The following is a 68,040-nucleotide window of genomic DNA, read 5'->3' as shown; positions in this document are numbered from 1 at the left end:
AAGGAGAACTGTAGCGTGGGTGGGAGCGAAGTCGATCCCCATGCGTGTGGTCTAGGTTCCCCTGGCCAGGTTGAAATCCGATTCAGAATCGTCCACCTCTCACGGCATGAGATTGCTTAATGTTTTCGATCACACAGAGTAACAAGTGAAACATGATGATGATAATACTGCTGGATGATTAAATGGTTGTTCTACCATGTTTGTGTAGAGTTAGTTGCAAATTTAGAATGGTTAATCCAACTAGAATATGGCTAAGTAAAACCTGAAAGTAGGATCAACACTTAGCGGCGTTTTTGGCAAAACAAAACCCACCAACCAAAAAGCCTTGCATGTCTAGTTATCGGACTATTTTATATCCGGAGACGGGTCAGTCTTGCTGAGTATTAGTATACTCAGCCTTGCTTGTGGCACTGTTTTTCAGGTACTAACTTCGAAGATCTGTTTGCGAGTCTTACTTGGCCTTCTACCTTGCCTCTGGGTTGGTCTGTTGAGTGGGATGGCCCTTCAGCTGGTGCTGACCACCCTCCCGCTGAGTGACGCTTTCGTACGGGCTTTATCGATGCGTCACGTTATTTCACTAGTTATCTTTTTATGCTTCCGCTGAACGATGAAACTTGAATAATTTGAGTATATGGAACTCTGTAGCACTTTACGATTCTGAACATGGTTTATAATAAATTTCCTTTCCGCTGCAATCACTCTGAGTTGTATGAAGTGTTCTGTGTTGTAATCTCTGGGCTCACCTTCGTGTCAGTGTTGTCTGCTGATCCTGGAATAGCGTGGCTTTAATCGAGGCTTCACTCGAGGAACTACCGGTGAGTGCCAATTTGGGTCAAAGTTGCTTAGCAACAAAGATCAGTGCACCCGGGCCCAGTAGTTTTGAGTGGTTCCGCCACAACAGAGACCAAGATTTGTATTAATACTGTCGAGGTTTGCATGACTGCATGCAAACATCACTTCTATTCTAGGAAAGCATGCATGGCCGCATGCAGCTAGTCTGTTTCCCACCGTGAAAACCTGCATGGCTTCAATTTTCACCTTCCGCGATTTAATTCACCATGTAACGAGGATGATGATTACTACAGCGGAGGAGTCCAAGGGTGCGCGCCCTATATTTGAAGAAAAGCACAAAATGCTCATACGCCTAAAAATCGAGGAAGGAGAGAGAGTGTTTTATAAATTAGATATTTGCATGGTTAGATAAGCATAAGAAAAATTCTAGAGTTAGATATTTTGTAAAAAAGTGTGTAAAAGATGGACACATGGCAACACCATATGAGCCATGGAGTACTATAAATAGGGTGCTCTCATCCCCTCTTGCCATACCATGGAATAAGATGTCTCAAATAGAAGATGGCAAATTGGCAAGGTTGCCATGTACTATAATAGTGTGTGTAGCCACATAAAGAGTGCAAGAGTTTTGTGTTGTACTAAGTTATGGTGAATAAAGAGTTGAGTTCTCATATAGAGTTGATCTCTCGTATTAGTGTTCAGGTGAAGGTTTTCTTGGTATAGTCTGGGTATAGACTCTATGGAAGAAGTGATATCACACTATTTTGGTACCGCTTCTCGGAAGTCAGTGTCAAAGGTTAGGGGTGCCGATTTCTCAACACATGATATTTACAGAACCGTTAAATGAGTTAGTTAGGCTATAGCCTTTTTTAGCCTCTATAAATACCAACTACTAAATATCTTAGCATGCTATTTTAAGCACTGACTATAACCACCACACATCATCGGAACCACACAACTCGGTATGAAACATGTCCGCTTTGCATGGTAAAATATAGGCTCTCCTTTCATTTGGAACTCAAGAGTTAGCAGTTAAACGTAATCCAAATCTTTGAGTACTCATGCCTAGCCAGGGAACGAGAGAGAAGCTACATGCACGCGGGTTAGGCTTAGGCATCGCCATCGGCCATTGCCACCCCCCAAAGGGCCAAGGCGTTGCCCGCGCCGTGCCCCCCTTCCTAATGCGCTCACCTGATTCACTTCATCTGCTATTCCTCCTCACCAATTCTCCAACCCAACCCAATCCCCGCAATCTTGCATCGTGTTTGGCTCCAAATCCACCTCCTTCGATCCGGAAATCCCCTGCCCCCTTTGATTTTGCACCGATCGTGCGGTTAGATTCAGTTCGTGTTCATTTTCAGTTGCACGCTAAATTTCTAGAATTCCCCTTCATTCTGGGTTGATTTCCTGACGCTGTTTCTCCCTTTTGTGAATTTGAACTGGACCTTTTGAAATTCATGAGCAGCCTCGACCTCAAGATCCGGCTTAGATTTTAACCTTCCATATTCACGTCGAATCCTAGTTGTCAATTTGAGAAGCTTCGAGCGCGAGCCGTAGAAAGTGAATCGAATGAATCAGGTTTCTAGTTGATGCTACCCGGCGATGGATCGCCGCATCCTCAGGAGCGCGTCGTGTAACAACAGCGGTAAGAACTCGACCATTTCCTCTCCGGCAGGGGTTTCACGGTCAGCATCGGTTGTGGGCACCGGCTCCAAGGACGAAGCCATTGCCGGCGAGCACAAGGTGCTTCTGCCACGGCAGCGGCCACCCGGCGGCATGGCGCGGAAGGGCCGTAAGGCATCAAACCGGCGTGTGCAGTGGAAGGATAGACATGGCAAGAAGCTCACCGAAGTCTTGGAGTTCCAACCTAGGTACATCGGAAAGAGTCATTACCACTTACATTTTATGTACATACTTTCTCAATTTATTGGCGCAATTATATTACATGATGATTGTTGGATAGCAAAACTCACTTTGATTTCATGGCATATAATTGACTTAGATGACTTTTGCGCAACTTTTGCTTGTTTAGGAGGTACATTAATTTGCACAAATGGAGATCCAAATAGTTATGAGTGTCCCACGGTAGCATTTGTTGTGAGTATTGTCTATAGCAGGAAAGGGGGAAATGATTGTCCGATTATTTGTTTGTAGATGCAACTTCAACTTGAAGTGGTTTCAATTATAGGACGATATGTTATCTGGCAGGATATGACATTAGAACATGGATTTGTATTAGGGATGCCATTGTCTACCATTCTCAACACGGCTAACTGAATGACTGGGTTTAGGAGCTTTCAATCATCTAATTCAAGTAAGTTGGTTCAATGCATGTGTTTAGCTTTTCCTAAAGTGACCTCGAGACCTAACTAAGCTGTGGTTTGTCGTTATCAAGGTACATAATATGTTTTAAACATGAATTTATTGCCTAATATAGTTTAGGCCAAGTTTGTTAATGATGTATAAAGGCATGATCTCTGCTGTTAATTATTGCAAGAAGATGTAAAGGGATTGTTTAAAGCATCCGTAAACTTACTACAAGTGATCGTAGGTACATCTAAGTGTTTTCATTTGAATGCTAATAAGAGCAAATTAAATAACTTTGGGAGAAGTGAGCTTTGAACTATACTGCATTTCTAATGCCTCAGTGATAGTAATGAGATAAAAAAAATGCCTTTGCTTTGGGTATACTCATTTGTTGCATTACAAGCACAAAAAGTTACTTGCTGGTATTATTGTGGAGTTCAGTTTATGTATTGGTGTTCATTGATAAACTTTTTTTTTTGCAAAATAGGCTTCATCGATTAAATGTATGCAAGTGTTACAATATGAATATTAGGCTATCTTAGGGTGTCTAGTCAGGTTATCAGCAATGGAATTTAATGATTTTAGTCACTTCATTCAATTAGATAATCTAGATGAATTGAACTTTGTGATTTTCTGAACACTTATCAATTATGCATGTGGAGCTACCCCATATTAACTAGGAGTTGATTGTTGAATTCATACTCTTTTTGTCAATTAATATATGAAGTTCCAATACTTAGGAGTTATGGCAATGAGTTCTTCGAAAAAAAAGATCTAAGACAGCTAATGTTCAGTTTCTGATTTGCATCATTTAATACTTATACAGTCAACTGATCACATGAGTATGTACATTACAAAACTTGTGCTGCACCCCAAGAAGACTTTGTTGTTGCTCATGCATTGGAGTGGAAATGTTCAATGATTTTTACGCCCATGTCTAGTGCTTTTCATGGGATTCAAAGTTTTAGTTTGCATTAATAAATGGTGGTTAAAACTATGTTACTATATATAGCAGCTAGCTGAAACTACATACGATCACATGGCCATCCAAATTCTGCTTCCCAATCTATTCTGGCGGTCCAGTGGAGAAAAGGAATATGATTATGGGTTTGACCATACCATAACCAAAAGTTCATATTCTACTAGCCCAGAAGGACTTTGCGGAGATTGGACCTTATCACTAGTTGTCCAATTAAATTTATTTATCCAATAATCTAATTGTTTAGATCCAGACCAGTAACTCCTCGAGAGTACAGTTCACAGGACAATCAATATGACCCTCCATTTTGATGCTACTATTTGCTCCACATAGGAACAAGTCAAATTTCAGCTACCTTACAATTGTAGGGCATAATCTTTTCTGCAAAGATCAGCGAGTAGATTTTGGTTAGATACAACAAGAACATGTCACTTTCGTGCTACTTGAGGAGGATTCTTTTGTTGGCTTGATCACAGAGATTTGATTACGAACATGCATGCTAAACATAACCAACTAAACATTTTTCTTCTATAGTGTTAAATTAGTAACTGAACCCCACATCATTGTGGGATTTAAGCAAATGCAATTTGTGTAGGCTTGTAGCTTTTTGGGGCAATGATGAGGCGAGTAGCATTTCCTCATATCGTATTGCAGTTTGAACTCGTATATTTTTTTATATGAATTTTGTCTCAAGATATTTGTTTCAAATGTTCACAATATCCCATCTGTCGCACTCTTTAGTTCCTGGGAACCAACTATGTTAACAGCTACAACTTTGGGTACATTAGTGGAGTCTTTTATCATCTTAGTAAATATTGAGATTCATTGAGTACTCTGTTATTACTAGTCATGCTGTAATGCAACAAACTATTGTCTCTAGTGGCCCTTCTGTTCACCACTATATTTTCTAACTGAGAATATTGTTACGCCTTCTAGTTAAATCATATATTTGTTTAATGCTCCTAGCATCTAAAAATGTTCATGCTATTCTTGAAGTGGCTGAGGTCTTATTCATGATTGTAATTCAAGAGAAAGACCTAGTGAAGCTTGCTACTTCTATATATTTTTGTTAATCTCTTTAACCGCATCTTTTACAATTGCAGTGACTCAAGCGACTCTGATGACGAATATATGGATACTTGCATATGCTCAATCATGTAAATACCACAGAACTAAATCTCTGGGCATCTTGAACATGTGGATTCTATTTTGTGTATAAAGAGTTGTCCCTCAATATTACTATCTTCGGCTCGGCCCTAACAGTGAACGGCCATGCATACATAAGTTCGTTCCAACAAACTCTGTCTGCCCTTCTCAACGCAAGGAAGTGCATTTTACAATGATGGCCAAACTAGTGATAACCAGCAGTTGGATCTGCTGGACATTTAGCTGGCCTTAACTTGGAGTTACATCGAAGTCCTAGAAATGATCACTGGTTACAATAGTCAAGCAGGAGGAAAGAAGCCAGGAAAGGATGCCTTTCTTTGGTTTATTTTTGAATCCCTCATCATCCCGAGTTTTTGGCCGAGTAATTATTTATATGATAATGCAAATGCTATTAGAATCAGACACTTACTAATTCTTATGCATGATTGAGATCGTTTTTTGTCAATAGTGTTTGATGTATTAACACATGGGATGTTCACTTTTTATACTTTCTGTCAACATATGTTATTCTATTTACGGGAATGTCCAGACTGCTGTTAAAAAAGTGTACTCTTCTTCTTAACAAAATGATCAATGGAATTCCTTCGCATCTAATTTATGCTGCTATGTATGTACTCCCTCCGTTCCAAGTTATAAGTCATTCCAAGAATCTTGGAGGGTCAAACCATCTCAAAGTTTGACTAAAATTATAGAGATAAACACAAAAATTTATGACATCAAATATGTATACTATGAAAATATAGCTAACAAAAAATCTAATGATACTTAATTGGTATCATAAATGTTATTATAAGATTATATAAATTTAGTCAAATTTAAAAAACTTTAACTCTCTAAAATTCTTGAAATGATTTATAATTTGGAACGGAGGGAGTACTCCTGTACTGGAAACAAAAAGTAGTGTATTCATTCTGAGAAGTTGGAGCAGTAAGCCTGTAAGGACCACCGAAGAAGTGAAAATTGCTAGACGAATCGCCAGCCCAGCTCTCAGAAATGGGTTGAGCTGTGTTTTGTGGTCCACGTATGTCCATGGGCCACATAGGTAGGCCCATGTGACGCAGCCCGTTTTCTTGGCGACCCTCGGATTCTTTCCCCCTCCTGGTTGAGGCCCCACGCCACGAGGCTCCACAACGGTCACTTGCCAGCTAGGTCAACTTGACCGTTACCACTCGCGGCGCTTCTTCTTTTTCTCCGAACGGCTTCATCCCCTTCCCGTTCCGCTCCTCCTCCCCCAAATGGACATGCCGCCTCCTCATCACTAGTCATCATCAGTGCCCCGCTCCCATCCCACTCCTCTCGCATCTCGCCGTCGCCGCGGAGCACGATGGGCTGCTTCCTTGGCTGCTTTGGGGGGGCCAAGGAGCGCCGCCGCCGCCGCAAGCGGTCGCCGGCACAATCCCCCAACGGCCGCTCCCGGGTAAATGACTCGATCTGCTTCGTGTTTCGTCCCCCCTGTTGTTCTTTCGAATTTTAGGGTTGGATCGGGTCATCTGATCGAATATGTTCTGTGTGCGATGGGATCAGGCCGCCCCGCGGGTTACGCCGAAGAAGGTCGATTTGGATGGGGAGGTCGTCTCCGCCGCCGCGCCGCTCCTGGCGACGCTGCCCGAGCTGAGGTTCGTGGTGGATGGTTGCAATTTCGATCATGAGATCTCCTCGCTGGGGGAGGGATGGGGGTTGGGGGATTCGTTTCATGTGATGTTCTCTGTTTGTTCAGGGACTCCACGGATGACATGTGCTTGACCGTCGTGAAGAAGAAGGTGACGTTCGATCCCAACGTCACCACCTTCGAGGCGGTTGCGATCCTGGAGGAGGACGGCGAGGGAGCCGATCCGGAGGAGGATGGCGCTAGCAGGGAGAAGGACTGGATGCTGACGCCGGAGTGCGCCAAGTCCGAGGCCTTCCCCTTGAACCACAGGTACAGCAACTGCGCCGACAGTGACAACGACAGCGAGTACGAGGACGCCGAGGAGGAAGAGTACGACGAATTCTACGACGAGGAGGAGGATGAGGAAGAAGAGGACGGGCTCGATGTGTGCGCGATGGACGACGAAGAAGAAGAGCACGGTCTCCTCAGCATTGGGCGTAGCGAGGAGGAGGCATGCGAGTCGCTGTTCCTGCTCCCGATCAGCAAGACGCCCAAGGATAGCGGCGGTAAGGTAGCAGCGACCGGCGTGGCCGCGTCAGAGGCCCCCGCGGTGCTCAACTCGGTAGAGAACCTCACCCAGTGGAAGGAAGCCAAGCCCAGCGTTGCCGCTGCGCCCAAGTCCTCGGACAAGGAGAACGTCGCGCTTGGGCAGGAGAACCGGATGGACCTCCTCGCCGAGCCAGCGGCGGCGGCAAAGAAGAAGGATGAGAGACCGGCGTTCTCGCACTACAGCTACACCCCCAGCACGCCGAGCAAGCAGGAGGCCTCCGTGGACGCCAGCCTCTCCACATGGCTCGGTTCCTCGGGGACGCCTGAGAGCAACTCGGTTCGGTCCTACTCGCCGATCAGCCGGGAGGATCGTCCGATCCTTGGGGCCCTGACCGTGGAGGACATCAAGATATCATCAGCCAACTCGTCGCCGAGGAGGTCGAGGTCCCCGAGCCCGAGCCCAGATGACATGCCGATCCTGGGGACTGTGGGGGCTTACTGGAACTGCAGTGCCAAGGGGGCTGATCCGGTGACAAGAGGGGGGTTTATGAGGACCAGAACCAGATTTGGCCAGGTGAGCTTAGAATCTCAGCTATCTTACTGTTGAATGTTGATGTACTTCATGCTTGCTAAAAGTATTATCCTCCTGATGGTAAACACCTCCAGAATTTTGCAGGATGAAACGGTGAATTGCTAATGAAACACCTCCCGCTAGGAGGAGAAAGAGTGCCAAAAGCAGTTATGGTGATGGGGAGTCATACAGAGTATGAGAGTGCGAGAGATTGTGAATCCAGTTACATTTCTGTGGTCTGTCTATTCTGTATTCTTTCATATATATGTTGTAAACATTACATTGCCATCCATATTCTAGCATGCTCTTTTTGTGGCACTGTCAATATGATGTATTACTTCAACATTATTCTGTGACTTCTGTCAATATGACGAGTTGCAATTGCCCCTGTTCTTCTCCCCCCTTCTGAACTATGCTTGCCCTGTTTCCCCCATCTGAAGTGCTTTTTTCCCCGGTTCTCCTCCCCCCTGTATCTTCTTGCACAGTCACAGACTCACAGTGACCTGTATGTCTGGTTTGATAATTTGGGGACCTATTTTTCTACTCGGATGCAATGCCGAAACCACTTCATTTTCCGAATTTCAGACAAATTCTCTTCCCTTGACCTTCACTCCTGCAATGAAAACTACAAACTGAAAATGATTTAAGTGGATTTGTTTTCAGATACTTGCAATACACATACACCCCATGTCAACATGCAAAATGAAGTCTGCAATTCACACACGCCCTGGCTGCAAGAATAGAAAGATCCAGCGAGCCTGGTCAGCAGTTACCGCCTCTTGGGAAGCTGGAACGTGCGCTTCAGGAAGTGGCTGGCGACCTCGTCGTCGCGGTGGCACAGCACGCGCAGGATGGTGTTTGGGTCCGTGCGGCTCCACCGCCTGGTCGTCGGCGGCATCGGTAGCTGCTGCCTGTCGGAGACCGCCCCGGTGGTCTCGTACGCCGCGATGCCGAACTCATCCACGAGCTGCTCCGCCGTCTGCCCCATGAGCGCGACGACGCCTTCTGCTGCCAGGGCCTCGCCCTCTACCACCTCTTCGGCCACCAGGCCCTCGCCACGCGTGCAGAAGGCTCGCTTCAGGCTCCGGAAGTCCTCCTCGATGATGGCGTGGTCCTCCGTCGTGAAGCTCCTCTCGCTGCCGCCGGCGAGCAGGACCATCAGGAATGCCTGGAACGAGGCCTTCATCACCTCCCGAACGGCCACCGGCTGCGCGCGGTCGACGAGGATGGTGACGAGAAACGACAGGTTCTGCTTGAGCGTGCGGAGCGCGGGGCGGATGCGGGCGTCCGCGACGGCGCCGACGTAGAGGCCGCCGTAGAAGGAGTGGTGCGAGTCCAGGAAGATGAGGCGGTACGCGGCGACCTCGGCGACACGGATGATCGCCGACTGAGCCGCGGCGCGAGAGTGCTCGAAATGGGTGGACTGCGCGTGCGCGAGGTGGCGGCTGGCGGCAGAGGACGTCGGCGAGCCGCACCTGCCGTGCGAGAAGAAGGAGAGCGACTTGTCGAGCGCGTGGATGTGGCTGAGCAGGTAGTGGAGGGTGTTGAGCCGGATGTATAGGCGCTGCGTGCCGCGGCTGGTGGACGGGCGCGGGTTGTTGCCGCCGGAGATGGACGCGTTCTGGCCGGGGTACACGCCGCCCCGCGGGCTCGTCCCGGTGGCTCGGCACGGCGACGCCGCCCTCCTCCACAGCCTGATGATCTTGGAGTCCTGGTTGCACCTCGTCAGCGGCGGCAGCGACGGGAGGTAGCTCTGCTTGGTGCCTGTTTGTTGAGCCAAACACAAAGGATTGGCATGTCAATAATATTATAGTGGCAAATGAAAACGATGGCAACATCTGCGGAGGTGGCAGCAGCACGTGTGTGTGTGATCGTCGCCGTACCGCAAGACGCGAGGAAGGAGATGTACTCCTGAAAGATCGCATCCAGCCCGTCGGCGAGGTCCTGAACCATGCCGTCCCTCGCAGTTACCGGGATACCAAAGAACTCATCGATGGTCGCCTTGGCCAGCTTCATCAGCTCCACCGCAGATCGCGCATACGGCTCGACTTTGGACTTGGGTATCCAGCTCTACAATGGCAGGTTTCGTATCAGACTTATAACATTGGACGATCAATGAGTACTAGCATGCATGTTTTGAGGGGCATGGAGAAATGTGTCTTTAGTAGGAAAGAAAAAAAAGGAACATGGAGAAATTTGGCACACCTCGGTGTCTTTGGCTCGTAGGAGGCACTCCTTGGCAATCCTGAGCTTCTCTTCGATCCAGGTCCTGAGAAAGCGCAGCAAGAGGGCCTCCACGTCGTAAGGGACCACCTCCCTCACCACCGACTTGCCGCCGTCGTCGCTGTCTGCCACATCCTCCACCATCATCTGCACCAGGGCCTTCTCGAGCCTGCCCGCCGCGTGCAGCACGTGCACGAGCTCGTTGGTCAGGCAGGTGGCCTTGGCAAGATACTGCTTCAGCACGGCGCCGTAGCAGCTGTGGAGAGTGACCACGGCAGCCGCTCCCGGGAACGGGTGCCACCGCTTCAGCACGGGGCTGAAGTTGTCTTGCTCGGACAGCGCGAGCTGCTCGGCGTCCTTGGCGAGCCGTGCCAGGATCTCGCTGGGCTCGTCGTCGCGGTTGATGACCATACTGTTTCCCTGCCCAAGCTCGTTCTCTAGCACCTGTGGTTGCATTGCATCAGATCAGAGCGATCTCAACATTTAGGCGCAGGATTGAAATTGGAGTTGTGGCCACGTAGGTCTCGCTCACCTTGGTGAAGGCACTTCTCATGGAGCACCTCACGTAGTAATCGACACGGTCGCCAGCAAAGCTTCCTATGCTGCCGCCATCATGCTCGGAGTCTGCTGGCGAAGTTGTGCCCATGCCCGGCACACTCTCCGCGATGATCCTGTTCGTGGTGAGGGCCAACGACAAGGCGTTCTCCATGGCAGCAATGCCGGTGCCAGCCATGCCCTTCCCGAACCTCTCATGGTAGTCGAGCAGCTGTTTCTGCGACCAGTCGCGTATCGCCCCGAGAACGCTGGAGAGCACCCGGGCATACACCGTGTCGTGGTTCTCCTGCTTGGCGTCGGTTGCCACGTCCGTGAGCATTGTGAGCGCGGCGCCGGCGAGGTCCAGCTCGATCTGCCCGGTGGCCACGTACTGCTGGAACAAGACCCAGGCGAAGCACACGTTGTGCAGCGTCTTGTCTATGGCAAGTGTCGCCCACGTCCTGGTCATGAGCTCGAGGAGCTCATCCACCTCGTCGAGTACAACGGTCGCCTCCTTGAGGTCAAAGATGGCCTGGAGCAGCGAGACGTAGAGGAGCACGTTCAGAGGGTAGCCATCGGCCCAGTGGCACGCCTCGCCCGGGGGCCCGGTGCCGGGGGCGGAGCGCCAGGCGAGGGCGAGCACGGCGTCGCAGAGGGCGCGCATGGTGTCCGAGGCCTTGCCGGTGTCGATGGCGCGGGCGTCGGCGGCCTGCATGATCTCCCGGAACCGGAGCACGGGGGCGTTGAGGCGGTCCAGGGGGAGGGACGGGTGGAGGATGAGGCCCTCCTCCAGGAGCTTGAGCTGCCGGCGCTGCCACTGGTGGTGCTCAGCGCTGTCGGTGAAGTCGGCGAGCTTCAGCTGCCGGAGAAGCTCAAGCGGCAGGATGATCGTCTCGGCCTTCTTCCCCACCTGCAACCTTAACCCGTCCGTCATCAACTCTAACTAAGCGTCCATCCAACCAAGAGCGATGCATCGAAATTCTAAGGCAGCGACGCGTCCATCCACCATGCGTCGTCAGTGTGGAGAGACGACGCACCTGGCCGACGAGGGTGCGCATGAGCGTCTTCCGCAGGCGGGCGTCGCTCTGATCCGTGACCCGCATCTGCTGCCGCATGATCTCGGCCGAGGTCATCGGCCGCCTCGGCTTCCCAGGCGACCCCGGCGCCTGGTCTCGCACCGTGCGCATCCGGCCGGGCGACCCCGGCGCGGACGACACGCTCATGCTGCTCCGCACGGTGGTGGGCTGCGACGCCCGCCGCGCCTTGAGCCCCAGCGCCCGCTTGACCCTGCTGCTGACGACATTCATGCCCGTCCCGCCCCTCGGCCCGGCCCCGATCGTCGGCGACCCGTCCCCTCCGCTGTCGCCACCCGCCGTCGCCGGGTAATAATTCAGCCCTCCTCCCCTGCCGCCGGCCGCGCGGCACGACATGAAGAACACCTCGTACGCCGCCTCCCGCAGCTCGGTGCGGGAGAGGCCATCGACGCCTCCGAAGGGGCACTCGACGGCTTCCGCGGCGGCGACGGAGGCGGCGGCGGTGGAGCCTAGGCTGCGCGCGTCGAGCTCGGTGGCGGTGGTTTCCGAGGAGCGCGCCAAGGACGACGCGGACCGGGAGCGGTGGTGGTGCTGGAGGCGCCCCATGTCCTCTTCCTCGCCGATCGAGCAGCGGCGGCTGCTGGCTCTCTCGGCCCCAGGGAGAGGCGGAGGGGCACGCCAGAAAGGGGGAGGCGCGGAGACCGCGCGCGGGGGAGGGCAGGGGGGTGCCCGTGCCCCCGATCTCGCGGGCGGTTGGCATATGGCCGTGGCTGCTCGCCGCGCCGCCGTTCGAGGTGAGCATGACAGCTGGCGAGGCCTGGGTGCCCGGATCTTCGGAATCCGATCCGCCGGTTATTTGGGACGGACTCCTATGGGCTTTATCGGCAGGACAGCCCAGCAGAAAAGGCCGTCCAAGAACGGTAAGCGCGGTCCAGCACCTGCAGGATGCAGCCCAGTCCATCTGTTTGGTCTATTTTGGTTTAATAATGGGCTCCAACAGTCAGGTTTCTACGAAGTCGCTGGATTCATCAGTTTCGAACGAGTTTTCTTCGTCTTTGAACGTAAAAACATTAAAAAAAACAGAGAGAGAGAGAGAACCAGCAGGTAAAAGACACAAGTGATTCACTGGCTCGTCTACTGAGAGAAAAAAAGAAGGAAAAAGATATAAAGGTAAGTGATTCTTATGAATCTTATCCCTTTTCACTGAGCTGAGGCCACATACGATGTACATGGCAAATCGCTTTTGTGCATGCTATTATCTTCTACCATTTCCACTTCCACTAATTACTTGCTGAGGTAATGATGCGTCAAAAGTTAATCAAAGAAGTAGAACTTACGGTGGTCAGCGGTCAGCAATGAAGTGCTGATACAGCATGGCAGCGTTTAGTTTTCAAACTTTTTTGCACAGTACATGTCACATCGAGTTTTCGAATATATGTATTGAGCATTAAATACGGTTGAAAAATAACTAATTACATAGTCAAACTGATTCATACGAGATGAATCTAATGATGTTAATTAATTTATAATTAGACATTAATTGTCAAGTAACAACGAAACATGCTACATTATTCAAACCCAAACTTTTTCACCAACTAAACACCCCGATACCATTCAACAATGTCGCTGGCTACCTATTGGAGACTGGCGAATGCATTGATGAACTATGGCATGTCAACTGACTCTGACTAGTGACTCCCTGCCAACCAACTCACTTCTCACCCCCTTTTTAGTTGCATAATTCAAAATTCCAAAAAAAAAATTCCGAAACCTGCATGGAGACTTAAATCTAGACGAAATAAAAAAACGCATTGCACAGTTTACCTGTAAATCGCGATACGAATCTAATGAACCTAATTAGGACGAAATTAGACGCTAAATTGCTACAGTAAACACCCTCTAATGATGGATTAATTAGGCTCATTAGATTCGCCTCACGATTTACAGACGAATTCTGTAATTAATTTTATGATTAATATACGTTTAGTACTTCAAATGTAGAAAGATTCTCTTTCAAAAATTTTACACCCTGAAACTAAACAAGGCCTCAGTCTAGAAGGACTAAACCACTGTCGACTGATGCCAGCATGAATCCATTAATGTTCAGGTCAAAGGACTAACACGAAACTGTCAGCATACTAATCAAGTTCGATTAGAATGTTTCCTTACTGTACTCAACTGAAAAGAGGTGCCCCGGTCCTTTCAAAAAAAAAAAAGAGGTGCCCCGGTGATCAAGACGCCGTTCTTGGTTTTGTCATGCATGTAATCTCTCCATGGATACTGACAACGAGGTCTTCTGTCTGCCACCTCAGCAATGCTAGCTCTATTCAGTTGTAGTTATCACACGCGGCTGGGTTTTCGTATGGACCGTTCCTTTGGTTCTTTTTTTTTTTCCGACACGAGCCTCATCCCCAATTCCATTCAAACCAAACGGAATTACACTCACAGGTATTTCAGAGTTTAGGCAAAAGAGCAAGCAGATGGGGGGAGGGGGACAGCGAGGAAGAGGGGGGGAGCCTAAACTATCTAACCTGAATTTCAAGCTAGATAGATCAGTGAAGTTACGAAGTTACCACACCCAGGATTCCCAGGTGGGGGGTAGCCAATATAGGCGAAAAGCAAATTAAAGACAAACTAAGGGGCCCGAGCAGAGCCAAGAAACATCAAGTCTGCGAAGCACCAACAGCTGCAAGGAAGCCTCCAGGAACATCAGGTGCCGCTTCAGAATCGTCATCTTCATCACTCTTCCTCCTCAGGCTGATCTTCGGCTAGAGGCAGGAGCATCCTGGCGTCCGCAGCACCGGCTTGCTGAGCGAGTACCTTGTGGGCGCACGCCAGCACCACCTTGATGCCGTCCAGCAGCTTCCCTTGAAAGTCCGAGCTGTAAAGACCTGCCCAATATTTCATAAAAGCACATGAATGTAGTAAGATTTCTGCAGGGTGTCGTATACGCTTAGCATCAAACACCGCTTTGTTGCGACACTTCCAAATGGCCCAGCATATCACTGCAAACCCGAAGTGGTGAATTTTTTGTCCATCTGGTAACCATTTATCGATCCAAAGTTTGTAATGTGTGTTATTTCTTGGAATGTCAGTGGCTCCAACGCACTAACCAACCAAATCCCAGACACATTTGGCTACTGGGCATTGAAAAAAGAGGTGGTTAATAGTTTCTACTTGGTCACAGAAAACACAGGAGGGATCACCAGTCCATTTTCTTTTAACCATGTTGTCCTTGGTGAGCACAACCCCTTTCTCAAGTAACCAAGTAAAGATCTTTATTTTATAGGGTATCCTGGTTTTCCAGATGTGACTGAATGTATTTGTATTCCCCTCCTCAGAAAGATGATCATATACAGATTTTGTGGTGAAGGTTTTTTTTGCTGCACCATTTCCATAAAACAATGTCTTCCTGATTCTCAAAGTTGTAAGAGAATACTTTTTCCAGAAGTGCCATCCATTCCTCAAACAATAGGGGGGCAGCCATCTGCTGAAGAAGATGTGACCATTATTCTGCAGCACCTTATGTACAGAAATCAACTTGTCATTGCACAAGTCGAAGAGGACAGTGTGCTCTTTGCATATGGGTTTCTCATTAATCCAACAGTCTTCCCAAAAGAGGGTATTTTTACCATTTTTGGTTTGAACTTGCCTCCCCCTTAGATACACCTGTCTGATTTTCAGCAGGCTTGCCCAAATAGGGGAGTCGTCCAGCCTGTGTTTCACAGTGCTAATGATGTTATTCCTCAAATATTTGTTTTTAATTAATTGTTGCCAAATACCTTCCTCATTTTCTAATCTCCACCACAGCTTACACAGCAGACTAACATTCATTTTGAAAATATCTTTAACCCCCAGCCCGCCCTTCTTTTTGCTTAAACATATCACACCCCATCTGACAAGGTGGTATTTTCTTTTTGTTCCTCCTCCTTGCCAGAAAAAAAATTCTTCTTTGTTTATCCAGTGATTCCACGATTGTTTTAGGTAGGAGATAGATTGACATATGATAGATGAAGAAGCTGGATAGGCTGGAGTTTATCAAGGTGGTCCTCCCAACAATGGACAAGGAGCTACCTTTCCACATAGCTATTTTTTTCTCATTTTTTTCAAGGAGTGGTGTCCAATCCCTCACATGCAACCTGCTAGGGCTGACTGGCACTCCAAGATATCTTATAGGGAAATTGTCCATTTGGCAGTTAAAAAGATCTGCATATAATAACCTTTTCTTGTCGTCTCCATTAATTAGGAGCACTTCACTCTTGGTGAAATTGATCTTGAGTCCAGACATCATTTCATATATGTAGAGGAGTAATTTCATGTTTCTAGCATTATCCATGTTGTCTTTAAGACATACAATGGTATCATCTGCGTATTGGAGTATTGCAACACCTTTGTCAATCAAGTTATCAGCCAATCCACATATGAGATCATTTCTTTGAGCTTTTCTAACCATCCTTGCAAGGCAGTCAGCCACAAAGTTGAAGAGAATTGGGGAGAGTGGGTCATCCTGTCTCACCCCCTTGTGGCCAATGAAGTATGGACCACAAGAATTATTAATTTTAACACACACCGTCCCTCCAGTGACAACTTGTTTGATCCAGTTGCACCAGACATCACAGAATCCCCTTATTTCTAGATTCTTGAAGAGAAAATTCCAGCACACTTTATCATATGCTTTTCCAAAATCTAGTTTCAGAACTACACCACATTGGTTTCTTCTTTTAGGCTCATGAAGCACCTCGTGCAAAGCTAAAATGCTAGACACAATGTTTCTTCCTTTCATAAAGGTTGTCTGGACATGCAAGATGAGTTTGTCAGAGACTGAATCCAATCTCAATGTAAGTGTTTTGGTTATCCATTTGTATATGCAATTCAGTAAGCAGATGGGTCGATATTGTTGGATTTTTTCTGCCTCTGCAATTTTGGAATCAGGGTGATAATGCCATAATTTAGTCTACTCACATCCAGGATTCCTCTATGGAACTCATCAAAAAGTTGAGTGATATCAGTTTTCACAATCTCCCAACAATGTTGAAAGAATTCAATGGGCATGCTGTCAGGGCCAGCAGCCTTGTTCTTCTCCATCTGGAATAAGGCATTTTTAATTTCTTCTTCGGAGAAAGGGCGAATAAGGCATGTATTATCAGAATCAGCTAGCAGTTCATCACTATCCCATAAATCCAGGTCCAAAGAGAAGGCATGGTTCTGTTCAGGACCAAAAAGATTCTTATAGAACTCAGTAGCATGTTCCAGGAGGTTACTGTCACCTTCCACAATCTCCTCACCATCTTTAAGGGATAGGATATTATTTTTCCTTTTCTTGCCATTAGCTACTCTCTGAAAAAACTCAGTATTGTTATCTCCCTCGTGCAACCATTTTTCATGTGAACGACGGAACCAGTACAGCTCCTCCTCTTCAAGCATACTGAGTAGTTGACTCTGTATGTCCACCTTCTTCTGGCATTGTGGTAGAGATAGGAGGCAAGTTTCCTCTTGCTGTTCCAGGGAGAGTAGATTTTCTTGGATTTGTTTTTTGATTTTCCTATTTTCTCCTTGTAAATTGAAGCCCCAGCCTTTGAAATATTGCTTAAATCTTTTCATTTTTGCCTGAATTCTATCACAAGCAGAGGTAGCATAGCATGGTTTATCCCGCACCTCTTTGACCTTATCCAAGAAGTCTGGGTGCTTGGCCCGGGACAGCTCATATCTGAAAGTAAGGCTTCTCATAGGCTGGTTAATAGATGTAGATAATATCAAAGGGTTATGATCAGATATCTCTCTAGGTAGATATCTGGGTTCCTTTGGTTCATGGTCATGGATTGCTTGTTGATTGTTATCTTCCATCTGAGCTTTCAGAAGTAGCTCTCATCCATTAATTGCAAAGGTGGTATCATTGGCCGTGTTTGGTAAACTATCCCATCAAATTTACACAAAAAGACGAACGTTCGCATGGAGTCTATTTGTAAAATCTTTTCAGGGACGGGTGTAACTTTTTGAGATGAATCTAATGACGGTAATTAATTGATAATTTGCTACAGTGATGTTACAGTAATCATCTTCTAATCGCGCGGTCAAAAGCCTCATTAGATTCGTCTCGCGATTTACACGAGGAGTTATGGAAGTGGTTTTATAATTAGACTTCATTTAATACTCTAAATTAGTGATCAAAAGACTAAAAAGTTTTCGCGAATTTTTTTACAGGCTCAACCAAACACGGCCATTGTTAACTTCACTGTCATGGTGTAAATTTTTACCGCTAGTGAGCCAACGGGACGTTTGGATGGTGGCAAAGAACCAAAGATCAGAGGTCTTATCCCCGAGCATCGACGACCTTCTCGCTGTATCCTTTTCAGTACTTTCTTCAGTCCACCTACACAAAACACACACGCCACTCACCAAAAGTCTCTGCAGACTACTAGAGCCTGCGAATATATCTTCAGTCTCTTCACCGATCTACTTTCAGTACTGGTAACTATCCACTGACGATTCACTGAATGATAAGTAGTGCTGCCGTCTGCACAATGTACAGTACTGGTACATCAGTGATGGGATCCCCAATTTTTTTTCTCGAGGCATAAGAGTTTCAGACCTATCTGATGCCGCCATATACAAACACTTTTGTGGAGATCGTGTGGTTTTTACAAGAGTGCTAAGACCGTCCACAGCGATAGGAGGAAATGGAGGAGTAAATCTACTGTTTGGCACTGTAGATGTACTATTTGGCACTGTAGACAGAGAGGGCGTGGGAAACGAGGCAAGAGCAAATTTGTTCTTGCTCTTGCCATTGTGGACAGCCTAATGTAGAAGCTGCGTAGTCCTATGATGGGGTGTATTTTCCTAGCTCTCTTTCGTCTCTATGGGGTGTATTTTCCTCACTGAAAGGTCGAATCAATCGAATTTCTCATGGCATCCTCGCAACTGAAAGGTCGAATCTTTGATGGAGTATATATAATAATGGGGCATTTGGGTGCGACGACAAGCCCGTTCCGCCGATCCGGAATTAATGTGGACGCATAAGACTTTGTGCTAGTGCCGGTAACATCCATGGTCCCTGGCGATGTATATTCCTCCGAGATCTCCACGGAGTCCGATTACACACTTGCCTCTCCGGTTCACCAAAGTCTGTCGATGTAACTGGCAAAGGCTGTGATTGTGTCGACTACAGGACCTGGCCACTTCATTTCATGTCTAGTGCTGTCGACTACAGGAAGAACTTCTTGCTTGCTTTGCCAGAGTGCCATTTGTGCCCCTGCGCTGTAGATAGCGGCTGCAGGAGACTTTGGAGGATCCCATCACAGATTTGTGCACAGGATTGATCGATAAGCGATCAAGGTTGGGTGTATGATCACACCCCGTCACGTCAAAAAATCAACCTTTCAACTGTCAAAAAGGCCACCGGCGACATATTCAGAAAAGTGTCATGGATAAAGCTTCGTGAGACTACTCTGTATCCCACTGAAAACATTTATATATTCTTGGAGCTTGGAAGCTGACCAAATTTCTACACTCTACTTTAATTCTGTTTGATTCATGAGTTAGAGTTAGAGTTAGATTGGATTCTAACCCAAAAGTATCCAAACATGATAGGTTAGACACTGTGTTCGGCTGGTGGGTAGGGCTCCAGCCCTACAGTAATTCACTCTCACACCACTCCAGCTCCAGCCACCAGCCAGGTAACAGTGTTTTTCTCTCACACCACTCCAGCTCCAGACTCCAGCCTGCCGAACGCGGACACTCCAAAAAAAACTATACCCCCTAAGGCTATTTCCAGCAGGTCTCGTAGCGCGTTGCGCATGCGGAAATTGCGCAACCCGAAGCCACTGTAGTTGCTCCAGCAGCGTGCGCATCCGGTGTCGCATTTTAGGAGAGGAGGAGAGAGGATAGGCAAATCCACGCATTCTCTCTCCTATGCGCATCGCCGCTGTGAGCATCGGTCGTTGGCTCCCGCGTCCCCTGGGAGGAGGAGGCCGCACCGGAGCCTGCGCGGGAGGAGGAGGCCACGCCGGAGGCCACGGCAGGGGAGCGCGCGCCGGAGCCCGCGTGGGAGGAGGACGTGTCGGAGGGGCCACGCCAGAGCCCGCGCGGGAGGAGGACGCCGCGTCGGAGCTGGGGCCACGCCGGTGCCCATCGTCTGCCTCTAGATCCGCCCTTGCTCGACCAGGAGCTCTGGAGTACGACCTCGGATAGCTCCGGCAGCTCCCTTCCTCGCTGCTCCGGCCTTCCGCGCCGCCGGTTCCTTGGCCGCGAAGGTCAAGACCGCCGGCCGCCTCGCTCTAGTGCCGACTCTCCACCGGCAAGCTCCGCCGTCGAGCACACCGGCGGCATCCAGAGGGGCAGCGCCGGCGCGTGGGAGAAGGCGGCCCTGGCCCTGGCAGGCACATGCTCCGCCTTGCTGGCTTGCTGCGGCGAGTGCAGCATGTAGATGACGGAGAAGAGAGAGACGTGTGGGAGGGAGAGCAGTTGAAGAGATAAGATTGAGTTGGGACCCACGCGATTTTTTTATCTATATGCGCAGCTGGTTCCGCGTCCCTGCTGGAGATCTCCTCATTTTACAACGCGAACACACTGCGCATATAGCTGAGTATGCGCATGCGCAAGGGTAAGCTGCTGGAAATAGCCTAAGGGGTATGTTTATTTGGGTTAGAGTGGTGGGCCCACGTTTCTTTTTTAAATCCGGATCCCATTGTGCCCACAGGCCACTCGGCATCTCCCTCCTCTCCCGACCCCTCGCGACCAGGAGGGGGCGTGGCGGCGGATCTGCCCGACGCCCCTACCCTTTACGCCCCCTGATGCCCTCCACCGCCGCCATTCGCCGGCACACCTCCCACCCCCGACGCCCTCCGCCGCCCCTGTTCTTCGGCAGATCTGCGCGCCGCCAACCCCCTCGACGCCCGCCGCCCCTCCCGTCCGAGCGCCGCCCCAACCGAGCCCCGCCCCGTCCGAGCGGTTCCACGATGCGGCCCCCCGGCCAAGCGCGCCGCCCACTCCGCACCCTATCGCGCCGCCCAGGATCCGCCCCTGGAGCGCCGCCGCCCCTGGAGCCTCACCGCCCCTGGGGCCTCGCCGCCCTCAAGATCCGCCCCTGGAGCCTCGCCTTGCTGCACATCCGTCTGCACGCCCCGCTGCCGCAGGAACCCCCCATGGCGTTGCTCCGGAACTTCGTCACCTCCGGCTCGCATGGGGACGTGCTGCGTCCGGGGCTGCCCCCCTCATGGCCAGGGCGCAGATTCTCGCTCCGCGCCCTCAAGTCGTCGGAGCGCCGATTCGCGCCGGGGGGCTTGTGCCGATTTGTGCCGGGGGAGGAGCAGAGCTCGGCGTAGAGGAGCAGGGTCGCCGCCGACAAGACCACGCGGCCAGGGCGAAGGAGGGCTCGGCGCGGAGGTGCTGGAGGCGGCGCGGACCGCAGCGAGGCAAAGCGAGGTGAGAGGACGGTATCGAGGGCAGGCAAGGCGAGGAGGAGGAGGTGCAGGGAGGGTGCGGCAGCCGGCGGCGGCCAGCGCTTTGACAAGACAGAGGTGAAGCACCGGGTGATGGACGGGCTGCTTGAACATGTAGGCCGGCGGGCCACGGTGGCGTCGCGGCCGGGAGGCCGGGCGACGGCAGCGCAAGTGGGCGACGGCGATAGCCAGCGGGAGACGGCGGCAGCGAGCGGGCGGGGGCACGGGCGGGCGGCGCGGGCAGGCGGCCGACGGCGGGGCAGGCAAGCGGCACGGGCGGCAGCGGCGCCGAGCTCGGCATCGGCCGCGTGCGGGAGGAGATCACAGATGATGTGGCCACACCAAATCTAGTTGGAAGGAGTGTTTAAAGGAGATAAATGATTGGTAAAGTGCATTTAATATCAATCTAACCCTTATATCCAAATGCTTCTTTGGCTAGAGTTTGTTGAGAGATACTTTAGAATTAGAAACTAACTGCAACCTCTAACCAAGTTTAAGTGTCCAAGCAGGACCTTTGTTGTCAGACATTTCTCGCACACAACTTTTGGTATTCTTTTTCCTGATCTGTTCATGCGGTCATACGGAAACTACTTGTAGAAATCCTGTGATTTTTTCACAACAGTGGAACAGTGGAGCCGCAAAGCTGTAGGCATGAACACGACGGATCGCGTCATGGCGGCGGCCCTTCTCCTGCCCTGCTTCATCAACCCAGTGGCTCCGCCTGCAGCTTGGCTTTCTCGGCCTCCAGGCCCATGACAATGTCGATCGTCTCGGTGGACTCGGCCTTGTACCTGTACACGCGGCTGAGCGCGAGGAAGGCCAGGAAGTTGATGCCGCCGAGCACGGTGAGGAAGGCGTAGTAGTAGTCGAGGTTGGAGGCGTTGAGGTTGTTGGTGACCCAGGCGTTCCCCCGCTCGCGGGTGATGCGCGTCACGGTGGACAGCAGGAAGCTGCTGAGGATGTTGCCGATGCCGTACGCCGTCAGCGACATGGCCGTGCCCAGGCTCTTCATGCTCTCCGGCGCCTGGTCGTAGAAGAACTCGATATTGCCCACCACCAGGAACGCGTCGGCGAGGCCCATCAGCACGAACTGCGGGAGCAGCACGAAGATGGTGAGCCCGAGCTCGCCGCCGGTCTTGTCCAGGCCATGGCTCCGCGCGTACGCCAGCCTCCGGCTCTCGGTCGCCGACGCGATCCCCATCGTCACCACCTGCAGGAACATGCCGATGCCCATCCGCTTCAGGATGGTGATCCCTCGCGGGTTCTTCGTGTACCGCCGCACGGCCCTGACCAAGACCCGGTCGTACACCACGATGGCGATGAGCATGGTCAGCGTGACGAACGCGCCGAGGCTCGCCGGCGGGATCTGGAAGTGCGGCCCCATGTGCCGGTTCATGGTCGCGCCCTGCTTCACGAACAGGGTGGTGGTCTGCGCGATCAGCGTGCACGGCACGAACGTTGTCACGAGGAGCGGCACCAGCTTGATGATCTGCTTCGTCTCCTCCACCTGGGTAACCGTGCACAGGCTCCACCTCGCCGGCGAGCCGCCGCCGTCGTCCTTCACGGCGGCCTTGTTCAGGAACCTCATGGAGTTGGTCGAGTCCATCCGGAACTTGCGCTTCCTCGTGTACACCTCGAGGTCCAGCTCGTGCAGCTCCTTGGCGTCGGTCGGGACGGGGACGTTCCACTTGAAGAGCGCGGCGGCGAGCACCCTGCCCATGCTCGTGAACGGGCTGCCCTGCGGCACCCTGTGGCGGTACAGCTTGGTGCCGGCGAGGAAGACGGCGATGGAGACCAGGAGGCCCAGCGTGGGGATGCCGTACCCGATGGACCAGCTGACGTTGTCCTGGAGGTAGACGAGGACGGTGGAGGAGAAGAGGATGCCGAGGAAGATGGTGAACATCCACCAGTTGAAGAAGGAGAGCTTGTGCATCTTCTCCCGCGGGTCGAACTCGTCGAACTGGTCGGCGCCGATGGTGGAGATGTTGGGCTTGGTGCCGCCGTTGCCGAAGGCCACGATGTACAGCCCGCCGAAGTAGACCCCGAGCTGCAGTGCTGAGGCCTTCGGGCAGACGCCCGCGTCGCACGGCGGCGGTTTCAGCGCCGGCAGGGTGACCGACAGCACCAGCAGCACCATCCCCTGCATTACATTGTCCAGTCACTTTAGTTACCAGTAAAACTCCTTTAGATTGTTTCAAGCTATGCTTCGACAGCCTGCGTGCTGTGCTGAGTCTTGTTGGCGGTAGTAATCATCGAGCCCGAAACTTTTCATAGTCTAAAAACTAGTAAAATTCCTTGATTGCACTAGTGACAGTAGAGTGCCAGTGGGTGATGATTTCAGGTAAAAGAATTAAAAGAAAAACTGAAAGATGGTTTCTTGGTGCTTATTTGAGGTAAGTAGCTTTCAAGAACATGGAAAATTATGATTCCGGTGTGATTAAATACGAAGTTATACCTACTAGTAAGTGCTTCACAAATAAGTAGCCAGACAGTCCCGGCCAAACATAGGGAAATTAAAGAATAATATAGAAATAAGGCCAGACAATCGTACGCCTGATTTTAGAGAAATGCAGTCCTTGTCATTGGTACCCAATGATTCAACTTAAAGGAACCTAGCCCTTGATTCAACTTAAAGAAACCTAGCTTTTGTTTAGATGCATAAAATTTTGGCTATAAAATACTACAACACTTTTGTTTGTATTTAGTAATTATTGTCCTGTCATAAATTAACTAAGTTCAAAAAAATCGTCTCGCAAATTATAGACAAATTGTGTAGTTAATTATTTTGTTTAGCTACATTTAATACTTCGTGTATGTGTTTAAAGATTCGATGCGTTTAAAGATTCGATGTGACAGAGAATTTTGATGGGCTAAATTAGGCTTAAGTTGATAGCTAGTACAAGATAACGACCCTGACGCTACCGAGATGCTGCCACTGCAATTCGGAAAGCACATAGTGACGTGACAAGAGGGGGCCATGGTCGCTCGGGCATCGACTCTGGAGACAAGAACAGCTTAACATTTCACACTCACAGCTTTTAACAAAGGTTGCAGCAGCAGCGGATCACTGTAGCTGCAGAGCAGGACGCACTGTCCGTGGAAATATCTGGCATCTCTAAGCGCCATACAATCAAAATCAAAGATTACTCCCTCAGTCCAAAAATAAATACAATTCTATGATTTAAAATTTGTCTCACAAAAAATATAACTTTGATCTAGCAACCACAAAAGACAAAAGTCTCCAGAAAATTCTCATACAAAAGACAAGGCAATGTCTAGATTTTTCTTACAAAAGATAAGGGATATTTTGGTAATTTGCACTTAAAATTGATTTACGTGTTTAATTCTAAAATTGCATTTATTTTGGGACGGAGGGAGTACTTTACTAGGGAGGTAGGGTTACACTTACGCGGTGCTCTGTTAATCACTGAACTCATCAGGAAATAGGTCGTCATCACCAGTCACTGAACTTATCAGGAAATGGGTGGTCATCACCAGTCAGAGGCTATGGATGAACGTCCAAGCCTCATCTGATCCGAACCCAGGAAAGGACAAAACAAGTTGAGGTCTGGCCGACCTGAATCTACACCAGTCAAGATCTACGGCGCTACATTCCTATCCTAGTAGCTGTTGGATGAGGAAACAAGGAGAAAGCATTGTGGATCCATGCATCTGTGGATAACTCTGTTTGGTTATTATGGTTTCGCTGCTGCTGCTGCTGCTCCCAATAACCAACTAATGGATTTAAAGTGAAAAGAAAAGAAAATCTCTACTGCTGGTTTGCAATCACACGACAGAAGTTCCTATGAAGTTTAAGTCCCTATATTTCTGTATACTTTGAATTTGTCCTGTTTTTGACATTTTTTTCTATCCAAAGAACACATAGTTCGGTGACCAGGCACGCGGTGCTGTGAGCATGATTGAGCTATCTGTTCTTCTGTTCAGTCAAAACTCTGTTCCAACGACACATGATACATGCACGCTTGTCTGAACAGATAATAATTAAGGAGTTTATCATCAGGAAGGAGTATGTACCATGAAGTATATGGCGGAGCCGACGACGAAGGTCCAGTACCTGCCGAGGTACGCGTCGGCGACGTAGGCGCCGAGCAGCGGCGTGAGGAAGACGGTGCCGGACCAGTTGGTGACGTTGTTGGAGGCCTCCACGGTGCCCTGGTGGAGCTTGTCCGTCAGGTAGATGATGAGGTTGGACGCGATCCCGTAGTACGCCATCCGCTCGAACAGCTCGTACACTGCACACGCATGCTCATCAGATGAAGGGGAGGGAGGTCTGCGGCGTAGCGTAGCACTAGCACTAGCACGCACCGACGATGAAGGAGCAGGCCGTCCAGCCGCCGCGCTTGGAGCGGAGCACGGGGTTGCCGCGCAGGTCCACGGACCCGTCCTGCGCGTACTCCGCCGCCGCTCCCCGCAGGTCGCCGCTCTCCATGGCCGGGCTCCCTGCGGCCGTCGGTAGCTAGCTGCAGTTAGCTGCTCGGGGACGGACGGTGACGGTCACTCTCCCACAGTGTCAGTGTCACTTCACTCGGCCCCGGCCTCAACGCCCAGCGCGGAGGCTGCTCCTGGCGGGGACCTGCATTTATAGACGCCGCGCCACATTCTGTCACTATTTAATTTAGTTCTCACCCAGTAAACCCGATAAACAAAAAAACATCACATCGAATATTTCGACACATACATAAAGTACTAAATAAAGTCTATTTATAAAACTTTTTGTATAGATGACCTGTAAATCGCGAGATGAATCTAATGAGCCTACTCAATCTATGATTTGCAACAGCGATGCTACAGTAACCATCTGCTAATTATTGATTAATCATAGATTAATTAGCATCATTAGATTCGTCTCGCGATTTACAATTTATCTGTGTAAAAAAATTTATAAATAAACTTTATTTAGTACTTCAAATAAATAAGATTCCAAAGAAAAAAATTGCCCTTAGAGGCCTCTAGCCCGTCGCTCATGCCCAGCCGCCCCCACCACGGTCGCCATGGTCTGCGGCAGTGACCCTGTGGGCCAGTCTCACGGGACGCCGACACGGCCTCGCACCGTCGCGGTGTGCTGAAGATACCAGGAAGGCAAGTTTGTCCAATGCAAGTCGAACCAAGCACTGAGTGATTGCTGCTAAAAAAAAAAAGCACTGAGTGTTTGGTGAATGGTGTCCGGTGGGAATTGAAGAGAGAGCATTGAGCAAGCACCGAGCGGTGCCCACTGCCCAGGACCTGCTGTGGTTGGAGTTGGCCAGCGGCGTCCAAGCCTGCTGCTGCGGCAGTTGTGCCATCAGCATGACTGCATCAGCATCGATCTACGGTAGATGCGATCGCCACGACTAGGATGAAATAATCCAGTAGATCGATCGATGACTAATTAAGATAGCTACCTGTGGAGGACAATGATGAGGCAAAGTGCTGGCACTAGTGGTCCAGTGCGTGTGTACTCTGTATTCAGGCAAGAAAAAGAAAGGGGAGGATACAAATTACAATACTTCATACTATGGCCGTGTTTAGATGAAATGCAAATTTTTTTTTGCGATGAAATCTTATTAATTTAAAGTACTAAATGAAGTCTATTTATAATTTTTTTTTGCACAAATGGGTTGTAAATTGCGAGACAAATCTAATGATGCTAATTAATTCATAATTAATCTATAATTAGCAGATGGTTACTATAGCATCACTGTTGCAAATCATGGATTAAGTAGGCTCATTAGATTCGTCTCGCGATTTACAGCCCATCCATATAAATTTTTTTTATAAATAAAATTTATTTAGTACTCCATATATGTGTCTAAATATTTAATGTGATGTTTTTTTTTTATTTACGGGGTTTACGGGTTGTGATCTAAACAGAGCCTACGTTGATGGGTGATGCGACACACTTCGATCGGATTGGATCGGAGCTAAGCGAAGCGTGGCTGGTCGATCTGTTTGTCCGGCGCGGAGAGGAATGGCGCGCGGCGGCGCGTGCATCCTGCCGTACGTGGCAGGGACCGCCTGCACGAGGGAGATCGTCAAGCACCCACGGAAATACCACGCGGAACTCACCGATGATCATGATCCCCCCGCGCGGCGCCGTCGCCGTCTGCAAGGCTTTACCTGGCTGACTGATTGACTGATGCTAAGCTCGCCGGCGGCGATGGAGCCAGCAATATGCAGGGAGCCTGGATCTACAGGGTTGGGCGGTTGGGCTTTACGTAACCGATACAGACGCAATGGGGCGGCACGATGACAGCTGCTGAATACACCTCAAGTCCTAGTCTTATACTACTAGACATCAATTAAATGCCTTAACCGTATTTTACAAGCTAGACATGGTCTCATGTATAGGATATGATTGTTTTCCTACACATTTGGCGCTACGCAGCTACCTTGGCTTTGGGCAAGAGGGTGTTATCTTGTGTATAAATTCTTTCATCTTAATTGAGCGGCAGAGCTCCTACCTTTGTTTTAAAAATAAAAAATAAAAATTATTCTAAGGGTGTTACAATTCTACTTCTACGATCTATGATCACTGGCATGTGCTAATACATCTAAGAAAACAGAATATATTCCGTGACCATGCATCAATGCATGCATCACGGCTGCGGCTGCTAGTAAGTTATGGTCTGGTCGTGGCTGTGACGGAACCGCCAAATTAAAACTCTAATTAAGCGTAATGGCCGTCATTTGAACACATCAGGCTCATTAGCTTAATGGCTTAATTTGGCGATCCTTTCGCAACCCACGTCCCGATCGAAACATCACCGATAGTCCCACGCGAAGGTGGGCGCAGATGGTACAAGCACGACACATAATTGAATATACAACAAATATACATAGAACTTGACCTTAAGTTTTACAAACCGAGTTTGAATAAATACATAATTCACAAACTTTTCAATACTGAAATCCTGGTTCGTCTAGAGGAACGGGGCCTACAGCTACCAAAAGTGAGCCCTAGAGAGATCCCTAACTAGACGTCCGGCTCCACGACCACCCATCCCTCTGCATCCCGGCGGATGAACTTGGCGCAGCAGGGACAGAAGTCTACGTCTGCGTGCCCTGAAATAATGTTGGCAACAAACCCTGAGTATTCTAATACTCAGCAAGGCTTACCCGACCAGTGGGTATAACTTAGCCCACATAGCTAGACATGCAAGGCTTTTGGCTGGTGGTTATTTTGCAGAAAAAAAGCAACTAAAGTAATTCCTTACTTTCATTATTTTAGCTTCAGATTCTATAAAAATTAACTCTCATCTCATATTCGCGAAGACCTACTATAGCAATCATGGTGATGCAAGCAAAATAATTTGGTGAGCTCAATATTTTATATAAACATTCCTAACTCATATTCTACATTTTTGCTACGGTGTGACAAATAGACCAAGGCCCTCATAACCGCGAGACACGGCGAATCGATCCGATTTAACCTTGCAAGGTGGACCTAACCAACACGGCACGTATTTGCCCCGTCGGACTATACATACCAACCATTCCCCTCCCCGCCTCGAACTACAGGAACCAGCCCAACGACATATGGTCAGCCGAGCTCAACGTGAGACCACCAAAAGTAAACACATGCATCCCAATTCTCCGCGACTACTCGACTCGCCCCAGGAGTTGGGTGCGGGTTCCTGTACTTTCGAAGCAAGGCAGTACTCGGCTTACCGGTTTCGACTACCTCCTACTCCCGGCATGCGGTTAGTACAGTTCAATCCCCGATCAGCACTGCCACATCCACCGGTCCTTAATCGACACAGACGGGGCTAAGACACCCAGGAACCCTGTCCTGCTGCCATACCTATCCATCATCCCCGCCCGGTCTCACATTTCCATGTTCATTTCAAAACCAATCTCACATACTGAATCATATAAAGATAATAACGTATCTCGCGAGTAACCGGAAATTACTCGACCCCTAACATTCTACATCTCGCGAGTGCAGGAGACCACTCGTCTTCTACCGGTAACGCTAAGCTTAGCACAACTATCGTCCTATACATGCTAGTATAACTCCGGGAATCCTATGAATCATGCAACTAGGGTTCCAAACAATTCCTGAACTTAATGCACAAGTAGTAGAAACATACATAGGTGTCTTAATTTAAAATACTAGGATGTGCACCGGGGCTTGCCTTGCGCCTGCTGCTCAACACTGGGGCCAGACGGGCCTTGGGCCGGGTGCTCACACCTCTCCTCTTGGGCTTGCGTCGTTTGCTCTTGTGGTGCCGCGATCGCCTCAAAGACGGCTCCCTCAGATGCGGATGCTACACGTATGCATATGTATTAAATGAGTGCAGCCCAAGAATTGTAACTAGTTTACTTTAACTGAAATACCCTGCGGACTGTCCGCACCCGAGTGGCGGACTGTCCGCCGCACTATCCTACCAACCCAGCAGAGGCAACAACGTCTCTGGAACTTTTTCCCATTTTACCTGCGGACTGTCCGGCCACCCCTGGCGGACCGTCCGCAGTTCAAGTACTCAACCCACCAGAGACGAAAACGTCTCTGGACAATTTCCTAGACTCTACTGCGGACTGTCCGCGCCCTAGTAGCGGACCGTCCGCAGTTCACCCCTGCGAACCTCCAGAGACGACATCGTCTCTGGAACAAATTTGAGCCTCAATGGCGGACCGTCCGCTCCCCGATAGCGGACTGTCCGCAGTCAATCTTGCAAAAACAACCAGAGGCAACATCGTCTCTGGACAAAACTAACCTGACCTGCGGACCGTCCGCGCCCCCCAGGCGGACCGTCCGCGATAACTAATTCCTGACCCTCGCCCTAGGCGGCAGCAAGGGCGGCGGCGACGGCGGAGGCCGTGCTCCGGCGCCGGCGACACGCCATGGAAGGGGAAAAAGGCTGGGAAGCATAAGAAACTCACCACGAATCCATTCCCGCAGTCGGTTCGAGTGGAGGGCGACCGGAGAGGCGGATCGGCGGTGGAGCAAGCTTCAAGCACCCCCAATGGTGTCCGGCGGTGGTGGAAAGATTCCAGCCGGGGATAAGCCGGTTTAGGGGTTTGGAAAGGTGGAGGAGGTGACGAGGAAGGTTCCTGCGCGAGGAATCGAGGTCTGGTGGACGGAGGAGGGAGATCGAAGCAAGGGGCGACGATGGCGCGGGAGCTCGAGCTCCGCTCGGCTCTGGAAGGAAAGAGGAAGAAGAGAGGATTGACGAGTGGGTCCCACGCCCATCCAGATAAATATCTGGGCGACGCCTCGCGGTCTGTCCGCCGTCACCTCGCGGACTGTCCGCGTGGTGGTTGTTACAATCCTACCCCCTAAAAGAAATCTCGCCCCGAGATTTAAGGAATAGCTAAAGGGAGAGTTATAAATTGGGGTGTACCTTGGTAGACTTGTAGCAATTCCGGACATTTAGTCCGAACAAATTCCTCCGTCTCCCAAGTAGCTTCCCGCTCAGAGTGATTGCTCCATTGCACTTTATAGAATTCACTGGTTTGATTCCGAGTGACCCTGGTTTTGTGATCAACAATTTTGATTGGGTATTCGGGATAGACAAGATCGGGTTCCACTTGTAGTTTCTCAATGTCAAGCACCTTCTCCGGAACACGGAGGCATTTCCTGAGCTGAGATACGTGGAATATATTATGAACCGCGGATAGGTGGGCAGGAAGCTCCAAACGGTATGCCACTGGCCCACATTGCTCAACAATAAGAAAAGGCCCAACATAGCGAGGTGCGAGCTTTCCCTTCACCCCGAACCGTTGAACCCCTTTCATTGGAGATACCCGCAGATAGACATGATCCCCTACTTGAAACAGGGTGGATTGACGCTTCTTGTCCGCATAACTCTTTTGTCGGGATTGGGCAATCTTCAAATTTTCCTGAATGACCCGAACCTGCTCTTCTGCTTCATTCACCATATCGGGCCCAAAGAAAGTTCTCTCCCCCGCTTCTGACCAATTCAAAGGCGTTCTGCATTTCCGTCCATACAAGGCCGCAAATGGAGCCATTTTGATGCTTTCTTGATAACTGTTGTTATAAGCAAACTCGGCCAATGGCAAGCACTCATCCCATTTCTGACTGTAGGTGAGCACGCAAGCTCTAAGCATGTCCTCTAATATTTGGTTTATTCTCTCTGTCTGACCGTCAGTCTGGGGATGATAAGCCGAGCTGCGGAGGAGCCGAGTGCCGAGGGCGGCATGAAAGTGCTCCCAGAACCGGGCAATGAACTGAGCACCCCGGTCCGAAATGATTGTTTTTGGAATTCCATGAAGACTCACAATGCGATCTATATATAGCTGAGCGTATTGCTTCGCCGCATGTGTGGTCTTTACCGGTAGAAAATGGGCCGACTTGGTGAGACGATCTACAATAACCCATATCGAGTCATACCCCTTGGAAGTTTTGGGTAGACCGACGATGAAATCCATACTAATGTCTTCCCACTTCCAGGATGGAATACTCAATGGCTGCAAGGGGCCGGCTGATCTCAAGTGGCTAGCCTTAACCCTCCGACAGGTGTCACATTCTGACACATAACTTGCGATTTCCCGCTTCATCCTTGTCCACCAAAACCGCTGTTTCAGATCCTGATACATCTTGTTGCTGCCAGGATGGATAGAATACCTAGAGAGGTGAGCCTCATCAAGAATTTGTTTCCGGAGTTCTAAATCCTTAGGTACCACCAGCCGGTTCTTAAACCATAACACACCCTCGCCATCTAGCTGAAAACATGCCACACGAGGGTCACTTTCCATGAGCCTCTGCCTAATCCTTTCCATGCCAATATTATCTCTTTGAGCGGCAATAATTTGATCCCGCAGTGTTGGAGTGAGGGTAATATGAGTAAGTGTACCCTCAGCTACTATAGCCAAATTCAACTTCTCCATCTCTTGGCATAGAGTTGCATGCATAGGGGTTACTGAGATACAATTGCAACTTGCCTTTCTGCTCAATGCATCTGCTACCACATTAGCTTTGCCCGGGTGATAGTGGATTTCCAGATCATAATCCTTAATCAATTCCAACCACCGTCTCTGGCGCAAGTTTAGCTCATTCTGAGTAAAAATATACTTTAGACTCTTGTGGTCGGAGTATATATGCACAGGATTACCCAGAAGATAATGACGCCAAATCTTCAGCGCATGCACCACTGCTGCCAATTCCAAATCATGAGTGGCATAGTTCTCTTCGTGTCGCCTAAGTGCTCTGGAAGCATAAGCTATCACCCGCTGATCTTGCATAAGGACGCAGCCAAGGCCCGTACCTAATGCATCACATACAAACATCAAGGCCAGAATCATACCTGGCTAAGTCAAAGGCGGAAATGAGAATGCGGCCAAAACTCATACCTGATGCATCACAATAAACATCAAATGGTCGAGTGATATCTGGCTGAGCCAGGACAGGAGCAGACGTCAGAAGTCTTCTCAAGGTCTGGAAAGCCTGCTCACAATTGTTGCCCCAACTAAATCTCACTCCTTTCTTGAGTAATTCGGTCATGGGCCTAGCAATTTTTGAGAACTCCGGTACAAACCGGCGATAATATCCTGCTAGCCCAAGAAAACTTCGAATCTCAGGAACAGAGGTAGGAGCCTGCCAATCCAGGACATCCTGAATCTTGCTAGGATCAACCGAAATCCCTTTGTCCGAGATGATGTGGCCCAAGAACTGGACTTCCTTGAGCCAAAAATCGCATTTGCTAAATTTGGCATACAGCTTGTGCTCCCGCAGGCGCTGAAGCACAATGCGGAGATGCTCTGCATGCTCTTCTTCATTCTTGGAAAATATAAGAATGTCGTCGATGAAAACAACGACAAACTTATCTAGCTCGGGCATGAATACCGAGTTCATGAGGTACATGAAATGAGCAGGGGCATTGGTTAGCCCGAAAGACATGACCAGATATTCAAAAAGTCCGTATCTGGTGGAAAAAGCTGTCTTGGGAATATCCTCAGCTCTAATCTTTATCTGATAATAGCCAGAGCGGAGATCAATCTTGGAAAATACTTTGGCCCCGAATAGCTGATCAAACAGAATATCAATCCGGGGAAGGGGATATTTATTTTTGATTGTGACGGCATTCAGAAGTCTATAATCCACACACAGCCTGAGGCTCTCATCTTTCTTTTTCACAAAGAGTGCAGGACAGCCCCAAGGTGACTTGCTAGGACGGATATAGCCCTTATCAAGCAATTCCTGTAATTGTTTCTTTAACTCCGCCAGCTCATTGGGTGGCATCCGGTAAGGCCTCCTAGAAATCGGTGCCGTACCCGGTTGCAATTCAATGGTAAACTCCACGTCACGATCAGGCGGCATTCCAGGCAAATCATCCGGAAAGACGTCCGGATATTTACACACCACTGGTATGTCCTCTAGCTTCTTGCCCTCGGCGTGGTGCACCGCATGAGTCAAAGACGCTGGATCCCTCAAATTTAAAGTCATACTACCATGAATAGAGGAGTTGATGTGCACAGATTGTGAGGTCGTGTCCAGGGTAACTCCCTGACCCTCCATCCAGTTCATACCCAATATAATATCTATCCTTTGGGTTGGTAACATTATCAGGGCCATAGGGAAAATTTTTCCTTGCAACTGTAGGGGTACTTGCTTAACAAACTGATTGGTGATTAACTTCCCCCCAGGCGAATGAATGTGGTATGGCTTGGGCATGCTTTCAGTTTTTAATCCCAGTCTAACAATACACCCCTTGCTAATAAAGGTATGAGACGCCCCTGAATCAAATAATACTGTAACGGGTTGTTCATTTACTGAGAACGTACCCGCCATCACTGGAGCTCCCTCAGGAATACCCTCAAGGGTGGTGTAGTGCACTTGCCCCGGCTTGAAGTGGGCCACTTGCTGCTTCTGACCCTGCTGGCTCGACTGCTGGCCTTGCTTGGGTGGCATTGGGCAATTCCGTGCAAAGTGACCCGGCTGCCCGCAGTTGTAGCACGGAAACAGATTGGGGCGCACCCCCGGCTGCTGCACCCAGACCTTCTGCTCATTCTGCTGAGGAGCATGAGGCCTGACCGTCCCCTGTGGCTGAGTGTACTGAGGGGGCCTGTATCCCCACTGCTGCTGTGGCTGGTGCTGAAAAGGAGCTCGCTGTGGGCCCGACTGCACCAAGCGAAACCTTTGAGGGGCACTGCTAGAGGACCCCGCTGCCGGCGCCTTTCTCTTCTTTTCTGCCTTGTGAGCTAGGTGGGCATCCTCCTGTATGATAGCCCCGTTGACTAGCTCACTGAAACTGTCGAACCTGACCATCGCCAAGCGATCCTGGAGCTTGGTACTGAGCCCCTGCCTGAAACAGGCCTGCTTCTTCTCGTCAGTGTCCACATGGTACCCAGCATACTGTGAGAGAGTGTTGAATGCTTGGGAGTACTGTAGTACACTGTTATTGCCCTGCTTCAGGGCCAAGAACTCGGTGAGCTTCCTTCTAATCACCCCCGCTGGAATGTGATGTGCCCTGAAGGCTTCCCGGAACTGTGCCCAAGTGAAATGGGTGTCCGCAGGGAACATTGCCACATGATTGTCCCACCATGTGCGTGCTGGGCCCCTAAGCTGCTGAGCGGCAAATCCTGCCTTGTCCCCATCATTGTACTGGTGTAGGGTGAATTTGGACTCGATAGTCCGAAGCCAGCTGTCTGCCTCCAGCGGTTCATCCGCTTTATGGAAGAGCGGTGGTTGAGTAGCCAGAAACTCTGGATATCCAGGAGCAGGCGGCTGATGGTGAGGTCCAGGCTGCGGCGCTCTGCCCTGCGCCACGAGCTCACGGAGGAGTGCCGTCTGCTCATCGCGCCCAGTGAGCATGGCCGCAATGGCCTGGGCCAACTCAGGAGGGTTCGGTGGTTCTCCCATTCTGCATTCAACCATGACGAGGTTAGTTCCCTCATCCAGATAAATCAAGACAAAACCGATAGCAAATTAATCCTTGCAAGTCATGGCACAATGCAGAAGGTAGGGCTTCTAAACAATTCTGAAGGATACTAGCAGGCGGGGCCAGGCGATCGATCGGCGCCACCAATTGGTCTGACCGAGCTGCCCTGGTCCAGCCGAAATTAGTACGGCGGACCGTCCGCAGTACATGGGCGGACCGTCCGCTTCCCAAAATCCTAGTCGACCGGACTGTCCGCGGAGAGTCTGCGGACCGTCCGCCGTGCGCACTGTCAACCAGATTCAGTTCCACCCGGCTCTGGTAAATTTTTCTCAAGGTCTGGCGGACCGTCCGCGGGTCCTAACCGGACTGTCCGCTGAACATGCCTCGCGACAGTGCCTCCGGTCCGACCGACGATACTCTCGCAACCTTTTACGCCCCCCTACCAACCCTCTCGATCCGTACGTCATCTACAAAGGTCCTTAGGATCGCAGACTCACACCCCCACCAACTCCCACGGAAAAACCCCAAAAACCCTCCAAAAATGAGATGCATGCTCGCCCTACGCACAAATTAAGCGTAATGGCCGTCATTTGAACACATCAGGCTCATTAGCTTAATGGCTTAATTTGGCGATCCTTTCGCAACCCATGTCCCGATCGAAACATCACCGATAGTCCCACGCGAAGGTGGGCGCAGATGGTACAAGCACGACACATAATTGAATATACAACAAATATACATAGAACTTGACCTTAAGTTTTACAAACCGAGTTTGAATAAATACATAATTCACAAACTTTTCAATACTGAAATCCTGGTTCGTCTAGAGGAACGGGGCCTACAGCTACCAAAAGTGAGCCCTAGAGAGATCCCTAACTAGACGTCCGGCTCCACGACCACCCATCCCTCTGCATCCCGGCGGATGAACTTGGCGCAGCAGGGACAGAAGTCTACGTCTGCGTGCCCTGAAATAATGTTGGCAACAAACCCTGAGTATTCTAATACTCAGCAAGGCTTACCCGACCAGTGGGTATAACTTAGCCCACATAGCTAGACATGCAAGGCTTTTGGCTGGTGGTTATTTTGCAGAAAAAAAGCAACTAAAGTAATTCCTTACTTTCATTATTTTAGCTTCAGATTCTATAAAAATTAACTCTCATCTCATATTCGCGAAGACCTACTATAGCAATCATGGTGATGCAAGCAAAATAATTTGGTGAGCTCAATATTTTATATAAACATTCCTAACTCATATTCTACATTTTTGCTACGGTGTGACAAAGAGACCAAGGCCCTCATAACCGCGAGACACGGCGAATCGATCCGATTTAACCTTGCAAGGTGGACCTAACCAACACGGCACGTATTTGCCCCGTCGGACTATACATACCAACCATTCCCCTCCCCGCCTCGAACTACAGGAACCAGCCCAACGACATATGGTCAGCCGAGCTCAACGTGAGACCACCAAAAGTAAACACATGCATCCCAATTCTCCGCGACTACTCGACTCGCCCCAGGAGTTGGGTGCGGGTTCCTGTACTTTCGAAGCAAGGCAGTACTCGGCTTACCGGTTTCGACTACCTCCTACTCCCGGCATGCGGTTAGTACAGTTCAATCCCCGATCAGCACTGCCACATCCACCGGTCCTTAATCGACACAGACGGGGCTAAGACACCCAGGAACCCTGTCCTGCTGCCATACCTATCCATCATCCCCGCCCGGTCTCACATTTCCATGTTCATTTCAAAACCAATCTCACATACTGAATCATATAAAGATAATAACGTATCTCGCGAGTAACCGGAAATTACTCGACCCCTAACATTCTACATCTCGCGAGTGCAGGAGACCACTCGTCTTCTACCGGTAACGCTAAGCTTAGCACAACTATCGTCCTATACATGCTAGTATAACTCCGGGAATCCTATGAATCATGCAACTAGGGTTCCAAACAATTCCTGAACTTAATGCACAAGTAGTAGAAACATACATAGGTGTCTTAATTTAAAATACTAGGATGTGCACCGGGGCTTGCCTTGCGCCTGCTGCTCAACACTGGGGCCAGACGGGCCTTGGGCCGGGTGCTCACACCTCTCCTCTTGGGCTTGCGTCGTTTGCTCTTGTGGTGCCGCGATCGCCTCAAAGACGGCTCCCTCAGATGCGGATGCTACACGTATGCATATGTATTAAATGAGTGCAGCCCAAGAATTGTAACTAGTTTACTTTAACTGAAATACCCTGCGGACTGTCCGCGCCCGAGTGGCGGACTGTCCGCCGCACTATCCTACCAACCCAGCAGAGGCAACAACGTCTCTGGAACTTTTTCCCATTTTACCTGCGGACTGTCCGGCCACCCCTGGCGGACCGTCCGCAGTTCAAGTACTCAACCCACCAGAGACGAAAACGTCTCTGGACAATTTCCTAGACTCTACTGCGGACTGTCCGCGCCCTAGTAGCGGACCGTCCGCAGTTCACCCCTGCGAACCTCCAGAGACGACATCGTCTCTGGAACAAATTTGAGCCTCAATGGCGGACCGTCCGCTCCCCGATAGCGGACTGTCCGCAGTCAATCTTGCAAAAACAACCAGAGGCAACATCGTCTCTGGACAAAACTAACCTGACCTGCGGACCGTCCGCGCCCCCCAGGCGGACCGTCCGCGATAACTAATTCCTGACCCTCGCCCTAGGCGGCAGCAAGGGCGGCGGCGACGGCGGAGGCCGTGCTCCGGCGCCGGCGACACGCCATGAAAGGGGAAAAAGGCTGGGAAGCATAAGAAACTCACCACGAATCCATTCCCGCAGTCGGTTCGAGTGGAGGGCGACCGGAGAGGCGGATCGGCGGTGGAGCAAGCTTCAAGCACCCCCAATGGTGTCCGGCGGTGGTGGAAAGATTCCAGCCGGGGATAAGCCGGTTTAGGGGTTTGGAAAGGTGGAGGAGGTGACGAGGAAGGTTCCTGCGCGAGGAATCGAGGTCTGGTGGACGGAGGAGGGAGATCGAAGCAAGGGGCGACGATGGCGCGGGAGCTCGAGCTCCGCTCGGCTCTGGAAGGAAAGAGGAAGAAGAGAGGATTGACGAGTGGGTCCCACGCCCATCCAGATAAATATCTGGGCGACGCCTCGCGGTCTGTCCGCCGTCACCTCGCGGACTGTCCGCGTGGTGGTTGTTACAGTGGTCCTTTTCGTTTTATTTTCTGGCGTGCATCAGCATCAACCACCAAATGATGGCACTCGACGATAACTGGCCCGGCTGCCGGCAGATCGATCGGCGGATACAGAGATGTCTGAATAACTCTGAACCCTGAAGCTACAATGCAATCAGACCAAGCAGCTAGCCGCATCTGGAGCGAAACTAACTCCTATCCTACATGGCAGTGACCTTTCGAAGCATCGGCCCATGTTCACACGACCGAACTCGAAAGGGTGCCGAACCTGATGAGGACATGTACTAGACTCGAAGCCCCTTCTTTCTATTTCCCAGCTTGTTTGGTTGCCTGTTCTGATCTACTCGTACACGGGCTCCTTGGCTGCTTTTGTCGCTGGGCTCTAGATGATGGCTGCAGCGGTGCAGCCTGACTGCTGAACCATGTGGCGACGAGGGAAGCCGGCCTAGTCGCATCACTGAAGCCGCTGCAGTTGCGACTCGTGAGCTGCGGAGGACGAAGACAGCAGTCAGCAGGCGAACGGATGATATCTCGTCACCTGGTTGTCATGCCCTGCCTGCCTTGTCAATTATACTTTGGGCAACCAGCGTCCCATAGTAGCACCAGTGGTCTAGTGGTAGAATAGTACCCTGCCACGGTACAGACCCGGGTTCGATTCCCGGCTGGTGCATATTCATTCTTTCTTTTTTAGTCTGGAGTCTGCATGAAACCTTTAATTTCATCACAAAAGGTAGATGAAGGCCGACGTTGCCTTTCCCAGCCCATGAACCACACGCACCAGCTCCAACTGACTTCCGATTGCCCAACCTCCCCCCGTTTTTTTTTTCTTCTTGCCTTCCCCGGCCACTGCTCAAAATGAGCACCCGGGAGGCCGGGAGCTCTGAGAAATGGGCAGTGGCGCTCCGAGAACACAAAACAATGCGATTTCCAACTTCTCCACGAGACCACGAGGCCCGAGCAATCCGCCTCGCTCGTCAGCGGTGGGCTGCTTATTCGTGGGTCGGATTTGGTTGTGGTCTTTACTACCTTATTCCTGGGCCTGCAAGACTTTTACGACCTCCAGATGGCCTGTACGGCCCAGTTGCGTGAAGACGAGCGGATAATTTCACCCGCCACGAGCGCAAATGCGGCGGCCATTCCCCACCAGAAAATCCTGGCTCGCACGGCGCCGGCGCCGCCGCGCACAATGTTAGAAACGACGGCGAACAAAACGATGAAAAATAGAAAGATCAAACCGCAGAAAGACATGAAGATTTAACGTGGAAAACCCCTCCAATGCGAAGGGTAAAAACCACGGGCGCCAGCCAGCAAGAACTTCACTATATCGGGTGTTTGTATACAACGCCTAGCGGCGGCTTACAAGAGGAATAATAGGATCGATATTCTCCGGTGAAGCCTATGGGTTAGATATATAGGAGAGTCATGTGGTCTCCTCAACTTCTACTATCAATGTGAGATTAAAAGTTTGCACCACATGGGCCTTAATGGGCCAAGCCCAAATTCCAACACTCTCCCATCAGAATTTGGATCACAATATAACATACTCCACCTTGAGACAAATTTCTTCTTGTAGCATATCAAAATCATCACCTGAACACAACAAAGAACAGAACTTCTGGCGCCAAATAGCCTCTTGGGCTAAACTGTCAAACAGCTACAGGAACTGGTTTAGTCATCATATCAGCTGGATTATCATGAGTACTGATCTTGCATACCTTCAATTTACCTTGTGAAATAACATCACGAACATAATGGTACTTAACATCAATATGCTTTGTCCTTTCATGAAACATCTGATCTTTAGTAAGGCAAATAGCACTTTGACTGTCACAGAATAGATCAATGCAAGAACCAACTCCACACAGCTCAGTAAACAAACCTTTCAGCCAATCTGCCTCCTTGCACGCTTCAGCAATAGCCATATATTCTGCTTCTGTGGTAGACATAGCAACAACAGGCTGCAAAGTAGCCTTCCAACTCACAGCACAACTGCTAACAGTGAACACATAATCTGTGAGTGACCTGCGCCTATCCAAATCAGCAGCATAATCTGAATCCACATAACCAATGAGTCCCTGATCAGTTCTCCCAAACTTCAAACAAGAATCTGTCGTTCCTCTGAGGTACCTGAAAATCCACTGAACTGCCTTCCAGTGTTCTTTACCAGGATTAGACATGTATCTGCTAACCAAACTCATAGCATATGATAAATCTGGGCGAGAGCAAACCATGGCATACATCAAAGAACCAACAGCACTAGAATATGGGACTTTTGACATGTATTCAACATCCTCCTCAGAACTAGGGCACTGAGCAGCTGACAATTTAAAGTGAGGTGCAATAGGAGTACTAACTGGCTTTGAATCATGCATATTGAAACGCTGAAGAACCTTGTTAATGTAATTATGCTGACTAAGAAATAATAAACCAGATTTTCTGTCTCTAGTAATCTCCATACCTAGAATTTTCTTAGCAACACCAAGATCCTTCATATCAAATTCACTACTCAACAATTTCTTTACTGTAGTGATTTCTTTTCTGCTCTTGGCAGCAATAAGCATGTCATCAACATATAACAGCAAGTATATAGGTGATTCCTCAACAATCTTAATGTAAACACAGCTATCATATTCAGATCTTTTAAAACCATGTAACAACATAAATGAATCAAACCTCTTATACCACTGACGAGGAGACTGTTTCAAACCATACAAGGATTTCTTTAATTTGCAAACATAATTCTCTTTGCTTGGCACTATGAATCCTTCTGGCTGATCCATGTAAATTTCCTCCTCAAGCTCTCCATGTAAAAATGCAGTCTTCACATCTAACTGCTCAAGCTCAAGATCATGCATAGCAACAATACTAAAGAAAGTCCGAATTGAGCTATGCTTCACAACTGGAGAGAACACATCATTATAGTCAACACCAGGAATCTGACTGAAACCTTTTGCAACTAATCTTGCCTTAAATCTTGGAGGCTCACTAGAAGACAAACCCTCATTTCTCTTAAAGACCCATTTGCAGCGAACAGTCTTCTTTTTCTCAGGCAAGCTTACAATCTCCCATGTGCCATTCTTCTCAAGAGACTGCATCTCCTCATGCATAGCTGAGATCCACTTCTCCTTATCAACTGAATCAATGGCTTCAGAATATGTTGCTGGCTCACTAGCATCCTCCACCTGTTCAGCACAACTCAAAGCATAATAAGTCAGATTACACTCCTCAATTAAACGGTTTGGAGGTCCACAACTCCTCTTTGATCTGCGAAGAGCAATAGGTAAATCTACATCCTCCTCATGCTGCAAATCAGACTGTGAAACTGGAGGTGAGTGCTGAACAGTATCAGGAACACTATCTGAAACATCATTACCAACCACTTCATTTTCCTGGTCATCCATAAGCTCCACCTGCACACTAACTTGTGACTGCAATTTCTCAACTAAAGCATCATCTGTGGACAAACTGTCAGTAAACATCACAGATTCATTGAAAACAACACTTCTGCTCATAAAAGTCTTTCTAGTTTCAGGATTCCACAATTTATATCCTTTGACTCCCGAACCATAACCAAGAAACAGACATTTAATAGCTCTAGGCTCTAATTTTCCATTATCAACATGAGCATAAGCAGTGCAGCCAAAAACTCTCAAGTGTGAATAATCTGCAGGTGTACCAGACCATACCTCAATAGGAGTCTTCTTGTTGAGTGGAATAGAAGGCGATCTGTTGATCAAATAACATGCTGTATTAGCAGCCTCAACCCAAAAACGCTTGTTCATATGGGCATTGGACAGCATGCAACGAGCCTTCGAGATGATAGTCCTGTTCATACGCTCGGCCACACCATTCTGCTGAGGAGTGTATGGTATGGTGTGATGCCTAACAATGCCTTCTTTTCTGCAATAATCATCAAAAGCATCCGAACAGAACTCTCCACCATTATCAGTTCGAAGCACCTTGACCTTCTTCTCAGTTTGTCTTTCTATCATAACTTTCCATTCTATAAAAGCAGCAAAAGTATCATCTTTGCTTTTCAGAAAATAAGGCCAGACTCTTCTAGAGTAATCATCAATAATGGTAAGCATATAACGAGCACCACCATATGAAGGCTTACGTGAAGGACCCCACAAATCAGCATGAACATAATCAAGTGTACCTTTTGTGGTATGAACAGAGGTATTGAATTTGACCCTCTTATGCTTACCAAATACACAATGCTCACAGAACTTCTTGCCACTCAGAATGCAGCCATCCAGCAGGTTTCTCTTCATCAATTCTGTCATACCGAGTTCACTCATGTGTCCAAGACGCATATGCCAAAGGTCAGTCTTACTAGGTTCAGCATTAGCAACATTAGCAGCAGAAACAGAACCATGCAAAGTACAACCTCTGAGAACATATAAATTTGAAGGATTGAGATCACCCAGCAAACATACAAGAGAACCTTTAGATACCTTCACAACTCCACCTGAACCGGTGTATTTGAGTCCTTCTTTATCAAGTGTGCTCAACGAGATCAGATTCCTTTTCATCCCTGGTATGTGCCTTACATTCTTCAGTATGCGAATCATGCCATCATGGGTCTTGATCTGAACAGAGCCAATGCCAATAATCTCACACGGGTTGTCATCTCCCATGCGCACAAAATCACCGTTCTGCAAAGACTCATAGGAACTGAACCAATTTCTATTAGTGCAGATATGAAAAGAACATGCAGAATCAAGAATCCACTCATCATGACCAGCAACACAACCAGCAAAGACAACCAAACAATCTGACTCAGAGTTTTCACCAGCAGAAGCAACACTAGCCTTACCATCAGATTTATTTTTCTTCTTCTCCTTATTCTGCAATTTCCAGCAATCCTCAATCATATGAGATTTCTTCTTGCAATACTTACAGAATTTCTTCTTGGGACCTTTGGACTGGGAGCGGCCTCTACCGTCATTGCTCTTGCCACGATCGTTGTTATCACTTGAGGATCTTTACTCTGATCTGCCTCTGACATGCAAAGTGTCGACCCTAGAGGACGAGCCATCTGTCTGCACCATGCCTTTCATCTTCTCCTTAGACTGGAGTGCCTCACAAACTTCCGCAAGGGTTAGTTCATCACGGCTTAATAGTATGGTGTCACGGAAACTTGCATAAGAACTTGGCAAAGAGCATAATAAAAGAAGACCTAAGTCCTCATCTTCATACTTAACCTCCATCGACCCTAGGTCAGCAACGATCTCCTTGAAGACAGATATGTGACCCATCACCGAATCACCCTCCTGCATCTTAAGCGTGTACAGCTTCAACTTCATATGCAATTTACTGGTAAGATCCTTCGACATGCAGATCGATTCCAGTTTTAGCCACAATTCTGCAGCAGTCTTTTCCTGCAGCGCTTCTTGTAGAATATCATTAGATAGATGAAGCTGAATAAGAGAAAGAGCCTTACGGTCCTTGCGCTTCTCCTCATCGGTCCACTCATCCTTCTTTTTCTTCCCGAATTTTTCCAGCGCCTCATCAAGATCATTGGTTTGCGCCAGAATAGCTCTCATCTTGACTTGCCACAGCGAGAACCTTGTCTTGTAGTCCAACATCGGTAGATCATACTTCATCGACGCCATCACGAAACCCAAACTTGAAACCACGGCTCTGGTACCACTTGTTAGAAGCGACGGCGAACAAAACGATGAAAAATAGAAAGATCAAACCGCAGAAAGACACGAAGATTTAACGTAGAAAACCCCTCCAATGCGAAGGGTAAAAACCACGGGCGCCAGCCAGCAAGAACTTCACTATATCGGGTGTTTGTGTACAACGCCTAGCGGCGGCTTACAAGAGGAATAATAGGATTGATATTCTCCGGTGAAGCCTATGGGTTAGATATATAGGAGAGTCACGTGGTCTCCTCAACTTCTACTAGCAATGTGGGATTAAAAGTTTGCACCACATGGGCCTTAATGGGCCAAGCTCAAATTCCAACACTCTCCCATCAGAATTTGGATCACAATATAACACACAATGCTCGGCTTCACCGCCGCAGGAACCTGCCTTTCCTCTCCGGCGCCGCCGAGATCCACGGACGGGACGGCGCTTCGCCTCGTCCGCATCCCTCCCCTCACCTCCAACGGCCACCACCGCCCGTGCGGCACCAGGCTCCTCCGGCCGCTCAGGGCGGTCCCCACCACGCCGCCGCCCGCGCCGTCCTCGCGCCCCGCGAGGGACCGCGTGATCGAGTTCGGCAAGTACAAGGGCCAGATGCTGGGCACGCTGCCGCGGTCGTACCTTCGCTGGGTCGCGGCGGAGCTCGACTACGGGGACACCGCGCCCTGGGCGGGCCTCGCACGCGACGTCCTCGACGACCCCGTATACGTCGACCGCGTTGAGTGGGAGCACGCGCACCGCTTCCTCCGCGGCGACGCCGACTACGACTACGCCTACGACGACGGCGACGGGCCGCTCCAGGAGATGGCCGAGCGCTTCGGGTGGGACCTCTCCGACGAGGAGGGATGGGGACGCCTCGACCTTCGCCTCATCGGCACCTCCTACGGGCGGCCTAATACCAAGAAAGGGCGCCAGGAAGCAAACCAGCGACGACAACAACGGCGGCGCCAAGAAGGGCTCCCTGTTCGACGTCGGCGCTGACCCGGACGGCGCGAGGGGGAAGCGGGATGAGAGAAGGGAGCGGATGCGGACGAGGAGGGAGGACCAGGTGAGGACGGCCAAGATGGAGATACTGGGGGTGAATGCTGGCGTGCAGGACACCGGCGTTCCGGGGTCGTCGCCGAGGAAGGCTCAGATTAGGACGGCCAAGAATGAAATTTTGGGGCTGGGTCGCGGCACACGCGCCGGTGGGATGCTCGACGAGAAGAGGGCGGCAGGGAAAGGCTGCCAGGGCCCAGGGCGCCAAACCTTTCCCCGGCCGGCAAGCATTCCTCGACAAGGTCCGGAAGCTCAAAGGCGATGATAGCTAGCGAGGAAATTCCTGGGAAGCAAAATTGGCTGTGTTTAGATCCCTGAAAAAGGTAGAAAAAGTCACATCGGACACTGTAGCATAATGTAGCACATTTCGTTTGTTTGTGATAAATATTGTCCTATCACGACCTAACTAGGCTCAAAAGATTCGTCTCGCAACGTACATCAAAACCATGTAATTATTTTTTTTATTTACCAAAATTTAGTACTCCATGCATGGGTCATTTGCTATATTTAATGTTTCGATATGATTTCGATGTGATGAAAAGTTTGGAGTTTTTGTGGTATCTAAACACACCAATTGTAATGGCCTTGCAGAGGTGAGAGGTTTGCGGTAATGAAACATTTCTGCTTATTCTGCGTCTAATTGTGTAAATTCGTCTAGTTCATTCCGACGAGATAAAACTGGATCAGAATTTCATCGCGTGGCTAGACATCAATCTGAATTCACCAGATTATTGTATTTGAGACAAAACATTTCAATTATTGCGCCGTGCCCTGCCAGCAGTGCAACGGCTAGGCGACACTCGAGGACTCCAATAGCAAGCCACAAACCACTGAAGCCGCTGTGGTGCCCCACAAAAATTTTAATATCAAAATAAGCACATGGTCAATATATTTGATATTAAACTATTAAAAACAGATACTACACTTGATCTTGGACAAAAAGCAGAGAAAGGTATTCTTTGCTCTGGTGCTCTGGGTCGGCTTATGCAGCCCCTACACCCAAGAACTCCATTGGAGCCCCCACGAGCCCCCTACAAATTTGAGAAGAAAGAAAGAGAGAAGGGGAGACGGGAGGAGGAAGAAGAAGAGGTAAACCCCCCATGAAGCTCAATCCTGCATCCGCCACTGGACTTATGTAGCTCCCCGCGCCCCGCTAATGTCATGTTTGGTTTGCACTATAACTTTCTTGTTTACTAGACCGTTTCAAATACATGCGTGCTGCACGTACACCTATGCTAGTAATATTCAAAGTTTGAATTATACCATCAATTTAGCGTCATCTTAAAAAAGGTATAGTGAAAACATATTCAAGATACTGTTTCCTTCGGTTTTCAATTTGAGAGGATCTATACGAATAATATGGGCCTTAGCAGTCTGGAGCCTGTAAACCGCGGTTTTTTTAATTTTATTTTTTTGTTTTTTACAAAAATATATTTTCGTTTTCAAAATTTACAGGAATATACTCCGGCCGCCCCGCTGCCGGGCGGCCGGGATCTGGTCGCACCGCTGCGGGGCGGCAGGGGCTTTTCTGTAAAAATTTTCGCGGAGAATTTGTGCTGAAGCCCCTGGAGGACCGGTCGCCCGACAGTGGGCCGGCCGGCCCCCCAGACCGCCCGCAGCGGGGCGACCGCCTCCAACACAGGGTACGTATCACCCTATGCCGCCACCAGGAGGATATCAAGGAGTTTATTCCTATCCACCACCATCACCACCTCCAACACAGGGTACGTACAATCATTTGTACGGAATTGTATTCACCTATTTAACATTGCTTAAAAAAAGGTTTTTTGTGATCCGTAGGGTGGTCTCAAGACAACGACGAGGCCTCCTTCGACGACTTTACACGGTTGTGTTGCTACGCCTGCCCAGGACGATGATCGCAGTTTGCATACACCTCTGGCTCAGTTACGCCGTCCTGCCAGAGACGTGAGGCCACCGGACCGTCATAGCTACCCTACAGATCACGTACACGCACAACGTAAGAGATGTCGTCACGGTAGGGGTGGTTAGTTGTTGCCACTTGTTTCTCTATTGTTATTATGGACCTGTCGTCTTGGTTTTCATATTTTGTACTCAAATTTCATTTATACTACCTTACAATGTAAGCACATTTTTGCAGTACCAATGAATTGTTAGACCATTGTATGTTATATGAATAGTATTACGACAAATCGAGAATTTTTTTCTGAATTTTTGGTGAAGCAAACGAGGGCCAGCGGCCTCTGGGAGGCGGTCGCCCCGCTGCCGGGCGACCTGGGGGGGCCGGCCGCTCCGCTGTCGGGCGACTGGTCCTCCAGGGGCCTCAGCGCAAATTTTCAGCGAAATTTTCGAAAGCGAAAATATATTTTTGTAAAAAACGAAAATAAAAAATAAAAAAATAAAAAAACCGCCTGTAAACCTCATATGGGCCGTCCAGTTTTCTCCATTTCCCTTCTCGGCCCGTTAGATACCCACGCCGCCGCCGCCGTCAAAACCCCTCGCACGTAAAGACCTCGTGACCCTCGCATTGCCAACCATTGCCCCAACGACGCCAAGGGCAGTTTCGTCTTTAAGGGCATCGAAAACCCTAGTGCCGGGGATCTATATAAGCAGCGAGCCAAGCGAAACCCTAGCGATCTGGTCCAACACCAGCCGCCGCCATGTCGAAGCGAGGTAAGCCTCACCCATCTTCCTCCTTTTCCCGACTTTATTCCCCCATTTCCTCGTCGATTTATTTCGATCGTGTTGCAATCTGGTTCTACTCTGTTGCCCTCGTTTCGTGATGTTCCGTGATGTGATCCAGGGAGAGGAGGCTCGGCGGGGAACAAGTTCCGCATGTCGCTGGGTCTGCCGGTGGCGGCGACGGTGAACTGCGCTGACAACACTGGCGCCAAGAACCTCTACATCATCTCCGTCAAGGGCATCAAGGGGCGGCTCAACCGTCTCCCGTCCGCCTGCGTCGGCGACATGGTCATGGCCACCGTGAAGAAGGGGAAGCCCGACCTCAGGAAGAAGGTCATGCCCGCCGTCATCGTCCGCCAGCGCAAGCCGTGGCGCCGCAAGGACGGTGTCTACATGTACTTCGAAGGTAGCATCCCGTTCTCACCTCATCCGTAATTGCTTAGAATCAAGGGTCGTCGTTGAGCTTAGACCAGTGTTCAACTCACTTGTCATAATTCTGCCAATACATGCCTAGTATCTAGTTTAGAGCTGAAATTATTTTCTTTTGACGGGAGGGCCGCGAGGCTCCCTAGCTTTTTCTGGAGCAGAAGTCATAGTATCTGCACATTCCAAAGCAAACGTCATAGATTAAGCCTTCGGACGTTGAGGATTTCCAATGAAAGGCTACTCTTTCATGGAGATAATCCGTTAGAGGGCGGCCTCATATTCCATTGCCTTGTTTAGCGGCGTTGCTGGCATGAAAATTTGGGACTGGCCATGAGGCGCATATTTTACTCATACTACCTTTAGTGCTTAAGAGTCATGTGTTGTATGCTGTTATTCATTTGCTCGTCAATATCTTTTTGGTGGCAGTTTGCTGCTTCATAGTTGTTTTTTATGTTGGAAATTGAGACTGTTAAGTTTGACAGATGGACGTCCAGGTCCTTCAGCTTTATTGTGGAGCAAACAGCACATGTTCGCATATTCCCAAGCAAACGTCATAAAATGAGCCTTTTGTTGTTGAGGTATTCCTTTGGAATTTCTCCATCTGAAGGCGGTCTCATATTCCATTGCCCTGGGTAGTGGCATCGCCGCAATGAAACTTTGGGACTGGCCATGAGACAAACATTTATATATCCATTGCATTCTTACTTTGATTTATGAGGCTTGTTAGTTGTGCTTCACTTTGAGTTGCTCTTAGTTGACCTTAATGACGGAAGGGCTCCGAGGTCCTTCAACTTTTTTTGGAGCAAACATTACATGCTTGCATATTCCATAGCAAACGTCTGAAAATGAGTTTTTTATTTGTAGAGGTTACCTTCCAAGGATTTTCATCTTTGAGGCCTTCCTCCATTTGAAAATGGTCTCATATTCCATTGCCTTGGGTAGTGGCGTCGCTGCAGTGAAACTTTGGGACTGGCCATGAGACATATTTTCTTTGATCTTTGTTAATCTGTGGAACGAGTATATCATATTTTGTGATTTGGACTAATATTAATCTCTGCTGGTGACTAATTTTTGGTGTTTTTTCAATTTTAGATAATGCTGGAGTGATTGTGAATCCCAAGGGTGAGATGAAAGGTAAAAAACTAAACCTTTCCAGGATTGTTAGATGATCATTTTTATATAGTATGACGTCCTAACAAGTTGCTTCTTTGTAGGCTCTGCTATCACTGGACCCATCGGGAAGGAGTGTGCTGACCTTTGGCCCAGGATTGCTAGTGCAGCAAATGCCATCGTTTGAGAGCTTGTTGGAATGTGTTGAAACTTCTGTGTGATCTCAGTATGTACTGCAACTGTTGCTAGGAGTTCTGTTGGAGTTAGTAGCCCCTTTATCTTTGGTGACACAGCAGTTTTGTGGCGAACAGGAATTTGTCTACCGTGGTGGATAACAGTATGCTTCTAGAGTTGCTGTCTACCATTTTCTTGAAAAATCTTGATCGAATGACATCTTTTTTTTATTAAGAAATGACATATCTTTTGTATTTGATCGTCTGATGTACATTGCAATTTGCTTGTGGTGTTGGTTGTTGACAGCAGAATTTGCTTGTCTAATTCAGAGCATCTTCGTGGCTCGGTGTGTGTTCTTTGATTGTGAGCAGGAAATGTTATCACATGTCAACAGCATTGTTGCATGAAGTATTCTTAGGTTTGAGCATCAAAATCTGTGATTAGCGCGTATTCTCTTTGTACAATGTCTGCACCGTTTTTTATCTGATAACTACATCAGAGGTAGCATGTTTATTTCTTGCTCGCAATTTTTGGCAGAAAGCAAGATAAATTTTGAAATTTAGTATCATGTGTGCTACTCTGTAGAAATCTCACCTTGCACTTTCTTAATGAGCAAATCTGCACACAACCTGATGCTGTCTCTGATGCCAAGGTTCCTGACAAGAGAGGCACTTCACAGTTCTCTTCTCACCACATATTGTTCCAGTAACTGACGACTAGCCGGGTGAAGATAATCTTTCACCCTCAACCTGCTCATCTTGTATATAATAGAGATTGACCACGGATTTGTTTCTTGCCTGTTCCGGAACAGATACAGCATGGGACTCTGTAGATCTTCTCAACTTCAGTCTCTCTGACGCTCTCCCAGCTGAGCTATCCCACGCTTGAATGTTCATGCAAGTTCTCAAACTAAATGAAACATTGGATCATACAAGCGGAATGATAAAAGTAGTAGCACAATTTGAAATGAAAAAAAATCAACACCCCTCTAATCTATCACATATTTTTCATATTTGAACTTAACCAGATAATACAAACCTAAGAAATTTTAAAATCGGAGAATAACAAACCTCCTGGCCACAAATCCACCTTGATTTAATAGTAATATGTGGAATAGGAATACACACCAATGTTGGCATGGATTGAGTCAACAGATCTCTTCTATATATTGCTATCTCTACTTGTCTATCTACATATCACTATATCAAGCTTTTGCAATTCACAGTTTTGGGCAAAGTTGTGGTGCCTGGCTGTGCACAATTGCTATCCCTGTTGAGAAGCATTGCAATGGTGACAAACTCGACTCGAAATAGAGGATATACAGGTCCTCCGTGATGTTGACAAGCCTTAACATTGTCTCCTTTGCACCCTGGAAATTAATGGTAAGAAAGATAAGAATCTGGAGACAGCTCTACTGATATCTAGCAGAAATTCTGATATCTGATTGAAACCATGAAATTCTACTTCAACTAAGTCCAGGGTTAGTTACCTTGAGTGACAGCTCTACTGATCTGCGGTCCTGTGACTCTTCTTCAGGCAAGGAGGCACATCCATCATTGTTCAGAACTCTTATGGGGCAGCCAAGATCCCATCCACCGCAATCACAGCATCCTCTAGATCTCCATCTCTCGATGAGACCTGACGGGCCGCTGCTTTTCAAAACAGCGCCGCCATGGTAACCTCTGGGAACAATTGTGGTTATACATTTTGCAGCACCTTTTCTGTTCTGAACATCAGGATCTTCAGTGCCTTCTGAATGATTTAATCCTGCTTTCTCAAGGAACTTCAAGCCCCAGCCACCCACAACAGGCTCTTTCTGGCGTTTTTTCCGTTGTTCCCTCACCACAATTGCTGCTAACTCTTGGTTGGTTGGCAGATCATCAGCATCGAGGTTTGTCAGGCCTAATTCTCTAGCACTGATAATTTCACCTTCGAGTATTTCAGTTAAGTCATCGAACTGATGAGAGCAGGATTTGCCAAACCTCCAGGGATGTTTAGGGCTAGAGGAAACATTTCCTGTTCTCATAATTTCTGTCACTCTCTTGACTAGTCCCTTTCCTTTTGGAACACTACAGAAACTATGCATTTGCCTCAGATAATCATCTGGAGGACCATACAGCACAAACTCAGTTTCCAAAAGACTTGACTTGTCTGAGTTTAGCGCTAAAGAACTTGACACCTTCATCTTGCCCACAAGTCTGGACACATTGCTTGAATGACCCATCCAATCTTTTCTTCCTTGCTCTCCAGAATGGATCATGTAGACGTAGTCGAGAGCCCTTTCATTGTCCTGCACCTTGATTGGGTTTGCAGTGTATACTGCAACAGGATCGTCAAGTGACAGTTCAAAATGAGGCAGCCCATCCTTCCATATGCATTGCATAAGACCTGCATTAAGAGATGATGGGCAGTGTGATAGGACAGGCTGATTCGAGCCCATAGATGTCATATGCGAGCATGAGGGTGACACCTTCTCATGGATGTGGACCTCAGCTGGGCCTTTCTTCATTGGAGATGTCCCAGGGGAAGAGGTTTCCCATGTCTCAGGAGATATAAGCTTCAGTATTTCTGACTGTGTAATGATGTGTGATTTGGACCGAGTTTTTCTCATCTTAGATCCTGCCAGGAAAGGTGATGCGCTTTTCGGTCCTGTCTTTGCACTTATGAGAGCATACAGAGAGTCCAGCACCTTTTTTTCGGAAGGACAGAGATTTACACTCCCTTGGCTGACCCTGTCAGTGATCAAGTCGTCAAGATCGGTGACATTGTGGGTTCTTGTTGGGTGCCTCAGGCTTCTGATGAGAAACTCCAAGATCATCATCTTGGCAGGAAGTGCAGGGAACAAATCTGAATGATTTGTGTCACCACTGCACGAACAAGGTGATTTGTGGCATGACTGGCAGCTCCTGCTTTTCTTCTCGTCTGACGGCAATGGTTTCTTGCTGTTTATCTGACCCAAATCAGACTGAACGTCAGATGCAGCAACAGTTGGGTCTTGATCTTCTTCTGTCCTTCCACTGAACTCTGGAATTGCATCCTCATGTAATCCATTTCTCCTATCCATGTATATGAGCTCCATCTCTGTTCAAGAACTAAAGATATGGAGAAAATGCAGTCAAACAAGTCTTTGTCACCTGCACATTAATAACATAAGAACATGTTCAGCCCACAGAAAACCAATCAACAACCATATGCTTTGAAATTACAAAATTTCTGGTTGGCTGTCTCTGATAAAAGGGACAGACTTTTTTTTTCTGAATTTTAACACTACTCCCTCATTTGCAGCTGAATATATGTTGCGTGAAGAAAAAAGTATCGAAATCTGCCATGTTGATCATACAATGCAGCAAGGAACAGGATCGCACAAATGAGTAAGGAACATTGTAGCGCGATTCATGGTTGATCAATTAAATTGGTTGAAAAATTGAAAATGATTAACAGCTGCCAGAGAACTAGAGAAGTGCCCATCAGCCCATGTGATGTCTTCCATTTAGTCATTTTTTTGTGGAACATCCCTTGCTCAAAATAAAGCTAGAGGCAGCTATACCTAGGATGGGTGCAGAAGTGCTCAAAGTAAATGCTTGACATTAGTTGTAAGATGTAACCACAAGATAAAACTTCCTTCCCCCTAAATGCAAGCAGCTAACCTCTGTCCTTGGCACATTACTTACTCTCGAGTACTAACACCATATAAATGGCAGTTACACCACACATTAACACACCCTTCGTATGATTCATCGCGTACACACTCAATTCACCAGTAAGGCAGTAACGCATCAACAGAAGGGAACAGGCCAGTACTAACTGTACTTTTTTTTGCTTAAAATGCAAGGCTGACAACAAGTAATTCACTGCCGTCTTGGCTATGAAAGAAGTTGATAATGGATGCCAAGGACTCTAGTGGTAGTACTTTTTGAAAATAAGCTCTGATGGTACTTACAAACACATTCTGAACTAGGAAGGACAGTGTGTTGAGACACGGGCTCATTCTCTGCATATCTGGCTTTTTAGCATTAGGGGATGACTAGAGGAAAGGTACAAGTAGGGGAACTGCTTTCAGAAACCTCAAATTACTGACCACCGATCCTCTGCAACCCCAAATAACTAGCAGCCTAGCAGGAGTCTTCAATCACAGAAAGAAAAGGCGTAAAAAAACAAAAGTTGCATCCGTGCCCACGCGGCAAAAGAGTGCTAAAGCCCAACAGAAAAAGGGTGACCTTAAATGCATTCATCACCGGCGTAAAGAACGGCCAGGTTCACCGGAAAATTACTTTGTTGCACCGTGTGCTGCCTTTAGCACAACAGCAAAGGAAAGCCTATGGGTTAAACTTGGAGCCAACCTTCCTCTCTCAAAGCAAGAAACAAACCACGAATTGAACACCCTTAATTTACAACAGTAAGTCAGCAACCGAAGCTGAATAAAAAAAAGCTAAAGATTTCGTCATTTCAGTCAAAAGGTGGAGAAAAGAAGTGGAGGAGGCATCAGAATAGATTCCTCACCTTAGGCTCCGAGATCGACAGGGAGCTTCCAAGGCTCGTCCGAAGCAAACCACTGCCTCCCAACCTCCCAGCACAGATGAGTTCTCCTCTTCTTGATCCGAGCAGAGCTTGTCTTGGAAGGAGCAGGAAGACTGACGGGCCAATGTGAAGAGCACACAAGAACAGAAGAAGAAGACGGCCGGGAGATTATATACTGAGTCCAAGAACTGGGCCAACCAACAAGAGCTAGCCGATGACTGACCAACCGAAACTAGAAACAAGATTAGGTGAAAGAGGACCCAGGACCTAAACCAAGCCGCTCTCAACGGAAACTACCTACAGCAGCATCAAGCCGAGGCACAAGCCCGGCCACTTACTAGAACAGAGAGGAAGAGACAAAGCGCTCAGCTTTTCTGCGCTAACAGCACAACCCAAACCCCGCCAGAAGCTCGATGGCCGGCCAGGGAAGACGAGGACGGAGACGAGACGAGAGAGGAGGCGGCTTGACTTCTACGAGAACGGAAGAGGGGCAGGCAATAAGGGGAGAGGCGTCAAGGGAAAAGCTGCCGCCTTTACTCCTCACAACACTCGTCTCTTTCCATTAACACGACGATGACGACGGCATGTATGGCTTTGGAGACGGGGTTGGGACTCTCTCGGCAACGCGTGTCGCTACAGTTTCCTTCCATGCCCGGCTGCCTGCACCTACGCATGCAAGCTAAGAAACAACCGGCCGAGGAAAAGGGCCGGAACGCCTACCGGACCAGACAGAGAGAGGCGTAACACCCCCTCGCCATTAATGGCTGGTAGAGAACGGCAACAGCGAGTTATGGGAGGCCAAGCCGCCAAGGGAGGGAAGCAGAGAGCGTCAGCGAGGCGTAACCGAACCGAAGGAACTGCCGCGGGAGCCCCGAAATCTGCTAAAGAAGTGCGATCTGGTGGGCAAGATTGGCCGGGATTGCCGTGGAGGAGACGCGGACCATGTGAAGGTGGGGAGACTACTAGACTACGCTTTGTAACTGATGATAGCCCACAACGGCGGCCGAGAAGTGGCTTGGCACTACAAAAAAACCTGGCTTTGGCGCTGATTTCTCTGGCGCTCAGTTCCTTCCCGGCACGCGTGGTGTATCCTTCCTCGATTGCGTGTTGCTGGTGCTGGGAGTGGGATAGGTTCTAAATTCTGGAGCAGAAGCTGTAAACAAAGGCAACGTTCCCCACTCGGGCCCGGAGCGGTTAGTGTGTTGGAATTGGGATTAGATTTTTGATAGCGCTCCGGCTCGGCTGACGACGGCGGCTTCTGCTGCATCGTGCTCGTGGCCGAACGTTGCGGCTTGGACTTGGCCGTAGTGGTGGGGGCCGGCAGGCAGTGGAAGCGGACAAGGACAGGGGGCGGCGGGGTCTGGGAGGGTGGTGGTCGCTGGTGTCACGAGCGGGCCGAGCCATGGGGAAAAGCGGAAGGGAGGCGCGCTTGTTTTGCGCGTTGGACCTTTTGCAAAATGCTGGTACCAGAAGCCGGTCCTTTTTGTCATGGTGCTGAGCACCTGCTTCTGAATCGCACTTCTTCAGAGCGCGCACTTGCAATTTCGTTCTGAAACTGAATTTTCGTTCTCCACAAAAAAGAGAGAGAAATCAATAGGACAGGACAGTGTGTGCATGTGATGCGCAAGGGAGGAGGGAATGAAGTGTGGACGCCGATGACTTGACTGCTCAGTCCTTCGCTCCTTTGGAAGAAGAAAAAACAGGAGCAGCACAAGCACAAGTTTCTTCTGAACTGTAGTGCCGTGTGTTGTGCCCAACCAGTCCATGCAAATGCAAGGAAATGCGCAAAATCAGGCAGGAATTGATCTGGGATAACGGATGGATGAGACAAGAGAGGCGGCGACGTGTACGTCTGGTCATCCCGCTCCTGTCTATTCGTCGGCCCGGCCGGCCTCGAGGCGCCCACCACCGCGCTAACGGCCACTTCTCCGGCCGGGACCGGCCGCGCAGCTGTTGGCCAGGGCGGCACGGCCAGCCAGCACAGCCCGGGTTTTTTTGTTCCCTTCCGCCAAGGTTCCTCACGTCTTCACCAATCACCGGGCCGGCGCTAGTGCCGCTTGACCCCTGCAGTCCCTGCACCGTTCGAGCAAGATGACACGAGGATCCAGAGCAGGAAGGAAGGAGCTCGCCGGCTCGCGCGCGTTTGGCTTTGGCTTGACCGCCAGTTCGTCGACCTGGCTCCAGCGACGCGCCGTCTCCTTCCTTGCGAGTTGTGACCGGCCGGCAGAGCGGTGGAACTGAAGGGGGGACGAACGGACGGACGAGGCGTGCGCGTTCTGGCAGACCTGGAGAGGGGTTTCAATTCTTCAGAGGAGCGTTGAACCTGAACCAGCCCGGGCGATGGTACTTGGGTGGTTCAGACTGTTGCGGCAAGTGGTGTGTGCAGTGCAGTACCGGCAAGAGCATGACTATTTTTATTTCTTGAACTTGAATTCGCGCAGAGCTTTTTTGAATCAATGGTCTGTGCGCTGTGCAAATACAGTCTTGGATCTTTGGCGTGGAAGACGGTCTTGGGTTGGTTATTTAATCCGCGCGTTCTGAAAAAGAGAGAATTGAAAACGACAGGGGCTATGCACCTTCTCAAAAGAAAAACAAAAAAACGGGAGGCGAGAAAACTGTGCCACTGTGCGATGCGTGGCAACGCACCACCAAGGGTTGACCAACGCATCATCTGTTTTTTTTCTAAAACAAAAATAGTGACAAAATGCTCGCCAAATTTGATTCAAACTTCAAACGGACACGCTCTCCAGCCTGCAGGCAGGGTGTGTGGCATCCACCCAACTGCAAGAGGCGTGACCAAGGGATGGTTCAGTGCGTCGTCGCCATGGTGTACAGACAGAGACAGCCATTCGGTAAGCTGGCTCCAAATTGACCACGGAGATCTCTGGTTTTGACAGCCACGATCTCTGTTGCTGATGAGTGAGGTAAGTGGACGATCGATCTCGGTACCATCCTCAAGTGGAGGATGGATCAAAGCGAAGCGACGGGCGAGGGCGACAGGCAGTACCGACGTGCCGACGAAGGATCGGTTTTAGATTCACCCACGACAGACAGCAGTAATAACTAGTGCAAACAAAAGTTTTACTTGTTGCTCTAAGCTTGGTGGTACACCAGGTTCTCGTTTACTTCTCCGAGATGAAAAAGAAAAAAACAACACAGTATGCTAATGTCAGCTCTAGTGTGTACATACAGATTCTAAGCTTGATTCTGATCTGATCTGAAGCTCTGAACACTCATATGAATAGCCTTCAGGCTTCGGCAGGTGGCCTAATCTGGTAGCACGGTCACGGTAGACGCCAAATCCTCGGTACTCTCGATGGCATTGGCATCGCCGCACCCGCACCTGGGGCTCGTGTTAGGTAAGGTCCTGATCAATCCCCATGACCACGTCACTCGTGAGACAGACATATGTTTCCTTCTACCGTTTTCCTTCTCGTTTTTCTTCGCTGTTGTTGGATCCGGCACCGATCGAATAGTCGCCTACGGTTTCAAACCTTGGCAAGCGACCGAATCCGAGTGAGATGCGACGCTGACACGAGTAGTACCATTAATCACACGTAATAATCTCGATCTCTCGCCGACAAATCGTTCCATCACGGCACCTGACTCTCACTGACTTGCTGGGAGCTAGCGTCGGCTGGCGCCTGATGATCTGCGCTGTCATTTTCTTCTCAGACGGAATGGAGCCACGCACTAAACAACGGGAAAGCTCTCCGGCGTCCACCGTCACCGTCACCGTCACCAGTCTGCTGTGCTCGTCGCCATGAATCCATGATTTCCGGCAAAGGATAGCGCAACAGGTCAGGAGAACGGTGTTAAGCCATACCATGTGGCTGGCTGTGACCCTGTCAGTTTCAGACATAAAAAAAATATGAATCAGATTGACACAAAATTGTTTTTTAAAAATCACAATCACCGGCATCATCGCTGGTCTCCATTGCCGGCCTGACCTGACATCCTCCTCGGGAGACGGCAGCACGAACTCGAGATAGAGTTTGATATATATAGCACCAGTTTGATACTAGATTAGTACTGGAGGAATTGAAGAAGAGGTTGCTTGCAAGCTGGTCAAAGACAAGCGTACCGGGACAAGTGCCACGTTACGTGTGTGTTGACTCCTTGCGTGGCAGTACAGTAGCAATATGAGATAAGATAACCACCGGGACTGACAGTACCAGGCACCGTGATTGTCCGGCCAATCACGCACCAATAGAAACGCTGAAGACAAGCGTACATGTCCGGCCGGCTCTGCACTTGCACTTGGGCTGAAAAGTGATTTGCAGTGCAGGTACGGCATGCTGCCGCTGACCTGCAGGCCGCAGCTCGTGCCTCGTTGAATACTATTCCCTCCGTCCCAAAATAAATGCAATCCAGTCACGTTTGGCAGCACCAACAGTCCAGCACTCTTCATTCTTCAGCGTTTGTGTATGGTGCACGTAGCGCGCGGTCGCTAGGTATCGGAAAGAAATGTTGTATCTGCCGGCCTCTCCGGGAGGGTCGCTTGCCCGGCCGCTCTACGCAACCGTACTCTCACGGTCACGGCGCCCCGTGATTCCATTTTCTCCGTCACGAAGCAATGCAAGCAACCAGTAGCCAGGAATGGCGCCGGGGAGAAAGATCTCTGGACTTTGCAAAATCGATCATGGCGGATCGACAAGTTTCCGTGGCCTCGGGAGGAATGCGACGGCTCGGTTCACTGCTCCTTCCTGCTACTGCTACATGGACGTTCGAACAGTCGGTTCAGAACTTCGGTTTTGAGCTTCTGAACGCTGACACCTGGCCAACTCGCGTGTTCGTGTTCCCTAGCAAACGTTTGGTTTCTTGTGAGTTCTACGAAATCATTTGATCTACTGGATGAACACTTGCGATCAGTGTGCGTCGTGTTCATAGCATACACGTGGACTGGTGGCCTTCTCCTTTATGGTGCCTGCAGTTGGTCGAGCCTTTTCTTCCTCAACGTCCGTCTCAGCATCGAGTGGAGGGCGCATCTGTCTTCTTCTCCGGAGCAAGAGGGAACGGCTCGTTTGTCCTTTTCATCAGTTTCTTGTTCTTGTCCATGCGACCATGCGTACCTCCTCAATGCCTTCCACGTTTGGTACTAGGAAAATTCGGAGGAGTACCTTCCTAATAGTTGCGGCCCAAGTGGAATTCTGGCTTAGAAGCCCAAAAGCACCACGCAATCGGTAAATGAAGCCCATGGAGCCACAACAAAACCTGCGGACCCAACCCATACTTTGATGCTTCCCGAGCCTTCCACCCACCTCTCGGCCCACCAACGTCCAAACAAAAAAAAAATTGTCCAAGCCTCACATGTTACAGCCTCGCCCCTGTCAACACGGTGGAATTTCGCGCGCGGCAGCCCGCCGCGCGCGGCGCCGAACCGGAGACAGTGACGCCGACGCCGACGCCGAGCCGCACCGGCATATGCCGCGGCGGCCGCGGGGATCGGCGACGGTGCGCCCCCGCGCCTGGCATATCCTGCTCGCGAAACCGTCTCCCCCGGCAGGTCCAGCCAAAAGAAAATCAGCCACGAGTGACGCGGCCGGCCGCGCAACGCGCGATGGCGGCCGCATCCACGTCACGCCTCGCCATCCAACCGGGTCATCCCCTTCGTCCCCGCTCGGGGAGTCGGGCCATCGGGGGCTCCGGGCTCGACACCTTTTTTGTTTTTTTTTTCTCCCCTCGGCTCCCTACCTCTCCACGCACCCTTTCGGCCTTTCCCCGACCACCGTCTCGCCTCCTATGGCCTGCGCGTCCCCACGAGGGCCGCCGCCGCCGCCATGCCTCCCGCACACGAGCTTGCGGCGGCCGCCACCGCCGTGCCTCCCGCACACGAGCTCGCGGCCGACGCCGCCATGCCTCCCGCACACGTGCTCGCGGCGGCGGCCGCGGCCTCCGCGCTCGGCGTAGCGCTGGGGGTGCGCATGCTCGTCGCCCTCTCCCGCTCCCGCGCGCTCAAGCCGCTGGCCGACGCTACCTCCGCCGCCGTCGCCGCGCTCAGGACGCCGCGGGCCCTCGCCGCCGCGTCCTCCCCGGTCGCCGCCATCTTCGCCGCCTCCAAGGCCGCATCAAAGTCCTACAAGGCCGCACGCACGCTCGGACCCGCCGCGCGCCTCCCCAAGCTCCCCTCCGACAAGCGCCTCAAGGCCGCCTTCGCCGCCGCGTCGCTCCTCCGCCTCGCCACCGCCTCGCCGGCCATCCCCGCGGCGTCGGCGTCCCCTGCCGCCGCCGCCGTGCTCGCGGTGCTCAAGTCGAGCTACAAGCTGTCCAAGCACACGTCCAAGATCGTTGAGGGCTTCCTCGGCCTCCAGGTGCACAAGGGATTCAGGAACGGGATCGACGCGCTCGGGGTGGTCGTCAAGGTCGCTGTCATCGCCTCCGAGGTCGCCGTCTGGGTGGGAGGGCACTTCTGGTTCTGGGGTTATGGACGCGGTCGCTGTGTCAGGTTCCTCGGCTTCACCAGGCCGGGTAGCTTAGCCCTGCTAGCGTGTAGCAAATCTGAGCCCCAAGTTGTACTATTCGATCCCGTGATAGTTGAGATGGACGCCGAGGGGTGCGAATTGGAGGAGCGAGGGGCCTCAGAATTGCTCTCCCTTGCTGTGCCCGTGCCCCAGGTGACAAAATTAGTGAGTTAGCACACAGCTGTTGTACATTTGCTTATATCAGGTTAATTATGCAGAGATGATTTTTGATTGAGTGCTTGCATCTTAGTCCTTGTGCGTCCGACAAGTTTGGGTGAAGAACTGTACAGTTGTGTATTGTGTTCCGTCAGAGTTGCAGATTTGTTCTGGTGCCTTGTCAGTTTTAGTGTCAATTGTTTGGGAATTTGCTCTGATTATAGTTTAGCTGAAATTTAATTTTCTAGAGCTTCACATAGCCGACTTGCATTGTTCTATGTCTCTTTAACTTTGGTTACAAATTGAGAAGGGATAATGCTTAAACTTCAGGTGTTAATTTTTTGCCCTGTACCTGATGCAGGTACACTATTCTGTAAATCTGTAGTTTACAGTTGGATAACTCAAATGAAAACAGAAAACTAACGAAATGGAATGGCTACTACTTTTGCATGGACACTATATATAACTTATCAGCAAGATCTTGAACCTTACTAAACTCATGCTATATAATGTTACAATTTTTTATATATATATAACTCTATTGCCATGCTATATGTGTGGGTCTTCCTTTTCTTATTTTTGGTGCGGTGATGGGTGGCAAAGGGGTGCGTGTGCTGATTGGGAGCCTTCAGCTTCTGTGACCACTGACCAGCAGTATGATCTTCTAGATATCAGGTATGGCTGAATGTAATGAACCTAATGCACAACTCTAAAATATCTCTTACATCTTCAGTTACATATTTCCATATATTTTACTGCATTTTCGATCAAGCAACATAGTCCCACGGATGAAAAATAAAAGAAGTGGGAGCTTGCTTGCTTGAATCCTATTCATATTGTCCATCACAGTTCCAACACTTGATCCTTCTGCACATAGGGGCACAGGCTAGAAGCCTAGAAGGCAGCTAGGTGACACACTCCACTATATTCAGGTTTACTATGTTGTGTAACCATGCTATTTTGATTACTCTCATGTATCATTGGTACTTACTGTCTTGTGATTTGTGAATTCTTTGAGCAGATCAAATCTAGACTCTGCAACAAAGAAATGTCCAAGAGAGCCATTGAACTCTTTATTTCTATAAAGGGCATAGTTATATACACAAATCACTGTTCCGGAGACTAACTACCTCATTCACTTGTGAGAATGGCAATCAAGTGACAGCAGATTGACACATGCATCAATTCTACATTAATTGACTTGAACTAAGTACTCGTCCTGCAAGTGATCTTCTAGTGCTGTAAGCTTATTTTAATCGAGAAGGAAAAACTGTGCTCAGTGATTGAACAACTTGAAACAAAACACTGGGTTCTTAGTTTGCATGGTTGAGACTTGAGAATCATATCCAGGACTCGATGGTGCATTTGTACTTGTAGTTGTAGGGATTTAACCCATTTAGATGTGCAAGAATATCAGATGTGTCCATTATGTCTTCTTCTTTCATACGGTCCTGAAAAGAATAATAATTTTTTGTTAACTATGTGTAGAATTATACCAGGTTTTCATTTGAAAACAATGAAAATGCACAGGAGGAATCATGTATCTTCAATTTTAATTAGACCAGGGATTAACTCATGAGCTCGTGTCCACATCCACTATGATCTTGTTCACTTATCACTAGTCCACATGGATGTCCCCAATATGTATCCTAACCGGTGAATATATGACATAATGGGTAAAATGGAAAGTTGAAACAAACGAGTTATGTAGTTCATGAAATGTGAAAAAGTTACCATTCCTAAAGTATATGGATAAATGGAATGTTGGAACCAATGAGTTATCTGGACAATAATTTCTAATAAGACACTATAGTATGCTTGAAAACTTACAGTTTGTTCATAATGTTCATGAATCTGGGAGCTTGATTGTGATGCTTCACAGAGTTCATCATTCTTTGCAAACCTTCCTCGGACACGGGGCCTGCTATCTGCCAAGGTTTTTCTACATGCATACTGCATTTTGTTGTGTGTTAGCATAATTGAATTGGTAAGATGTCCACGCGCAAGTGTTGTTGTATTGAAATGCTTGGTAGTACCTTTATTTTTTTGCTGAAATTTCTCTCGTTCCGTTTCTTTATGTACCTATGAATCTTTTCCTTTCTCTCTTCAGGTGACAAGCGGACAACCTTAAATGTGGAGTCTTCCAAGCCTGATAGCTCTGTTGGAGGTAATGTTGCTGGGTTCCCATTGCATCCGTTTGTCAGGTGCTGATTATTTCCTCCTACCTGTGTAAGAAGCCGAAGCAATTTGCATGGTCAGCTGATTACTTGGCCCATCCTTTTATCTGGCATCATTATGGCACGTAGTATGATGTTCAATGTACGGCTAGGTTCTGAATGTTACCTGCATCTCTGCATTATTAAATGCCCCTTGGATGGAATCTGTGTCGCTATATGTTCTGGTCAGTCCTTCACCTTCCATCATCTTCTGGAATTCACCAAGCATCACCATACTGTTGCTACTATCACTTGCACTGTTGAAAAATCCTCTTTGTGGTGCCTCTGCATTGCAGCTCGGAAGAATTGCACCTGCTTGCTGAAACATGGCTCCATCCAAACCCATGAACCCTCCAGCTAGTGCGGCTGTGAAGCACTCATCATAGTCTGAAGTGATTGTCATCAAGGCAGGTGCACTACTGCTCATTTGCATTGGGGGCACTTGTTCTGCAATGGTCCCCGGAAGTTCCATTTGATTGAATTGCTCTATGCTGGCCTCATTGGTGGCATGTGGATAGTATGCTACTTCTGAAAGCCCGTCGATCGGGGGAAGGAGCTCGGTTTCAAGATCATGGTGTTGCTCTTGCTCAAGGAGGGCTGTGAGAGTGGAGTCAAAGGAGGGCAAAGGGGAGTAGGCTGTGGGTACAACAGCCGGAGTTTCATCACTGTAGCTGCAAACTGGAGGAGTGGTAGTGGTCGACGATGAAACATCATCCGAGGAGGCTGGAAATGGCTCAGAGGTAGTAGCCACCGCAGCAAAGAGGTCATCACCAAGGCCATCACAGAAGTCAAGAATATGAGCAGCTATTGGACTTGAAATGTCCTCCTGTAAATTTCGGAGCGGACAAAACATGTGAGTTTCTTTGTGCTAAACCAGTGTCTTAACAATTCAATCTCGAAAACCACACACCACATAATTTTCAAGGAAAAAAACTCAGTGCAAATCAACTACTTTGTGTATGCCTCTAATTGAATTACAACATAAAGGATGTTCTAGTGTGAATAATCATGGTTTACAAACTCATGGTGAGAGCAGTGGATATTAGGTGCATGTGCATCATTACCTTTTGTTAGATAATACCTACTTTTTTCAGTACTTTTACTTCTGTACAATTTGCAAGAGGATCAAAAGCTGTAGATATATGCAACCATGTGCAATTTTCTGAATAATTCTACTGTTTTTATTAAAGCGAACCTATCCAAAGAAAATGTAAGACACCTTCTATGTGATTTGGATATAAAACTGTCTATGACGTAGAAGCAAAAGGAGAAAACGATATTTATTCTCTGGTAATGCTGCAGGCCTAAATCTGAAAGATGTCAACCAGAATTTTAATGCACTGCTATGCTTTAGCTTTATAGAAGCCTAACAACTATGCATTACATGTGCAGGAAAGTACCAATTGTCCTAGGAAGCAACTCTTTGCCATTTCAATTACAACCCCAAGAGCATGCATTGATGCATAGATAGGATGCAAGAAAGATCGAAGATGGCAATGAAAGATCTCAGAAGGAAATGAAATTGCTTCGTTGGATTCAGAACATCATTGCAAACCTAGGAAGTACAGAGCAAGATCTGTGGTAGAAAAACAATTACGGTGATGCAATCGTCAGGAAGCATGGCAGGCACCGTAAATCTTCACCGAAAATGGTCAGATTGGTGCACAGCGCAGCTTCTCAGACAAGTTTTCTCCAATGTTACTGATCCCTGAGAAGAGAGACGGTGGTTCTCCTTGCGGCGGTAAATGAAGAATCAGCATGTGTGAGGAAGATATGCTAATGAAAGAGAGGAACCAAAAATAAGCCAGCTTGGCCATGCAGATGCACACGACTATTTTCCAAGATGACCACACCAAGGAAGTCCCCAGAATTTTCTGCGCGACGATTGCGGTCGGGAGGGTTACAGGGTAGAAAGAAAGACGTAACAAAGAAGTCAGCCAGCATAAAATTGGATATTCTAAATGCATGTGCATGTTCTAATGCAAGGATGCAATTTTTGCGCAGGCTGTGCTTATTTCTGGAAAGAAGTCTCAACGAATTGGGTCACTCTTCAAAGCTGATAGACCGGGCCATGCGACGACCTCATCTGACGGGTGTTTAGCCGGTGTGAAATATATTTTACTTCCAGCATTTATGACTTGCATGGGCGAGAGGTCTCCTTTTGGTCATTTGACAATACAGGAAATTGTGTTTGCAGAAGTTATGAATAGGTTATACCATGCCAAGTTAGTAATAATACAGAGAGAATATTGCATTGTGTGTTCATAATGAAAAAAGATCTTCACGAGTGGTTTTAATTTGCTAGACACAATGAACTACTAAGCATATATAGTATATGTATGATTCAAGGAGGCAATGCATCGTTCAGTGTCCATACTTTTCGTATTAGCAGCACACTATACTCATTATTTGTCATTACCCAGCTAGCAATTCAGATACGCATCATGCAACCAATAAGCAAACATAGCAAAAAAACAACTCCAATATGAAGTGCTGCATGCATACAAATTAAATCAAAATTGAAGGAGCTATATATACACACAGAAAAAGAACATATATAACAGATGAAACAGCTAGGTTGGAGAGATTTACAATGCAGAAACCATCTGGGATCGACATGAAGGCTGCATCGTCCTCAAACACCATCATCGTCTCTATGAGTATGTATATATCCTGGTAATTCGCTAGCGTTGGTTACACTTACACAGTATATATGAGGCGAGATATCTATAGTAGTATCAGCACAAATAATCTGTGAACCGATGGAGGAGGTGATGGGTTTGATGAAACTAGTTAGCTAGTTCATTCGGAAAGGCATGCAGCTGGGAGGAAGAAGCCAGGAAAGGTCAAAGGGAAGTCGCCTAGGTAGGCTTGGCCTAACCATGGCGAATGCTGGAGCTGGACATTTATAGGGAGGGAGGACGGCGGTGCCCGGCAACTGCATGGCCATCCTTTTGCTATCTTTGGGTGGTGCCGTGCTGGTGTGATGCAACTAACAACAAACTGGTCGAGCTTGGTTAGAGCTAGCAAACACAGCTCGACAGGCTTATTGCAGGAGATCGATTACACCCTGCTAATAACCTGCAGGTCTGCCAGAAGTGATTGGGAATCATCCATCTTATTGCCGTTTACTTGCATGGATGGCTACGTAATAAAACGTGGGAGGAGGATCGGAGCTAGGCCGCCTGCCTGATGGTGTTAGAGGACTGTTTGATTAGTCCAGCTGATTACTGTCGCGATTGCGTGTGCTGGGAATTAAGACAACCTCGGTAATGCAGTCGACAATGCGATTGGAATCTGGTCGGGTGGTCGCCTTTGGTTGGGTCACTTCATGTCTGTCAGCCTGCCTGTGTATGTGCCAAGCTATCCACCATATCTATCTATCTATCAGTGTCGTCTACCTATCTATGCAGTGCAGTGCAGTGCCGGCCTCGACACATATATCTTGATGTTCAAGGATAGATGAGGCATCGGTCGATATGATCGATACGGCTCCACTTGAAGCCGTAAGCTAGCAAATAGCCCAAGGATCTCGATCGACGATCGTACGACGGTAACATGCATGCTACTCTCCTATATGATCAGGCCTTTAGCTAGTAGGTCGTCTAGGATGCCCTTTTCAGTTTGCAGTTGGCGTTGCCTTGCGTGAACAAGATTGTCGAGCGAAATCCCAACATATCGATCGGCACCTAAAACTTTTTTTTGCATGAATGCAGATTCCGATCTTGCCGATGAGACGCTGCCGATTTCTACAGCGGCGAGCCGCCGGAGATCGATCATGAAACCAAGCAAAACCGGCCGGCGGCGCCGCATTCATTTAGGTTCCACTGCAGTACCTGCACAGCTCCGATCCATTTACGCAAATAAACTGATCGATCTCAAGGGATCGGCATATCGAGCATTTCACATTATTCCCCTCGGCAAGATCGTTGCCTTATTGAGCAAAGGACAGGTTCGGTTAACACTGCTAGCTACTACGGCGACTCCTATTTCGACACGTCCTGGCCATCATCGGAGCGAATCACAGGCCATCTATCATCGTCCTGAGATATACTGCTATAGCTCCGGAATTGAACAAGGAACAATGTCAAATTAAAAATGCGGCTGCCGAAATTACCATATATATAAAAACGACCGCCGCTAGCTGAAAAAAGAAAGCAATCATGCAGGCAGACAGATGCAAAGGCTCGTCGTAGTACGCACTAAGTACCTGCCTGTATGTGCCTGCAGGTGGGGGATCGGAGAGGGGGACAGGGACAGACCAGGCCCCTCCCTCCCAGTCCCAGGGCGTCCTCGCTCCAGTGCCCGCCCAGGGCGCGCACCGTACCGCGAGAACAAAGGCATCCGGTCGGCGCTCGGAAGCTTGACGCACACAAGAGCTACGGCTGAGCCTGAGCTGCTAGAACCCACCGAAACGGAACTAATGCCCATCCATCAGTCCCGGGAAAAGGGAGCCCCAAAGGCCAAGAAAGCTCTCGATCCCCTGCCCGCTTGCCTAGGCCTGCGGGGAGAGGAAGGAAGGGCTAGGCCAAATCCCCCCGCCCGCGTCCTAGCGTCGTAGCCTGCACAGTCGCCGGGGTTGCACTTGCACGGCGGCGCAAGTAGCCAGCCAGCGCGCGCGCGGCCAACAAATGCCTGGCCGGCGGGCGGCGGAACGCAACGCAAGTTGCGACATAAAAAGCGGCGGGCCGCGGCAGCGCGATCCGCGGCGCGCTACGGGTGTCCCCGCTTTGGCGGTGCACGGCGCGACCGGCGATTCCGTCGAGCGCGTGGCCGGCGGCGTACGCTGCTGCTTTGACCGCACCGCAGCCCGGAACGTACGGTGTACGGGTGGGATCGAAGAGGAGGCGGGGCAACAGGGCAGGCCACACCAGGCACCTCGCGCCGGGCCGGAGGGTGCCGATCCGGCGGACATATATATATTCTCCGATCGCGGCGACGGGACGGGAGATCCGTCGCCGGGGCGAGTAGTGGAGCCAGCCAGCCGGAGCCCCGCGTCATGTGTCGAGACGCTGTAGAAGCGCGGGCGCGTGGTGGTCGGCCGTGCGTGGGATCGACACGTGGTCGCCGGTTAGGAAGCTCGATAACATTGGCCATGTCGAGTAGAAACATGCTCGATTATTTTGGGCCTGTCCAAATGTATAAACAAAAACTGTTTGGGCCTCTCCAACTTCAGTCAGCCCATACTAGTTCCAACAGCGCCATGTTTTTTCTTTTTGAAAAAAATCCTATTTACCTCCCTAAACTATAGGCCGAGTTTCCACCCTGAACTCAAAACCGGGTATTTTGCCTCCTCAAACTCGCAAAATCGGAAATATGACCTCTCTGGATGGTTTTTCTCTTTTTATTTTATGTTTATTTTAAATGGATTTTAAAAAAATCTTAGTAAATCATAAAAAATTATAAATGAAAAATTAAATTTTGTTGGACTCCACA

The 68,040-nt window shown here is 49.0% G+C and overlaps 8 protein-coding genes, 2 non-coding genes and 1 pseudogene across 13 annotated transcripts; 6 read left to right on the top strand and 5 right to left on the bottom strand.

The window, feature by feature from the left end:
- The first annotated feature begins 1,885 nt into the window (after positions 1–1,885).
- LOC120687924 lies at positions 1,886–5,239 on the top strand. Its single transcript, XM_039970015.1, has 2 exons — positions 1,886–2,663; positions 5,182–5,239. The coding sequence occupies exons 1-2, from the start codon at positions 2,395–2,397 to the stop codon at positions 5,237–5,239; spliced, it is 327 nt and encodes a 108-aa protein (XP_039825949.1). The 5' UTR covers positions 1,886–2,394.
- A 1,188-nt stretch (positions 5,240–6,427) lies between these two features.
- On the top strand, positions 6,428–8,301 carry LOC120691866 (histone H3.v1-like). 2 transcript variants are annotated; one of them, XM_039975065.1, is made up of 4 exons: positions 6,428–6,662; positions 6,770–6,861; positions 6,963–7,956; positions 8,059–8,301. In XM_039975065.1, exons 1-4 carry the CDS (start codon positions 6,570–6,572, stop codon positions 8,077–8,079), a joined length of 1,200 nt encoding a protein of 399 aa, XP_039830999.1. In that variant the 5' UTR covers positions 6,428–6,569; the 3' UTR covers positions 8,080–8,301. The 2 variants fall into 2 exon arrangements, with proteins under 2 accessions (XP_039830999.1, XP_039831000.1); XM_039975066.1 differs by having other exon boundaries at positions 6,429–6,662; positions 8,049–8,301.
- Positions 8,163–12,804, bottom strand: LOC120691865 (protein unc-13 homolog). Its single transcript, XM_039975064.1, has 6 exons — positions 11,748–12,804; positions 10,709–11,620; positions 10,159–10,620; positions 9,837–10,023; positions 8,712–9,717; positions 8,163–8,680 (listed from the first exon to the last, which is right to left on the bottom strand). Exons 1-5 carry the CDS (start codon positions 12,348–12,350, stop codon positions 8,723–8,725), a joined length of 3,159 nt encoding a protein of 1,052 aa, XP_039830998.1. The 5' UTR covers positions 12,351–12,804; the 3' UTR covers positions 8,163–8,680; positions 8,712–8,722.
- Positions 12,805–21,551: 8,747 nt separating this feature from the next.
- Positions 21,552–25,765, bottom strand: LOC120692202 (protein NRT1/ PTR FAMILY 5.2-like). The gene is made up of 3 exons (XM_039975447.1): positions 25,508–25,765; positions 25,217–25,434; positions 21,552–23,321 (listed from the first exon to the last, which is right to left on the bottom strand). The coding sequence occupies exons 1-3, from the start codon at positions 25,629–25,631 to the stop codon at positions 21,885–21,887; spliced, it is 1,779 nt and encodes a 592-aa protein (XP_039831381.1). The 5' UTR covers positions 25,632–25,765; the 3' UTR covers positions 21,552–21,884.
- Positions 25,766–38,785: 13,020 nt separating this feature from the next.
- On the top strand, positions 38,786–38,856 carry TRNAG-GCC. Its single transcript has one exon. It is a non-coding gene; the product is annotated as a tRNA-Gly (tRNA).
- Positions 38,857–44,201: 5,345 nt separating this feature from the next.
- LOC120687729 lies at positions 44,202–45,595 on the top strand (annotated as a pseudogene).
- A 41-nt stretch (positions 45,596–45,636) lies between these two features.
- Positions 45,637–45,838, bottom strand: LOC120693734. Its single transcript, XR_005683188.1, has one exon. It is a non-coding gene; the product is annotated as a U2 spliceosomal RNA (small nuclear RNA).
- A 1,539-nt stretch (positions 45,839–47,377) lies between these two features.
- On the top strand, positions 47,378–49,596 carry LOC120693074 (60S ribosomal protein L23). 2 transcript variants are annotated; one of them, XM_039976475.1, is made up of 4 exons: positions 47,379–47,534; positions 47,665–47,949; positions 49,062–49,103; positions 49,184–49,596. In XM_039976475.1, exons 1-4 carry the CDS (start codon positions 47,522–47,524, stop codon positions 49,264–49,266), a joined length of 423 nt encoding a protein of 140 aa, XP_039832409.1. In that variant the 5' UTR covers positions 47,379–47,521; the 3' UTR covers positions 49,267–49,596. The 2 variants fall into 2 exon arrangements, with proteins under 2 accessions (XP_039832410.1, XP_039832409.1); XM_039976476.1 differs by lacking the exons at positions 49,062–49,103; positions 49,184–49,596 and adding an exon at positions 48,452–48,670 and having other exon boundaries at positions 47,378–47,534.
- A 627-nt stretch (positions 49,597–50,223) lies between these two features.
- On the bottom strand, positions 50,224–55,013 carry LOC120693073. Its single transcript, XM_039976474.1, has 3 exons — positions 53,754–55,013; positions 50,743–52,387; positions 50,224–50,622 (listed from the first exon to the last, which is right to left on the bottom strand). Exons 2-3 carry the CDS (start codon positions 52,330–52,332, stop codon positions 50,473–50,475), a joined length of 1,740 nt encoding a protein of 579 aa, XP_039832408.1. The 5' UTR covers positions 52,333–52,387; positions 53,754–55,013; the 3' UTR covers positions 50,224–50,472.
- Positions 55,014–59,473: 4,460 nt separating this feature from the next.
- On the top strand, positions 59,474–60,647 carry LOC120691061. The gene has a single exon (XM_039974025.1). The coding sequence runs from the start codon at positions 59,552–59,554 to the stop codon at positions 60,404–60,406; it is 855 nt and encodes a 284-aa protein (XP_039829959.1). The 5' UTR covers positions 59,474–59,551; the 3' UTR covers positions 60,407–60,647.
- A 790-nt stretch (positions 60,648–61,437) lies between these two features.
- LOC120691060 lies at positions 61,438–65,521 on the bottom strand. 2 transcript variants are annotated; one of them, XM_039974024.1, is made up of 5 exons: positions 65,197–65,518; positions 62,732–63,430; positions 62,425–62,613; positions 62,219–62,341; positions 61,438–61,839 (listed from the first exon to the last, which is right to left on the bottom strand). In XM_039974024.1, the coding sequence occupies exons 1-5, from the start codon at positions 65,251–65,253 to the stop codon at positions 61,729–61,731; spliced, it is 1,179 nt and encodes a 392-aa protein (XP_039829958.1). In that variant the 5' UTR covers positions 65,254–65,518; the 3' UTR covers positions 61,438–61,728. The 2 variants fall into 2 exon arrangements, with proteins under 2 accessions (XP_039829958.1, XP_039829957.1); XM_039974023.1 differs by having other exon boundaries at positions 61,438–62,341; positions 65,197–65,521.
- Between the last annotated feature and the right edge of the window lie 2,519 nt (positions 65,522–68,040).

This window comes from Panicum virgatum, chromosome 9N, assembly GCF_016808335.1.
Source record: "Panicum virgatum strain AP13 chromosome 9N, P.virgatum_v5, whole genome shotgun sequence".
Lineage (NCBI taxonomy): Eukaryota > Viridiplantae > Streptophyta > Magnoliopsida > Poales > Poaceae > Panicum > Panicum virgatum.
Note: the sequence above shows the minus strand (reverse complement) of the source record. Positions and strands in the feature narration are given on the sequence as shown.

What these genes read in the sequence shown, in the direction of transcription:
- LOC120687924 (XM_039970015.1), top strand. Translation starts at nt 2,395, where the DNA reads ATGGATCGCCGCATCCTCAGGAGCGCGTCGTGTAACAACAGCGGTAAG. An exon ending in GTCTTGGAGTTCCAACCTAG is followed by an intron (nt 2,664 to 5,181) that starts GTACATCGGAAA and finishes TTACAATTGCAG; the next exon opens with TGACTCAAGCGACTCTGATG.
- LOC120691866 (XM_039975065.1), top strand. Translation starts at nt 6,570, where the DNA reads ATGGGCTGCTTCCTTGGCTGCTTTGGGGGGGCCAAGGAGCGCCGCCGC. An exon ending in CCCCCAACGGCCGCTCCCGG is followed by an intron (nt 6,663 to 6,769) that starts GTAAATGACTCG and finishes CGATGGGATCAG; the next exon opens with GCCGCCCCGCGGGTTACGCC. An exon ending in GCGACGCTGCCCGAGCTGAG is followed by an intron (nt 6,862 to 6,962) that starts GTTCGTGGTGGA and finishes CTGTTTGTTCAG; the next exon opens with GGACTCCACGGATGACATGT.
- LOC120691865 (XM_039975064.1), bottom strand. Translation starts at nt 12,350, where the DNA reads ATGGGGCGCCTCCAGCACCACCACCGCTCCCGGTCCGCGTCGTCCTTG. An exon ending in TGCGCACCCTCGTCGGCCAG is followed by an intron (nt 11,621 to 11,747) that starts GTGCGTCGTCTC and finishes TTAAGGTTGCAG; the next exon opens with GTGGGGAAGAAGGCCGAGAC. An exon ending in TGAGAAGTGCCTTCACCAAG is followed by an intron (nt 10,621 to 10,708) that starts GTGAGCGAGACC and finishes ATGCAACCACAG; the next exon opens with GTGCTAGAGAACGAGCTTGG.
- LOC120692202 (XM_039975447.1), bottom strand. Translation starts at nt 25,631, where the DNA reads ATGGAGAGCGGCGACCTGCGGGGAGCGGCGGCGGAGTACGCGCAGGAC. An exon ending in GGCCTGCTCCTTCATCGTCG is followed by an intron (nt 25,435 to 25,507) that starts GTGCGTGCTAGT and finishes ATGCGTGTGCAG; the next exon opens with TGTACGAGCTGTTCGAGCGG. An exon ending in GCTCCGCCATATACTTCATG is followed by an intron (nt 23,322 to 25,216) that starts GTACATACTCCT and finishes AATGTAATGCAG; the next exon opens with GGGATGGTGCTGCTGGTGCT.
- LOC120693074 (XM_039976475.1), top strand. An exon ending in TGTCTACATGTACTTCGAAG is followed by an intron (nt 47,950 to 49,061) that starts GTAGCATCCCGT and finishes TTTCAATTTTAG; the next exon opens with ATAATGCTGGAGTGATTGTG. An exon ending in TCCCAAGGGTGAGATGAAAG is followed by an intron (nt 49,104 to 49,183) that starts GTAAAAAACTAA and finishes GCTTCTTTGTAG; the next exon opens with GCTCTGCTATCACTGGACCC.
- LOC120693073 (XM_039976474.1), bottom strand. Translation starts at nt 52,332, where the DNA reads ATGGAGCTCATATACATGGATAGGAGAAATGGATTACATGAGGATGCA. An exon ending in CAGTAGAGCTGTCACTCAAG is followed by an intron (nt 50,623 to 50,742) that starts GTAACTAACCCT and finishes ATTAATTTCCAG; the next exon opens with GGTGCAAAGGAGACAATGTT.
- LOC120691061 (XM_039974025.1), top strand. Translation starts at nt 59,552, where the DNA reads ATGCCTCCCGCACACGAGCTTGCGGCGGCCGCCACCGCCGTGCCTCCC.
- LOC120691060 (XM_039974023.1), bottom strand. Translation starts at nt 65,253, where the DNA reads ATGATGGTGTTTGAGGACGATGCAGCCTTCATGTCGATCCCAGATGGT. An exon ending in TTAATAATGCAGAGATGCAG is followed by an intron (nt 62,614 to 62,731) that starts GTAACATTCAGA and finishes CTTCTTACACAG; the next exon opens with GTAGGAGGAAATAATCAGCA. An exon ending in ATTTCAGCAAAAAAATAAAG is followed by an intron (nt 62,342 to 62,424) that starts GTACTACCAAGC and finishes AACAAAATGCAG; the next exon opens with TATGCATGTAGAAAAACCTT.